General features: G+C 35.8%; 1 protein-coding gene across 5 annotated transcripts; it reads right to left on the bottom strand.

The window, feature by feature from the left end:
- Positions 1-26,589: 26,589 nt before the first annotated feature.
- On the bottom strand, positions 26,590-30,936 carry LOC149536683 (Galactose oxidase/kelch repeat superfamily protein). 5 transcript variants are annotated; one of them, XM_089807879.1, is made up of 4 exons: positions 30,585-30,936; positions 30,225-30,417; positions 29,221-29,310; positions 26,590-28,859 (listed from the first exon to the last, which is right to left on the bottom strand). In XM_089807879.1, exon 4 carries the CDS (start codon positions 28,346-28,348, stop codon positions 26,939-26,941), a length of 1,410 nt encoding a protein of 469 aa, XP_089664005.1. In that variant the 5' UTR covers positions 28,349-28,859; positions 29,221-29,310; positions 30,225-30,417; positions 30,585-30,936; the 3' UTR covers positions 26,590-26,938. The 5 variants fall into 5 exon arrangements, with proteins under 5 accessions (XP_089664005.1, XP_089664006.1, XP_089664008.1 ...); XM_089807880.1 differs by lacking the exon at positions 29,221-29,310; XM_089807882.1 differs by lacking the exon at positions 29,221-29,310 and having other exon boundaries at positions 30,225-30,332.
- Positions 30,937-72,089: the final 41,153 nt, after the last annotated feature.

Below are 72,089 nucleotides of genomic sequence, written 5' to 3'. Positions count from 1 at the left end.
TTATTGAAGGAACAATTCAGTATCTATATTGGGTGTGGTCTAAGATGAATCTTTATTGGAAAGTATTGCCTTTGATAGAGTCAAAGTGTCTAATCAAATATTATGATAATATCTACAATGAAAATCAGACAATCATTTTACATTTAAATCATAACCATATTAATGCAAACAACTATATTTCATATGTTTCAACATATTCAACCTGGTAAATAAGGGAAATAAATAACAATAGTTTCACCAAAATCTCAATGCACCAAATATTGGAGATAAATAGACACGACTTTGAGTAGCCAAAAATGGAGACTAAGTTGTTATGTTGTCAGATGGAGCAATGAGGTCCCAAGTTGAAGGCGGGCATGAAGGTGCTTCCATGAAAATTAGGCATCCATATGGCTTACCCCTACAAACTGAGCTTGCCACATTGTTTGCATGTACAAATCCACTGATCACATGTATTTCCATTCTTATTATTTTTAAGCTTGGTCATGCTACCCTCCAGTAAACACAAACCTCCATACCTACTTTTGAGCAAATTTCTTTTACTAAGCATCTCTATTTTATTCATAAATAAATGAATGTTGTAATTTGGTATACTAGTTAATAAGAGGAAATAGTTAGTTCAATTCAATCCCCCATTAAATTTGAAACTAAAGGCATAATTATTTAAATCTAGATTGACTTTTACAAAATAAAACTAAAACCAAAATAAACAAGATTTGAATTATAATAATATACTAATTTGTGACATTCTAGAGTTACTCCCACACATGACATGTAAGCTTTGTGATGAATGACTATACTAGAGCTAAAAAAAACATGGGTCATCCACCGCTCTCTTCCAAATCCACTGGTACCACTGCACACTCCTGATTCACTCTCTAGAAGAAATTGATATTAAAAAAACTTTTTGCAAATAATTCCAATCCATAACTTGTAAACGGATAGAATATAAATTCACGTAATCATAATATAGCTTAATGGGTCAAGACTACTATCTCCAACATAAGCAACAATAGCAAAATGCATGATTGCATCAAATGCATTATTTTAAATATGTTATCAACTTGACTTTTCTATTAAAGGCTCTCATGCTGAATTGTAACAAATGGTGAGCTCAATAAACAATAATCTCTTAAATTCAAATGAATTAACATCATTTCTCAATTTAAATACAACCATTTTCTCACCCAAGTCAACATTTATGAAATGCAGCTTGTTAGAGTTCAAAAATCATTGTCGTAACACACGTACAACTCCTACATTTCCCAAGATAAATTGTCCTACAATTTAGTAAATATTAAATTAACTCCTCCACCATCCTTGACTTCATTGAAAGGTAGAAGAGGATTTGTTACATAAATTTCAAATTACGTAGGGGAACATAATTCAGTTTAGGAACTTCAAATTACCAAAAAAAATTGTAGCTTGGCTTGTTTGACGAGGGGCACTAACTATAGTATTTCTCCATATCATCATGCTTAAAGCAGACACGTACATTGTTTGCCATTTGAGGCTATATCTAAATTATGGGAGGCAAAATATTAGTATCTGAATGGGGAGATTAGAAAGCTGATCAAAATTTGTCAATCTATTTGTAATTTATCTTAATTTTTCGACTGTGTTCAAGAATTATTTTGTTTTCTTGCAATTTCAGGTATGGATTTTACGATGAATGTCTGAGATAATATGGAAATGCAAATGTATGGAAGTATTTTACAGATCTCTTTGATTACTTGCCACTAATAGCCCTCATTGAAAGCTAGGTAAAGAAAAACATATTATACACTATTTTGTTGGTACCTTGTGCAACACAACAAACTTGTTCTTACTATAAGAAAATTTTCTTTTCTTTTGTTTCATTGCAGATCTTCTTCCTGCACGGAGGTCTCTCCCTATCATTAGACACACTTGATAACATATGAGCTTTGGATCGCATACAGGAAGTGAGTCAATACACATAAGTATAATGTTCTGTGCTGCATAGATTTGAAAAGAAGATCACAACCATAACATTCAGTTCTATGCATGATAGTGTCTTAGATTTGGTTCTATGTAGTGTTCTCTATTAGAAGAATTTTCTGTCCTGGTTACTAAATAGTTTTAATTTGAAAGTATTTTGGTTGTACTGGCTATGTAGTGCCCCACCAAGGAACCCTTGGAACTAAGTGTAAAACATGTAGGGGATTTTGTTAAAGCAATTGCATCATTACACACTTAAATTATGACAACAATGCTAACAACATGAACAAAAATGAATAAAAAATCACTATCACTTTGTGCTTGTGCACAAACAGTTGTAAACACCAGTGTCTACATGTGAAAATCTGTGATCTCACTTGTTACCTGTTAGAAGAGCCTCCTATACATTCACCATATCCTTGATGGTGTGTTAAATTTTGTGCAATGATGATGAAATCACTAGAAAAAAGAAGCTGAAACAGTGGCCTAGAGATGATATGTAAATCTTTGGGTCATGCAATAATAAATGTGGCATGGATGAGCATCAATTTTTCTTCGATTTCATGCCAACCACATAAAGGAAAATTTTCTTGGAGCCTTCAAATTAAATCTAATAGTTGTAGGGTCAAATCAAACTATCAATGAAGCTCTAAGTTGTTTAAGAGGATAGGTGGGACCTGTGGTGAAAAATGTCATAATTCTAGGTACATTGGTGCATTTGGGAACTTTCTGCATGCTGAAATGAAGACTTGAGGGATTTTGGAGTGCATTCAAACCTTTCTGGGTGAAAATAATACATACATCAACACCAATCAATATAATCAAATGAAACTCAGATGCAATCGATGAATAATGCAGATGTTGAAGTTCTAAACCATCCAAATAGCCCTAATAATTGTTGGACCTAATTTATTGCCAACCACTATAGTGTTCAGCATTTAAGGTTTGATTCTTCACAAATGGCCATTCACATCAATGCATGTAAAAAAATATATCACACCTCCAAGAGTCTACCTTCGATAAAATATGACTGAAATGTTTCTCCAAATAATAGTATCTCCAATGTTGTCAGACGTTGAATATAATTTTAGGCTACTAAAGTTATCAACTTGCATAAATGGCGAACATTGGAAGTATGGGGACAATATAATAGATCACACCTTAATTCCTTGCCCCATGCAAAAAAATCTAATAATGGACCCTTCTACCGTCTCTTGTCTCTTGTATTCTGAGTTCCATGGAAAATCAATTTCATACATATCATTGAAGGAAAAGAGCTTCTAGAAGTCTTTTCACTACCTACTCTAAGGAGCATGCTCAACACGTTGAATAGTCTCAAACTCTAAGAATTCAACATCCTCTTTACCATTGTTAACATTTATGCCACCAACTATGAAAAGAACATTGTTGGAATCTCTTCAAGTATGCTAAAAGCGTCACATTCCTAAATAGTTCTAAAAAATTTTGGAAAAAAGGAAGTTGTCAAGTGAAGAATCTAAATGGTGAATCAGTGGCAGATATTATGGATTCATCTAAACATGGTTAAATCATTCCTATCAAAGGAAAATATTCTTGGACCAGTAAAGATCTGGCAAGCAATTCATTTCCAAAAGACTTGACAGATTTGTGCTTGCTGAAAATCTCACCTTCTTCCCAAACCTGTTCTCTAAAACAAAATACATGGCTCACCATTGTTGAAGATGTGGAACAAGCTTCGGTGATGATGAAAGAACAATATTGAGGAGACCGTAGAGCATGGATTGGAGAAAATATAATACACAGATACAAATAAGAGATTAAGTTAGAAATAAACGATGGACCCCTAAATCGGGTTCATTACAATTGCTAAAGCAATTGCATCATTACACACTTAAATTAGGACAAAAATGCTAACAACATGAACAAAAATGAACAAAAAATCACTATCACTTTGTGCTTGTGCATTACAACCAAGGACCCCTAAACTGTTCCCACATTCCATTGTTTTGCCTGACACAAATGGCCTGTTCTCAGACCAGTAGGGATGAAGGTGCCAATTACCAGTTGCAAGCACTAATTAATGTATGTGTTGAAATATTGGTGGAGACATTAATATTGTTGAAATATTGAATTACTATGCGTACTGTCTTCACAAGTCACCCACAGCCTAGAGAAACTGCCCACAGCATGCTCATAGATTCAATCGTATAGCTACCCTCACAAGTCATCATAGCCTTGTGAAAGTCAGCATACTTTTGAGATGGAAATAGAGACCCACTTCTTTTTCTGTTGCCCCTCCTACCATGAGATCAAAGGGAGATTTCATTATCTTTTTAGACACTGTACATCCCTGCCGACCTTCTTTAGATACATCGATCAACATTGTCTAGCACTTTACCTCCGAGAGACTACTCATCTTCGTGATCACATCTTACAGTTGCTCTAAATTTTGGCACATTTAGAGTCCCTTTTACCATGCCAAGGGGAGAATCTTCATGTGTGACTATGTAAATCCTCATTTTTTCGCCATTCTAAATCCTAAAAACCAATTTGATGCATGCACTCAATGATCAATTTTTAGATCTTACCCACTACTTATGTTCAAACAATATACTGATTAAGAGAATGTTAGAGATTCATGATTAAATATTTCTATTAATGTCAAAAGTGTGAGCCAGATCACAAGTGTCAGCATCAATGTCAAAATGAGGACTAGAAGAGATGCAATTCCTATATTAAAACTAAGCATAATTAACGATGGAGGATTCATGTTAAGTTTTTCAAGGGGTGGTCTATTGAAACATATGTACCAGCATAGTATGGCAACATATTATGCAATTCTTCATATAGATCAAATTCACCAAAGGAACTATTAACACACAGTCAGATATTGGAAAGAGAGAAACTTAAGGAAGAAGATTGTGAACTTCCATTTTGGTATGGAAAAACTGGCAGCATGATATTACATGCTCAGCATCTCTTACACTATAGTCAGCGAATATGGGAGTTCAGTTTGTCATTTGACTTTAATTCAATCAATTCTAAAAATTCAAGTGGACTTTTCCACAAATACACAGAAATATGAATCTCTACCTGCGACAAATATTGACAAGACCAAAACAAGTATAAGATATCCATAACGATTGCTCAAATATGCAGATGGACGTGAAGCAGTGAGCAAAAGGTAGTAGTTCCCACATTATCATTGGAAATAACTGCACTTGGAGAGTATGACAGAAAAGACTTTAAAAACTCTAGTTTTTAGATATTAAAATATATACATGTCGTGTGTAGTTGTACATACCTTTACGCAATGATTGGAGAAGGAATAGTGACTATCAAACATAGTGGGATAAATTTGAAGATTATTATGAGAAACCCTGAATTACTACAGCAGAAATACCCAGGCATCTGACTGAATATGCACAGGGACATAGTTGTTATTGATCAGTGCTAATGATTAGAATATTGCTCTTCAGAAATATCGTATGAATCTATGCATCACTTCATATTGATAATAGAAGGTCATCATGTATAATGAATGTATACATAAACTTTGAGGAAGAATCTGTTGGAAGGCTACAATATAATAACATGACTCCATTGGCCAACATGCCAAGAGGGTGGATCTCAATAAGATCTCACATTACCAAGAAATATCCCAATATATTAATATACCAAATCACAATATCCACAACATCACATAGATCCCCTTTTACAAGCAAAGGCAATGTGCAACAAGCATACCATTATTCACAGAAAATGGTCTTTGACATTAGTGCTTGGACCCCTTAGACAAGACAATAAATTGATGATCATTATATGGTGAATATCCTTCAAATAAAAGTTGTGAATGTATCCAAGGATAGTGAATCGCCTTGCAAACACTTTAAATACCTTTAACAAAAATGTGAAATTATCTCTCTTTTTGCCCCTCATCATATGAGTCATGCTCTCTAATATTTATCATAGTTTTGATCTTCTTCTTCACTAAAATTAATTATGATCATGTTGTTTTAATGTCATTAAATCTACTCATATCATTGTTGATAGCTCTTCTGTAACCTCTGATGATGATGCTCCTCTAGATAATGGTAAATGTACATCTTGTCATGTCCTATCATCTCTGAGTTTCTATAATAGTCCATCTCACTGTCTCGTCGTCACTGTTATGGATTCCATTTGATGACATATCTGTTTTGTTATTTTCAACATTTACCATTGTTCATGATCTGTGCTCACTGAACATACATATAAAAGTGTGTAGAAGTCTTAGATGATACTCATCAATGGCAAGTTAAAGCAATGTAAAGTTCTTCTTTTCATGCAACACATATAACAGCAATGTAAACTTATCTTGAAACTTCTTTTCTTGCAACATATATAACAGCAATTTTAAGTGCTTGCAAGGTTTTATAATATCTACTGGTTTTATAATAAATTTTGCACATGTGAATGATATTCTAGTTTCTATATCTATTGATCAATCACAGGAGGGCAATTTTAAGTACACTCTTTATGGTGTTCTTGTTAATGATGGCTGGAGCACACATTCTGGTCATTATTTATGCTTTTTTGAGTCACTTAAACCTTTCAAAATTATTTTTATGCTGGGAACTCTAAGTTATAGTCTTAGAAAAGTATTTTATTCATTAACAATTGCTTCAACCTGGCTTGTAGGTGAAGTGCACACAATGTTCTTATTGCTCAAATAAATTTGATCCTTTCTTAGATTTGAGCCTAGAGATCATTCGAGCAGATTCCTTGTTGAAAGCATTAACCCATTACACGGCAGTGGAGCAGTTAGATGGGGGTGTGAAAAGAGATCAATGTGAACGATGCAAAGTAAAAGTGAAGGCTCTAGAACAACTCAAAATTGATAAAACACCACATGTTCTTGCAATTCATCTCAAGCGCTTCAGTGTAGTTGGATCTAGAGGATAAATTGACAAAAAGGTAGACTTTGGTTATATGTTGGATCTCAAACCATTTGTTAGTAGTTCACATTTAAGTAGCCCTTACAATATTATTTGCCAGTGGATCACATTTTCAGTGGAATCTAATAATATAGTTTTTGTAATATCTACTAGTTTTATAATAAATTTTGCACATTTGAATGATATTCTAGTTTCTCTATCTATTGATCAATCACAGGAGGGCAATTTTAAGTACACTCTTTATGGTGTTCTTGTTCATGATGGTTGGAGCACACATTCTGGTCATTATTTCTGCTTTTTTGGGTCACTTAAACCTTTCAAAATTAGTTTTATGCTGGGAACTCTAGGTTATAGTCTTAGAAAAGTATTTTATTCATTAACAATTGCTTCAACCTAGCTTGTAGGTAAAGTGCACACAATGTTCTTATTGCTCAAATAAATTTGATCCTTTCTTAGATTTGAGCCTAGAGATCATTCGAGCAGATTCCTTGTCGAAAGCATTATCCCATTACACGGCAGTGGAGCAATTAGATGGGGGTGTGAAAAGAGATCAATGTGAATGATGCAAAGTAAAGGTGAAGGCTCTAGAACAACTCAAAATTGATAAAGAACAACATCTTCTTGCAATTCATCTCAAGCGCTTCAGTGTAGTTGGATCTAGAGGAAAATTTGACAAAAAAGTAGACTTTGGTTGTATGTTGGATCTCAAACCATTTGTTAGCAGTTCACATGTAAGTAGCCCTTACAATATTATTTTTCAGTGGATCACATTTTTAGTGGAATCTAATAATATAGTTTTTTTAATATCTACTGGTTTTATAATAAATTTTGCACATTTGAATGATATTCTAGTTTCTCTGTCTATTGATCAATCACAGGAGGGCAATTTTAAGAACACTCTTTATGGTGTTCTTGTTCATGATGGTTGGAGCACACATTCTGGTCATTATTTCTGCTTTATTCGTTCATCCACAGGCATCTGGCATGCTTTAGATGATAATCGGGTATACATTTGTTACAGCTGTGAAGACATGTTTAATTTTGTGGAGCAAGCTCATTATAATTTGTGTATAACAGAATACACAAAAGAACTACAATTTTATGTAGAACCTTTTCTTTATATGGTAACACTAATTATACTGAAGTTGCTTAGACTGATTGAAGTTATTCTTATGACATTTTGCACTCTAGGTCTATTCAGTCAGTGAGAAAAGTGTGCTTTCCCAGAAAGCTTACATGCTATTCTATATACGAGATAAGAAAACTAGCATTCAAACAGCATGTGGGTCTAAATCTCAGTATAATGGCTATAAACTAAAGAAGAGGGTGTCATTGAACATTGGACATCCAAAGGAAAACCACTTACAAGATTCATATGCCCCCCAGGTGACAGAAAACATGCATTCTTTCCAAACGACAGCAATCTCTTTTAGTGTTGCAGGTGTAAACAAGATATCCCAACAAGTAAAAAATTTGTCAAATGTCGATTTCATTTTAGAAAGTCTAGAAAAGAACACAAGTTCTGGCCAATCATGCAGTAAATCCAGATCATTAGCAGATCATGATGCTACATTACAAATGGTGCCTCCAAGAACCAATGGTATTCAAACAAATAATGTCTTCTGGTCAAGTCATACCATAAGTAATGGATGCACATCGAATCGGTCTAGTAATAATGTTAAGAAGCAGGAATTTGAAATAAAGGGAACTAATTCTGTGGGTAATTTTAATGGTTGTTAGACATTCTCGGAACTATGATGTGAACAATGATAATGAGAACTATATTGGTAGAAATTTTGAAGCTTATTCAAAAATTAATGGTAACAGATCATGATAATGTCAAACATTCTACAAATGGTTTCACAGGTATTATTACTCGACATCATGCTACTAAACTTCCAAAAAATGATTCAAATGGTAAACTTGTAGCTGGTGAGCATCTAGAGAATGGTAGTGTGGTCCACAATTCTATAGATAATGAGAGTGGGGCTGCTAAGCTCCTATCGCTGGAAGATGGTTCCTTATTTCAGGTGCTTATTTTTTGTATTAATGCTGCAGTGTATATGTTTGTTTTTGAGAAAATTGCATTTAGTCCTAATGAATCTTTATATGTTCCTTTTGGCAGGGAGGCAAAAATGGTACTTTTCTCTGTAAGGGAAGGGAAATGAATGGGTCATGTGTAAAAGCTATGCATCCACATAGGTTGCAGAAATATAGTCAAGAAACTAAATGTATTTCCAGCCAAAAGTACCAAAAACACCATGGTTGAAGGCGCAGTAGGCTGAATATGCTTGCGGCGGAGTCACTGTGGCAGTGATGGCAGTTGGCGTCACTACCACAGCAACCCCGCCTCAGTGCTAGCCGCGGACGTCGCAATTGCAATGTTCGCCTGACCATTGCGACAGAACATGCATCGCAGACATAGCGTCCTCGTCACAATTCTTACACGAAAATCGCAATTGCGACGCCAATGCAAGAATTGTGACGGCCCACGACGTCGATGCCACAGTTGCCCCGCCGCATGGTGCTGTCGCGTCCCCGTCGCAATTTTTCGAGGATGTTGCAATTGTGACGTCCAGGGAAGTAATGGGACGGCTACCACCACAGTGACCTCATGACCAGATGCTGACGTGACCCCATCACAATGCATGGGGTGGACGTCGAAATTGTGACATACGTCGCATTCATTGCGATGGGATTTGTGCCAGAATAAAGTGGTTAAATTGTGACGTACAAGCGTTGAAATTGCAACGTCAGAGGATAGATGTCGTAATTTGTGACTAAAAAACAACGACGTCTATTACTGTCGCAGTGGCAACACATTACCATCGTAATTGCGACACTTGGCCGTTGCAAATCGATGCCAAATGTATTAGTACTCCCTTAGACTTTTAGTCTTTATTGGTACTAGGAAGGCAAGAGTGGGATCTAAATTTTTATTATTATTGCTACTACTATTTGTGGCTCGAGGCTCTCTTGAAGTATTTGGAGTTGTCACTTGGCATGTAAGGGATTGCTAGCCTTTTTGTCTTTGTCTACAATTATCTATGTTTTTGGATCCATCATCCTGCTCATCACCAATGTCTTCCTCTTCCTCATCAATACTCGACACTTTTCTTGAAGTCCTTGAAGATACATCAACCGATCCATCCCATGATTGATTTTCAAGAAACTCTACATCTCTTGAAATGATTATCTTCTTGGTGATAGGATCATACTGTATATGAGCAATGTTAGTATGCTAATAGAAACCAAATTTAAATAAAGCTTCTACAAACTAAACAAAATTCATAAAATTCAAGATAGACTAAGATGAGCTCTCAATTGAAAATATGAGCCATTAATGGGCTCTCTCAATGAGAAGCTCTCTTGTTGAGTAGCTTTGACTAAATAGATAGGATGTATGCTCAAGCTTATACTTCAAAAAGGGCTTCAATGGATGATTGTAGATTTTTGGTGTGGATAGATGGCTTTAGTATGAATTTGGCTCTCAAAATAGCATTATAACTTTACTTCATGGATTGTGTTATTTTGCAAAGGGGAAGGATCCAATTTATAGGCAAGAGGCTTGAGGGTTTGAGGGCTAAGATGCAAGGATGGGAAAAAGCTTATGGAGGGCTCAGATTGCATGAGAGGAGAGCACATGGATTGTGCTTCCTTATAGCCAATCAAGGAGTGACACATGTCACATGGTGAGAGGATGGAGGAAAGGGGAAGGATGAGTCAACAAAGGAGGCTCAAGGAATAAAATCTTCATAAAGACCCTCATAATGACTTGTAAGAGCAATAAAAGGGCTTGTAAGAGTCATTTATGACCTAGTGGACTTCATAAAGTTTTATGGTTGAGATATTTTGAGGGTGATGAGAGCAAATTCGACTTGGACTTGATTAGGAAGGTTTTAAGCTTGCTTAGGCTTGTGAAAATGATTAGAGGATGGATTAGGATGGTTTAGGATTAGCTTAGGGATAGGCAAGTGGATGGCATTTAATGAGGGTGGGTGAAGGAGGAGATATTTGTTAACTTTGGCTTGGGTTAGTAAGTTTTAACCCATGTTTAGGGAATGTGACAAGGTTAGGAGGGGATTAGGATTAGGTTTAAAGACATCTTCTAGAAGAGTCTAGACTTTGGATGAGGATAAAGACTTTCTAGAATAGTCTAGAATTTCTTAGGATGAGGATGAAGACTTTCTAGAAGAGTCTAGAACTTCTTAGGATGAGGATAAATTAGATTTTTAGGAAATAAATAAAGTTTTATTTATTTCAAGGGTTTGGGTTGAGGAGATATTTATTAAAACTTTTTTAATAAACATGAGGATTAATATTTAATCTTAATTAAATATTTTGAGTTGGGATTAGGGGTAGGAAATGATGAGATTAGCCTTTAATCAAAATTAAAGAAAGATTAGAGGATTTTGGAAGAGGTTATTTTTCATAAGGAAATTGGCCAAGTTTTTGGGCAAAAAATAAATTTTTTAATTATTTTAGGATTTTTGTCAATTTATTAATTAAATAATTAATAAATAAGGAAATAATGTTTAAATAAGATTTAAACATTTTTGGGAGGGATTCCTTAATTAAATATTTTTAATTAAGATAAAGGGATTTAATGGCATGAAAATTAATTAATTAATTAATTAATTAATTAATTAATTAATGATGATGTCATCAGGACTTTTTCAAAAAATAAAAAAACTTTATTTTCTAAAGGTTTTTAGGTGTCTACATTTTGCCCCTCTTTGATGTGATGCCGCAAGTGGCATGGCATCAAAGATAAGAAAATAAGATGCCCAAGGCTAGAGCAAAAGAGGAGAGAATGTGCTGTGAGATGCCCCCTCAAGAAGGCAGCGGGGAGAGAAAGCGAGGCTCGATGGCTTCTTGAAAAATACAAGAATTTGGGATGAGCAAGGAGACTCGTATTGGATTAAGAGAAGAGGTTTAGTTAGCTCAAACTCTCACTATGGGAGAATGATAAAGGGAGAATCAGAGGCACAAGAGGAAGCAAGCTTAAGATCTCAGGGATTGTAGAGGATGAAGGAGCGGAGTGCTATAAAAGGAATCCAGGATGGGGAGATGGATGAGGGGATTAAAAAAAGCTGATGCAACAGGATTTCAAAGAGTCAGATTGGCGGAAGATGGGTTTCGGAGATCCCTAGGACTAGGATTGTGGATCTCGAAAGATGAGGCTTGGTGGATTGATTTGGATTGGTGGATCCCTAAGACTAGGATTGTGGATCCCTAAAGCTAAAGGTGAGGAGTGATTCAAAGAGATACTGATGCATAAGCTGGGGTAGGAGAGATGGATGTTGGATATGGATGGGGGATAATGGAGATGAAGGAAAACCAGTGAAGCTTTTTTGAGCGGGGGGATACTTCAAAGAGAAGTACCACCATGTAGTTGAGCACTAGATTTGCTATAGGACTGTTGGTTAATTGCCAAGGTTACCAAGAACATCAAGGCCTTTTCACCAACTATCCAGAGGACTGACGGACTGACTTAAAACAAACACACAAGGATTGCCCCAACATCACACATGAATCTCGAAAGAATCAGAGTGGAACCAACGCTGGGTAACCCACAAGCAAAAAGGAAAACAAGCAAAAGACATGATCAAGACCTTACGCTCTAATTGCGCCATTCGCAGCATACCATGATATGGAAGATCGTGGCAACCTTGAGGAGGGAACAAGGAGATTTCTTGGAAAAGATACTTCAAGACCCAAAAGGGAAGATCCCAAATCAAAAGAAAGTGAAAATCCAAAAGAGAGTCGTTTGCCAACGAGATGGGTAGGACAAGGTAGTAACGGACCAAGATCAGACATGAGGAAAGCTATATCCTGCAAGGACCTATCGGAGAGCATCGAAGCTGGTGGATTTGGATGAGTGATGCGTCTAGCAAGCTGAACTAAGAAAGATAACACTTTGGTGACAGGAAATCTAGCTAAAGGATGCGTTGGAATAGCTAACCAAGATGTGTGATGGGTGCAAGATGCTGATCAAGGACGAACTGACACGAACGCTCGATAGATACAATGGTACTAAGCTAAAGAGGATGTACAAGCTGACAGACCAAGATATTTACAAGCGGGCTAATCAAGATATGGTACAAGCTAACAGACCAATGATAGGTATGATACAGATGGATAAAAAGCTCAAGATGAGAGGATAGCGGGATGGTGCGATGTTGTGCAAGATGTGAAAGCTAAGGGTGGGGTGATAGCGAAAGATCTGGATTTGGCAGGATGCATCCAATGATGAGGAGAGATTTTGTGACCAAGGATAGCTAGAGGAGCAGGATGAGATGGATGGATAGGATGGTAGATAGCTACGATTATGATGGATATAAAGAGATGACATTGGGTTTGCATGAGGATAGCCTAGAGCTAGATACCAATGACAAGGGAGGATGGACAAGACAAGATCTCCAAGGACTATAGTGCCCCCAATCAGAAGATAACATGCAGAAGGAGGTCTTATGATGGATGTGATAGGATTGAAGCTAGGATGGAAAAAGCTGAAGGGGCTAGGGAGATGGATGATAGCTGGGATGATTGGCTGAAGTTGCAAGAGATTAGTGGACGGTGTGAGATGGAAGATGGAGGGTGGAGGATAGGTGGATAGATTGGAAGATGGAGGTGGATGTCAAGAGATGACCAAAAGCATGAGGGTGATAGGCTAAGCTGGGGATGGCGGGATTACGCATGATGCTTGTTTGCCAAGTTTTCATCATGGTACTTGTCCAAGGCGCTTGAATTGCCAAGTTTTCACCAGTGGACGCTTTATTTTTCTTTACTTTTTTTTGAATTTTTGACTTTGGACTTAGCTGGAATGATTTTGGCTTTCTTCAGCGATTTTGGCTTTTTTGGGATTTTTCACTAGCTATTGGAATGTTCAATTTTGTTGCTAGTTGTTGGTACACCGGATGTGTGATTTATGCAATAGATTGGATTAGATGGGATTGATGGTAGGAGATGGAGGGATGAAAATGCTGGAAAGGAGCATGAGATGGGGATGCTTGCAAAAGCAACATTGGCACATGTTGGAATGGGTGTGAAAAGAGCATATGGGGGATAGATGGTAGATGCGGGCATGATGGAGGATTTGTGGAAGCGTGCTTGGGGATATAGGCACCCAAGATGGAGTTAGGAGATGGGGGACATGAGTCAGTAGATGGGGGATTAGCAATGGTGGATGCCATTATGCATTGGGTTTCAACTTTTTTTTTGGGGATCCACATGGTTTTGAATTTTCTTTTCATAGGCTTTTGCATTGTTTTGCATTCTTTGATTGGATTTTGCCTTTTTGGAGTATGTCTTTTAGAGTAGACATATGATTGCCTAGGATGTGGATTTTTAGCTTTATGCATTTTGAAGTTGGCATTTACATTGTTGTGGTAAGCTTTGGGAAGATGGTTAGGAGAAGCTTTGTGAGATGGAGAGGATATGAAAGAGCATGTAGGGGGATGATGATGGATGATGTGCCCTGATATGTGCCTTTGTTGATCTTGCATATGAATAGATGGAATAGGATTTTTATGATGGCTAATAGGAGGATGGAGGATGGTAGATTTTGGGACATAGTGACCCAAAATGGATTTAGCGGATGAAGGGGGGATATGGTAGGTTGTTTTGGGTTGCAAAGATGGTGGAGGGGGGATGACATAAGATTTCTTGAAGGAGTGATGGGAGGCTGGCATGGTGGGCTTGTAGATAGGCTTGGTTTGGGGGTGTGGTGTACCAACACCTTTAGATGGTGAGCCTTTGGATACATATCCAAGACCATGTAATCCTAGATTTTTTTGTGCAATAATAGGCTCTCTGATTCCTTGCTCTTGTGGTCCTAAATCTTGACCTTGATAATGCCATCGATTGAGCATTTGAACAAGCTGAGGAAATTTTTTGCTTGCAGAAAATGGTAGAAGTGATTTATTAGATGTATTGCAATGGGGAGATACTGTTCTTAATTCTTCTACTGAGAGAGGGCCACCGTGGATGAATGTAAGTGAACCAAGAGGGTAGATTATAGATGGTGAAATAGCTTGGATAGGTGGTAAGATGGAAGCATGGAGCGAGGGAGATGGAAGGATAGGATCTTGATGTAGCTGGTGGGATGACAAGATATCTTGTAGTGGAGGAGATATGGCTCGAGGTTTTGGAGATGGAGGAGATGGTGACTGCACTATGGATGGAAGACATGGTACGATGATATCTTCATTTATGCTTTGGGGGATGTCAACATGCTTTTGGGCAGGATCTTGATAGGATTGGTTTGGAGTGGATGGTGTGATAGGAGGTGAAGGGATGGATTCTTCAAAGGCAGCGGATGGATAGATGGGAGATTCAGTAGTGGAGATGGGTGAGTAGAAGATGGATGCATAAGGGTCATTACAAGAGATTTGGGAAATTCTTGGAGGCGATGTGGATAGGATTTGGAGGGATTTGACAGGTGGTGGGATTTTGATGCTTGCAGGAAGTGGAAGAATTTTAAGCAATTTGATGGATGGTATGGGGATGATAGCTATGGGAGATGGAGGTGATATTATAGATGGGGAAGCTTCATCACTGACTACTTCACATGGTTGGATTAGATGACATGGCTTATCGACTGTTGGAGGAAACTTTTCTTGTATTTCCTCTAGGAGATTCCTTGGAGACTCGTGTGTCGAAGGTGGAGGTGGATTGACAGGAATAGCTAGTGTGATGGGGGTGGAAGATTGGAAGCTTGGTTGATGGGGTGATGGAGGGAAAGCTGGAATATCAGATGGCATGACTAGATAGTTTGGAATAACTCTTGGATTTTGGGGGATGCTTGGGGGAATGTTTCTAAGGCTTTCAATATACCCATCATAGTCAACAAGATTTTCATCATCATTGGAATAGGAGGTGGTGGGAGCAAGGACAATGTGACCAAACACATCATGATAGGATTGGTACTTCATGCTTTGATGATGAGTTTGATGGGGATGGGGTCTTGCATATGGATGAACACGGAAGCTCATGGTTGGATTTGGATTAAGCACAGATTTTGGATTGGCTGATGAAAGATTTCCTAGGGAGAGTCAGAGCTGCATGACAGACCTAAGGAGGATTGGCTGGAGATTTTTGGCTTTCCTATGGATGGAAGACTTCAAGGGCATGTTGTCAAAAAGTGAGAGTTTTGCTTTCCTATGCGCTAGATTTGGTGGTGGCTGTGTCAACTTGAGGATAGACTAATGATCCTATGGGCATGACACGAGATTGACCACTTGTGGATCCCAACCTTTAGCTCAAGGTGATGAGGGATGCAAGTGACAAAGCTAGATTACCCTAGACAATGCTCTGTTAGAGGGATAACCTTGGTGAGATTGGTTGATTGGTAGGATAGATTGATTGGATAGCAAATTTTGGCAAAGTGACAACAACTCTTTAAAGGCTTGGGTGATTTTGGATTGGGTTGCTAGCTGGCTAGGGGGATGAGTTGGATGGACTTTGGATTTGGGATTGTTCTAAGGCAAAGAACTAGATAGATTCGGTTGTAGCAGGGGAGCTTGGATAATTTTCTGATAAGGCAGTGACTACGCTAAGTATGCCTTGAGCTGGGAGATTTCTGCTTTTTTGGGATTTTGACCAAAGTTGGCAAACATTCATTCAAAAGCTATGAACAAACAAGCAGACAAAAGTTTTGAGCAAGCACGTCAAACACACCAACATCCTAGGAAGCTTTCTACAAGGATCAAATTTGTTATAGCTAGGGAGTCCTCGATATATGCAAGGTACGTGAGGCCCAAATCTGTAGATGAAACCAAAAAGATGTCACACAGCCGAGAGGAGCGGTAACCCACTTCTCCTCTTTCACTTCTCAAGGGTATAAAGTTCCTTGAGGCTTAGCCCGAGTGACAAAATTTTGATCCCAAGAGAGGTTTCTTTCAATTCACCTCCCGATTCTTATACTCCGCCAGAACACTGGAGTTGAGGTCGTCCAAGGGGTGATGAAATCCCCAAGCAGGCCTCTTAAAAAGAAACAAGGTTTTGAATCCTAATCTTATGCACCCAAGATGGCCTCAAAAGACGACAAGGGGAGAGAAGACTTGGATGACCTTGGGCTAAAAAATACGCTTGTTCTTTTACCAACTGACTCTTATGTGTGCTAATCTAGACTTTGCAAGCACTCATGTTTAAGAGATAATGTTCAATTCCAACTTGAAGCGCCAACAAAAGTAAATCGATCGAAGAATGCAAACAATAAGAAGAGTTAGGGTTAACAAAAGAAAACTCACACGCCCAGAGGCCCTCCACGTCAAGTATCGATTAATTTTCTTTAAGGCATTCAAGATTGAGTGTGAGTTTATTTTAAGCCCAAAACAAAAGTGTGTGAGATTCGATTTCAAGCGCGCGCCCGGAGGCTCTCCACATCAGTTGTTGTTCAATTTTAGTGCCCAAACTTGAAGTGTGGTCGATTTAATCTAGAGTTTTGATCATTTAAGAATTTTGATAAAGTTAAAGCAAATATTCAAAGACCAAGTGAGTGAGTTAGATTGTGGAACATTTAACACCTTTTTCAAGTAGACCCATCCCCATAAATGGCGCTGAGATTGCAACCAATGGTTAATATTTGATGGGTGATTAGAAAAGAGGTGAGTCCAAGGAACTACTCAAATTGATTTTTGTAAATTTGTATTTTAACTTAACAAGGTTTCTTAAATGTCCAAAAATCAAACTTTACCTAGATTGCATGTGGAAAAGAGATTTGTTTTGTTCAATTTTTAGAAGCTCCAAATGAAGTGTTTGATATTGCAATGGTTAATTGATCCTTAGAATTCAAGATTGGATTTTTTGTTTTAATCATGCATTCAAGGAAAATTTGAATTTAATCCATGGCATTCAAGAGTGATTTTAGCAACATGCATTCAAAGAAAAGTGGTTAAACATTCAAGTGTTTTCTTTTGAGCATTCAAGATTGAGATTTTGTGTGTTGTTTTAAGAACTTTGAAGTGCTTTGTTTTAACCTTAGATCATTCAAGATTGTTTTGGACTCAAAAGTGAAAATGACTCTTTGGACTTTGGTTTTCATTCAAGATTTTGTGTTCTAGTTTGCATATTTTAAGCCCAAAAATGATATTCCTAGATTGTTTTGATGCATGAAAATCCTAAGAAACATTCAAGATTTTGCAATAAGAAATTTGTTTCGAACAAATAACAAAGCTTTTAAGACAATTTTTGGCAACCATTTAGGACTCTTAATTTTTATGAGATTTTTTAAAAGAACTTTAGTGTGCACTTAGTGTTGATTTTGAACCTTTTGAAATGGAAACTTGAAGTTCTTTTTAAATTCCCAAAAATGAAGTGTTCCTAATTTTGCATGAATGCATCTAAAACCTTGATGTTGCAAGGATGCAAATGATTAGATTGGTTTAGTTTCACTTGTTAAAAGATTTTTTCTTTCTTGCAAATTTTTAATTTTTCAATGGATTGAAGTATGATTTGGGGGTTCATTTTAAGCACTAAAAAGAAGTGTGTATGATTTTGCTTCCTTAAAAAAAAATGGCCAAGATCTCCCACAAGAAGAAGAAGAAGAAGTAGATGGAATAAGAAGAATATAGACAAGAAGAGGAAGAAGAATTTCAAGTTCTTTGTCCACCTATAAGCTTGAAAAATCTGCAAACACTATGAGATAGATTATGAGTTCCTTTGTCTTCTTCATGCTCATGTGGACCTACAAAACCAATTTATACAATCCTACCAATCACAAAAACAAGAAAAATTAGCCAAAATCAGAAAATAACATACAAAACTTGACTAAAAAAGCTAATGAAGATGACCCATGCGGGGTCCCACCGGGCGTGCCAAAATGTATATGAGCAATGTTAGTATGCTAATAGAAACCAAATTTAAATAAAGCTTCTACAAACTAAACAAAATTCATAAAATTCAAGATAGACTAAGATGAGCTCTCAATTGAAAATATGAGCCATTAATGGGCTCTCTCAATGAGAAGCTCTCTTGTTGAGTAGCTTTGACTAAATAGATAGGATGTATGCTCAAGCTTATACTTCAAAAAGGGCTTCAATGGATGATTGTAGATTTTTGGTGTGGATAGATGGCTTTAGTATGAATTTGGCTCTCAAAATAGCATTATAACTTTACGTCATGGATTGTGTTATTTTGCAAAGGGGAAGGATCCAATTTATAGGCAAGAGGCTTGAGGGTTTGAGGGCTAAGATGCAAGGATGGGAAAAAGCTTATGGAGGGCTCAGATTGCATGAGAGGAGAGCACATGGATTGTGCTTCCTTATAGCCAATCAAGGAGTGACACATGTCACATGGTGAGAGGATGGAGGAAAGGGGAAGGATGAGTCAACAAAGGAGGCTCAAGGGATAAAATCTTCATAAAGACCCTCATAATGACTTGTAAGAGCAATAAAAGGGCTTGTAAGAGTCATTTATGACCTAGTGGACTTCATAAAGTTTTATGGTTGAGATATTTTGAAGGTGATGAGAGCAAATTCGACTTGGACTTGATTAGGAAGGTTTTAAGCTTGCTTAGGCTTGTGAAAATGATTAGAGGATGGATTAGGATGGTTTAGGATTAGCTTAGGGATAGGCAAGTGGATGGCATTTAATGAGGGTGGGTGAAGGAGGAGATATTTGTTAACTTTGGCTTGGGTTAGTAAGTTTTAACCCATGTTTAGGGAATGTGACAAGGTTAGGAGGGGATTAGGATTAGGTTTAAAGACATCTTCTAGAAGAGTCTAGACTTTGGATGAGGATAAAGACTTTCTAGAATAGTCTAGAATTTCTTAGGATGAGGATGAAGACTTTCTAGAAGAGTCTAGAACTTCTTAGGATGAGGATAAATTAGATTTTTAGGAAATAAATAAAGTTTTATTTATTTCAAGGGTTTGGGTTGAGGAGATATTTATTAAAACTTTTTTAATAAACATGAGGATTAATATTTAATCTTAATTAAATATTTTGAGTTGGGATTAGGGGTAGGAAATGATGGGATTAGCCTTTAATCAAAATTAAAGAAGGATTAGAGGATTTTGGAAGAGGTTATTTTTCATAAGGAAATTGGCCAAGTTTTTGGGCAAAAAATAAATTTTTTATTTATTTTAGAATTTTTGTCAATTTATTAATTAAATAATTAATAAATAAGGAAATAATGTTTAAATAAGATTTAAACATTTTTGGGAGGGATTCCTTAATTAAATATTTTTAATTAAGATAAAGAGATTTAATGGCATGAAAATTAATTAATTAATTAAATAATTAATTAATTAATAAATGATGATGTCATCAGGACTTTTTCAAAAAATAAAAAAACTTTATTTTCTAAAGGTTTTTAGGTGTCTACACATACAATCTGCAAGCCTTTGATTCCAAGCTATAACCAATCCACCTTGCTGCAAAGTATAACTGGTTGTAAGCTCATTCTTGATGTCATTTTTATTGCAAAAATTTACAGAAAAATTGGAGGTATACTCCCCTCCTCTATCTAATCTAAGGACTTTTACATATTGTCCACATTCCTTTTCAGCCAAGGCTTTACATTCAACAAATTTATCAAATGCTTTAGATTTTCTCTTTAAGAAATACACCCATGTCCTACGACTAAAATCATCTATGAATTTCATAAAATAAGTACTCCCCCTAATAGAAGTAGTTTACATGGGGCCTACTAAATCCAAATGCACCGACTCTAATGGTGCTCTAGCCCTTCTAGAATTTTCATAATTAAAGGGGGGCCTATGTTTCTTACCCAAAATGTTAGCATCACACTTGTCATATGAGTTTACTATGCTTGGAAAACCATCTACCATTCTTTTCTTGGACAACAAATTTAAAACAATAAGGCCAAGATGTCCATACCTGAGATGCTAAAGCTTGGAGGGGCCTTCAATCATGCTCCTAAGAGCTTATTGTTGATGTACTATTGTGCATGCATGCTTGGGAGGTACAACATTGATTTGAGAAGAGAAACATGTCTCTATCCTCAAAGGGGACATATGATTCTTTTTCATTTGAACTACTACAAATAATCTATTACCCTCATCCTTCTCATGAATGACACACTTGTCATTTTCCATCAGCACCTTGTAACCATTTTGAATGAGTTGTCCAACAATCATCAAGTTGTGCTTCATGCTAAGGGAAAAATATATATTTTGTATCTCCTTCTTCTCACCTTACTTGGTGTAGACCATGATAGATCCTTTTCCCACTATGGGAATGATTCCATTGTTTCCCATCTTAATTTCAGACTTGAAAGTCTTGTCAATGAACTTTCATTACCACTCATGTGGTTGCTACAACCACTGTCTAGCTACCACACCTCAAGGTTGCCTTCTTCACTAATGTTGCACATGATGAAGGTTGTGGGATTGTTTGCATTTCCCATGTTCACATCAGCCACATTTGCATTCTACTTTGATTGATCACCTTGCTTCTTCCAGCATTCACTAGCATAATGCCCATACTTATGATAGTAGTAGCATTCAACATTGCTCTTATTAGAGTTGTAATTCTTCTTACCTCCTCTAGAGCTATTTTGAAAGGTGCTTGCTCCCTCTTGGTTGCTTGCTCGTCCTAAGCTTTCTACACCAGCATTCCTTTGACCATTCCTTCCACGACCTCTGCTTCTTGAGCCTCTACTGGAGCCATATCTTCCTCTCCCCCTACTTCTTGAATTCTCTTGTGCCTTGAAAGACTGCTCTTAGGAAGTTGTTGCTGATCTATTTATCCGGTGCTCATGGGTTTGAAGAGTTCCCATCAACTCATCCATGGTCAATGTGGTGAGGTCCTTTGCTTCCTCAATGGTCATCACAAGGTTGCATATTTCTGAGGTAAACTCTTCAATATCTTTTCCAAAATCCTCTGCTCTTCATAATCTTCTCCATTTGATTTAAGCTAGTTTATCAAAGTAGAGATTTGTGAGTTGAACACTGCAATAGGTTCATTGTCTTTCATCTGAAGGTTCTCAAATTCGCTTCTAATCATCTGTAACTTCACTACTCTGACCTTATCAGTCCCCTTGAAGTTTATATCAAGGATATCCCATGCTTCCTTTGAGTAATTTGTTGCTACAATCTTGGGAAAGACTGTCTCTATCATTACTACCTCTGTCAGACTTAATGCTCTTGCATCCTTTTTCCTTGACTCTTTCAACTGAGTCTTATGTGGGTTTGTGAGAGAGCATATAGTGATGGGACTATAACATCATTGAATCCATTTATTACAAACACCCACAAATCATTAGCTATCATTATGGTTTTCATCATCTTTGCCCATGTATCATAATTTTGTCCATTAAAGGATGGTGGTTGCTGCCATATCTTTCTAGCATCTTTTGTCATCTCAAGTATACCTAGAAAAAAATGACTTAACTCACTATGGATGTGGGGCCTCAAAGCTCAAATACCATGTGAAAAATAAATCACAACCTTAAAATTTTGCTTGGCAACCAAGGTGTTGAGTGACAATTTTTCTCAAGAGAGTGTTTAGTGACATGAAGATGGTGCTGAGTTACTCAACACACGAAGGAGTCGAGTGAGCTCAACAGCAAAGGGGCAACTCAACAGTATAGATGTCGAGTGAGCTTGGTCAACAAAGGGAGGTGGAGCTCAACATGCTCAACACACAACCAACACAATGACCAAGTGGGCTTGGTTATAGAGTGAACTGAGCATTCTAACAATAGACTTTTTGACTGAACTTTTCCATCATTAAAATGTATAGAAGGTAACAATGAAGCTTTAAGTATTAACTTCTCAAATACTGAGCATGCAATAGCAAATAGAAAGATGACAATAAAGAATCAACTAGATCAATAAGTATGTCTGCTTGCTTGCTTGCTTTCTATCCAACTAGGTTAAAACTATTACAAAATCTAAAGCATTTGGCTTCAATCGGAAAACACTAAAACTTCAAACTGATAAAACTTTAAACTTAAACTTACAGCTCTAATGGTTGCATACAATCAAGCCTACAACAATCACTACTTCTTAGGACAAAAAAATACTAACTCACGGAGAATAAGGAGATCAAGACCCGTGTTGCTGCAACCTCTGTCTTCTTTTTGAAACTTCCTTCTATTCTCTGACCTCTAATCTGATCTGATGATCGTCTTTCTATCTCTACTTTGTGCTTTGCACTTTTCCTTTGCTCTAACTCTCTGGTCTCTCTAACTGATCGAATGAATCAAATTAATTCCTTTTGTCTTACTGCAAAATGTTTTCCCTCTCATTTGGATTTCAAACTCACCTACCAAGTTAATGAGGGTTAGGTGGTAGGTGGGCATTTGGCTCCAGGAGTAATCGACCAACCACATTAAATTTCTGATAATTTCTAGAGAAAATGTTATCATGTTGCACTTTCTTTCATTTCATTCCTCCATTTCTAAAAACAACATGCACTCTTTCTCCATTCTCATTGTCATTTGTTAACAATTAATAGTACAATAGATTTACTTATTTTCATGATTTCTAGTTAAAATTATAGGAGATCGCAAATCACATGTCCTTTCTTAGGCACTTCTTCTCAATATTTTATAAGTTATCAATTCTTTCGAAACATCTTCCTATAGTAGTTGTTTTACAGTACAATAGGTTTACTTACTTTCATGATTTCTAGTCAAAATTATAGGGGATCGCAGATCACATGTCCTTTATCAGGCACTTCTCAATTATTTATAAGTTACCAAATCTTTTGAAACATCTTCCTATAGTAGTTGCTTTATAGTGCAATAGGTTTCCTTATTTTCATGATTTCTAGTTAAAATTATAGGGGATCGTAGATCACATGTCCTTTCTTAGGCACTTCTTCTTAATATTTTTCACATGGTATTAGAGCTTTGAGGCCCCACATCAATAGTGAGTTAGGTCATTTATTTTTTGGGTATACTTGACATGACAGGGGATGCTGGAAAGATATGGCAGTAGCCACTGTCCTTTAATGGACAAAATTATGATACATGGGCAAAGAGGATGAAAACCATAATAGTAGTTAAAGATTTGTGGGAGTTTGTAATAAATGGATTCAATGATGTTATAGTCCCATCACTGTATGCTCCCCTCACAAACCCACGTAAGACTCAACTGAAAGAGTCAAGGAGAAAGGATGCGAGAGCATTAAGTCTGATAGACACAGTAATGACAGAGACGGTCTTTCCCAACATGGTAGCAGCAAATTACTCAAAGGAAGCATCAGATGTAACCTTAAAATTTTGCTCGGCAACCAAGGGTGCCGAGTGACAATTTTGCTCAACACAAGAGGGTGTTGAGTGACAAGAAGATGTTGCTGAGTTACTCGACACACGAAGGAGTCGAGTGAGCTTGGCAACAAAGGGGCAACTCGGCAGTGTAGATGCCGAGTGAGCTCAGTCAACAAAGGGAGGTGGAGCTCAACATGCAACCAGCACAATGACCAAGTGGGCTTAGTTAGAGAGTGAATTGAGCATTCCAACAGACTTTTTATCTGAACTTTTCCATCATTAAAATGCAAAGAAGGTAAATGAAGCTTTAAATATGAACTTCTCAAATACTGAGCATGCAATAGCGAATAGAAAGAGGACAATAAAGAATCAACTGGATCAATAAGTATGTTTGCTTGCTTGCTTGCTTGCTTGCTTGCTTGCTTTGTATTCAACTAGGTTAAAACTATTACAAAATCTAGAGCATTTGGCTTCAACCAAAAAACACTAAAACTTCAAACTGATAAAACTTTAAACTTAAACTTACCGTTATAATGGCTGCATACAATCAAACCCGGAGCAATCACTGCTTCTTAGGACAACAATACAAACTCACAGAGAACAAGGAGATCAAGACCCATGCTACTGTAACCTCTGTCTTCTTTTTGAAACTTCCTTCTATTCTCTAGCCTCTACTCCGATCTAATGATCATCTTTCTACCTCTGCTTTGTGCTTTGCACTTTTCCTTTGCTCTAACTCTCCAGTCTCTCTAATCGATTGAATGAATCAGATCCATTCCTTTTGTCTTACTGCGGAATGTTTTCCCCCTCATTTGGATTTCAAACTCACCTGCCAAGTTAATGAGGGTCAAGCAGGTAGGTTGGTGTTTGGCTCCAAGAGCAACCGATTAACCGCATTAAATTTCTAACAATTTTCAGAGAAAATGTTGTCATCATGTTACACTTTCTTTCATTTCATTCCTCCATTTCTAAAAACAACATGCACTTTGATTTCTATCCATTCTCATTGTCATTTGTTAACAATTAGTAGTACAATAGATTTACTTATTTTCATGATTTCTAGTTAAAATTATAGGGGATCGCAGATCACATGTCCTTTCTTAGGCACTTCTCAATATTTTATAAGTTACCAAATCTTTTGAAACATCTTCCTATAGTAGTTGTTTTATAGCACAATAGGTTTACTTATTTTCATGATTTCTAGTCAAAATTATAGGGGATCGCAGATCACATTTCCTTTCTTAGGCGCTTCTCTATTATTTATAAGTTACCAAATCTTTCAAAAACATCTTCCTACAATAGTTGCTTTATAGTTCAGTAGGTTTTCTAGTTAAAATTATAGAGGATTGCAGATCACATGTCCTTTCTTAGGCACTTCTTCTCAATATTTTATAAGTTCCAAAATCTTTCGAAACATCTTCCTACAATAGTTGCTTTTAAATTTCCCAGTTCTTTTGTTTTGAGAAGGTTTTAAGAGCACCCGCCATTTTGAGCATTTAAAAAGACAAACATTAACTTTTGAAGCATTTGATACACGAAAACAAAATGACAAGGCAAATTTTGGCGCTCACGTTTTTGGTAGTCTTATATTATTTCTAGCTTTCAGGTTTAGTTTATGTGCAATTCCGAAAACTTCAATTATTTTCTTTTGATAGGACATGAGTATGGTGAAGCCTTGAGAGTATCTCATTTACTTAAAAAAAGCTTGTGCACCTGAAGAAACTAAGGACTGCAAAGCTCGCCTTTAAGGAGTAAAGCACCTGCGTAATAGCGCCTCTTAACGTTTACCGTTCAGTTTTAGACTTCAGTATAATAAGAATTAGGGACCTACCCAAAAACATAGAGGAATTATTTCTGGCTTTCTTGCAGACCTAGATAGAACAGTGTTGATATCATACGGCCGTCGTAGAACAAGACCTGCAGCAGTAGAAAACATGTTGGCCCAAAAAAATGGACTGAAGGGGCATAATGAAACCCAACAACTTACGAGGGAACAGAGCAACAAAATTTATGGAGATAAAGATCAAATTAAAATGGTATTGACCGTCATAATTAGAAATAAATTAAATTTATTTTCCTGTAGCCATATTTAGCCTCTATGTTCTGCAAGGGCCGTAGGTTCTTAATTACATCTGCCCCAGAGTTCCTAGTCTTCAAAAACCTGTAACTCGATGGACATCCATTCGAAGGCTGACGCTTTACAAAGTGCAAAATGATGCAACAGAGCCAACTCTACTCTCATGTTCAATGTATTAATGTATATGCTTGTATAGAGCATATCTCAGACATTATAAGAACACTATTTATCCATTCCTGAAGCCTTTATAAATTCCATGATACATAAAACCCAATTAAGAGCCAAAAAATTAATGACATGGTAGAGGAACAAGTAATATACTATCACTATTGCATGGATCAGTTCATACTGTTATATGCGATTTTTAGTTTTACTTTATAGCAGAAGTGTTTCTGAAATGTCATTTTTAGACTGAAGAAACAAAAGACTTGGATTTTTGACATATTGTACGGTTGTACCCAGAGAAAGCTTTACAAGTATTCACTATTAATTACTGTGTCCTAATCTCACGGAGACATGCATCCCTAACCATGAATTGGCATGTGACTGCCAATAATGGATGGTATTCAATATCCTTGCCTGCAACAAAAGCGTTTGCCTATTAATACATTATGCTACCGATATTAGCTGGCAGCAAGAATTACACAATATTGATTGTTTCAGAATATGAGTTCCAAGATCTTAGAGGAACTGAAGAAATGACCGTCTCTAGTGAGCTCCTAAATGATGTAAATCATCTTGCATAGCAACAGTGCCATGTTTATCATCATTGTAAGAGAAAGGCGTCGGCATCGTATGACCTTAGATATCCAGAACCTGACAGTTAACTAACTCAACAAAGCCAAAACTCCTACTCGCAATTGTCTTCCATCCATCACCCTCAGACTCAGAAGTAGCCAGTGAACTAGACGAGGGTGACAATGAAGAAGATATATATGCAGGATCATTAGTGTCAGCCTGCAAAATGGCAATGTCATCCTGGGGATTTTTGGTGATGACATGAAGCTTTCCCATGAAGCCAGCAAGTAGGTAAGGAGACTCTGAATCTGTGAAATCTAGGATAGGTACTTTTCTCAAAACAACTTTCCAGGCATCTCCCTGAGGATCGTACATTTTTATCTTACCACTGTCCAATGAACTAGAAGGATCCAATGCATACAAATCACCATTGACTACAACACTTAATTTGGTACCTGCCTGCCTGGCTGGCCAGCCCTCTCCCATGCCGACTGGCATCTCCACCCAAGTATCAACAGCAGGATCATACATTTCACCACCAACATCTACAAAGAAAGGCCAAGAATACAAGCTCTGTGGTACACACAGTTTTCCTCTGAAAGTTGTCATCCCAGTTGCAATTGGTTTTAGCATATCTGCCAAAAAGGCTGTTGGCAGAACTTGAGCTCGTGCAAATGGCATGCTAGAAACTTGCCTCCAAGTGTTTGTCTCTGGATCATAAACTTCTGCTGACTGAAGTGGTGTCAAACCACCTCTGCCCCTATTCACTCCACCAACTGCATAGAGCTTGTTATTCAAACTGGCTATTTTGCAGTAAGCTCTTGCAGTGGTCATCGATGCAACTTCTGTCCATGCATTTATTCGAGGGTCAAATCGCCACACACACCTCAAAGCACAAGCTCTTGAGAATCCTCCCAAAACATATAGGCATCCGTCAAGTGATCCTACAGCACAGCCACAAAAAGGTGTTCTATCCAAAGAATCCTTTCGTCCAAGCCAATTCTTCACAACGCCTGTTAGTCTGCTACTTGAATTACCTAATGCATTCCACAAAGTCCATCCCAAACCTGATTGGTTAGATTCTTCCTCATGCACAATATCTGGCATTGGAGGCAAGCCCTGCCATTTGCCTGACATGGGATCCAACGTATGCCATAAAAGTTTTTCTTCCTCATCTTTCAACAAAATGTATAGCCATTCCTCTGTCAAACCCATATCTTTTCTTAATTTAAAAATTTCCGAGTCCCTTAGCACAAAATTCCATGTTTTACAAACTGATTTCAAGCTGGAATAGCATCCACGGGGCACCCTGGCCAGAATTTGGATAGATATTTCATCAGGAAGGCCAGAAATTATCCTTGGACTTCCATCCAGATCAAAAGATGCTAACCTTTGTCTTTTATGACAATCAACTTGGGGTTTTGTTTGGTGCTCCAAGCTCTGATTTCTAGCTGAACTCCAAATGGCACCCATAGCAACTTACAAACCTTCACTCAGAAACAGAGAATGCCCTACACCTAGTCAAACCAATCTCCAAAATAGAATTGTACTTGCCTTTGAGTGAGCATAGAAAACACTGTAGCCTGAACGCGACCCCCTGGATTGATTAGAAGAAATCCAATGATACTCTCTAAGAATATAGCTAAACAATCTGTCTACATGAGAATGAGAAGTCCACTGCTACTAGTCACATATTTTCTGTCCCTTCTTGAGCATTTCACCACAATAAAAGAAGTGTAAATAGAGCTGAACAATCTGACTACACAAGAATGAAAAGTCCACTGTTACTATTCACATAATTTCTATCCCTTCTTGAGCATTGCAACACATTTAGATAAGTCTGAAAACAGAGATTAGTAGAATGCATGCTATGCAAGATCTCAATAGAAAAGCTTCCTCAATTGTTTAGAACAAATATTCCTCGCTTAAGGGAATCGCCCAGATGCAAGATAGGAAGCAATAATCCCGTTTACCACTATGTCAACTGCCAAAACAAATTATCCACTGAATGAGCCAGATATCAAGAATGCACCAAAGCTTAGCAAGGAGAAACAATATTTACTTTGCACTGTGCTATTAATTACCATAAATGTAGTAAACCTGTGAAATCAGAAGCCTGTTCACTTAAGGAAAGTAAAATTAGCAATAACAAATTAAACTCAGATGCAGTAGAGAGGATCATTGATATATATACTGATATATGGCGAGGAAAATAAACAATTTTCTATGGTTTCCAACAAAAACAGGTAAATCTTGATTGCTTCCAGAGGAAAAAAGCAGATACAATGAGAACCATTTCAAGCTATCTAACATGACCATGAGACAATAACGGAGGCAAATGGTACCAGATTAATTCCACTTAATCCCTGAACAATTCATCCCATAAACTCCGCATCTATAATATCTGGCCCAGAATGCCGAAGCCACAAAAACAGCTGCCCAAAGTACATCACAGAGTCAAGAAATTTCTAACGAATCCAAAGAAGATAACCAAAAGAACACTAGCCACCATAAAGAAAGGAGAAGAGTTTATCTGAAGACTTGGAACAGGCCATAAAAAGCGTAAACCAGATTCTATCCTTAAAAAATTACTTCCACTTTTGACTGCTCACTTACTGAAGTAACCAGGCATTTTTCCAACCAAATATAAACAGGTCAAACTTTGTATTTAGCTAGTTTGCAGAAATCAGCTTGCAAAGTTTCTCCAGATTTCCAAAACTTTAATCTAATGCCCTATTCAAACAAAATAAATCAACCTAATACCACAATTTCCTGGAATTTAAATGACCAATGACCTCAAAACCTATGGACTCCGAGAATTCTCCTAATGTTTTCGCTACTGGCGACCTCATAAATCAACAGATCTGAAAAAAATCTGCGGACATTCAATTTCAGTATTTACATTATGAACAAACTATCGAGAAACTCTCATCCTTTAAATGAAATTAATTTTGCAATGGATTTTAATCGTTTCCTTGACCCCAAAATTGGGAACCTAAACAAACTCTCCAGTTGAACCCATAATGTTATTTGACAATTGATACGCTAAAAACTTTCGCCTACATCTAAAATTTAAAAAACAAAAAGCTTCCCTTGAAACCTTCGAATTACTTCCAAAAGGTGCAAAACAAATTTTGCCCGAGAAACCTTTGAATTCTTCCCCATTATTTTAAGATAAATAACAGGAAAACAATTTTTTCCTTTAAAATCTTCAAATTATTCCAATAATCAAACTAATAACAAGAATACAAATTCTATCACACGAGCCTATAGGAAAACAAACTCAACCGACAAGAAACATGGATAGCTTTTAATTCCATAGGAGGAAAACAAATTGTACCCTGCAGACCTTTATAAGCTTCTCGTCTTGACAGCTACCACAGTACCAGACTTTGAAAAACCCAATTGCAACTCGAAACTTCCAATTCCGTCAATGTGCAAAATCCCTCTTAAGTTTCTACAAATTTCAGTCAATTTGCCAAAATACCTGATAAGAAAACGTCTTTTCTCGCAATACCCTCAAAACCCATCTACGCCCGTCACTAAAAAGACCCTCAAAACCCTTAATTCTTCATAGAAATGCACTCCAAAACAATTCTTACTCGCAAAGAAAATAAAAACGGGCAAAGCAATGGCGAAAACCATGCATTCAAAGCAGTTTCCAATTAATACAGAAAATTTAACCGGAAACCCTTAGAATTTATCGTACCTGATGAGATTATCCTCCTCTTATGACCGGAAAAGGATCAAAACCCCTAAAATCCGACGGCACTGCACTCCACCTCCACCCTCCGCAACCCTTAGCTCGATCCCCCAACTAGATATTATTTGCCGGTGGATGCATTCTTCTGGTTTTGCATGTTCCGATGACGTCGAATATCCGAGGCTTTGTATTTATGTACTTTGTATTCACGAATTTGTTGTATTGCTTGCAGTTGGACTTCAGACGCCGAGGCAACAATTGGGGTTGATTGCTTGCGTGGCAGTTTCGTAGTGATTTGCGCCGCTCTAGTTCTAATTCATCCACACGAGGGCGGCAACAAGACTAGAATCGCATTCTTCCAATCGGAGGATAAGGCATCTTCTTGTTGTCTTCTTAATGGGTGAAAAGGAAGGAAGGTCTTTTTAACTACTCGGAGTAAAAGGGATTACTCTTCTTTGTTGTTTTTTTTTTTTTTAGAATGATATTTTTATAATTAAATATAATTTTTAATAATGGCCAAGTCAATAATAATCACATACATCATTCTATATTATTTCAATGAACATTGAGGTTTCACATGTCATTTTAATGAACATAATGTATAAATTGTGTTTTCAAAGAAGAGTTATTTATGAATTAGATTGTGTATTAGATTTTATATTTACATTTTTCATTGTATTTGATGTCTCAATCATGTTATCATAATCTATTAAATTTGGAAGAGTTATTTGTAGATTAAAGTGTGCATTAGTTTTTGGTAGATACTAAGAGATACATAATGAAAAGTTGTTGCAAAAACTAACCCATAATATAATCGAAAAATAGCTCTTCTAAATTGTGTGTATTCTTTTCATTTCATTTCACAATTTAATTTAAAGCTTGCACTTTAATTAAGTTGTCATCAACTATTTTTTTAGTCAAACTCATTGACTCTTGTTTCATGAGTAGTTATGATGCATAAACCAAGTTTTCCCAACCTACAAAATTTTGAAGAACTATTTCTAGATTAGATTTGTGTGTTGGTTTTTGCATGGTCATTTCAAATCACCTTGGATGATCTGTAATCAACCTATGCATAACAGAAATGTTAACATTGTGCTCGAAAAGTTGATAGAAAACCTCACACACAATGTAATCCATAAATGTATCTTCTAAATTATGCATTTATTTATTGCACAATTTGATTTGAAACTTACATTTTAAATGTCTTTCAATAGATTGTGAGAAACTCATGCTACTTGATATTTTTATTTAATAATGATAGTCTTCTATAACTAAAGATAGATGAATAAATTTTATAATTATTTTCATTAATGTAGATATACATAATTCTCAACTAATGTTAATCTTCCATAACTTTAAATGAATAAATTTTATATTTATTTTTGTTAATGTAGATATACATAAATTTCAACTTGAAGTGTCATAAAAATTATTTTTATGTAATTTTCTGATTGAAATAATTGATTGCAAAATTAGGAAGAAAAGATAAATATTGTAGTCATCATAATCATAGGTAGAGAAAAGTTCTTATAAAAAAAATGTCATAAGAAAAATATTTGCAAGTTTAAATGATAATTATTAAGTCGACACCAATAGTGAAGTTGGCTTCTCATTGGTTTTGTGTTTGATTATTTTGGGTGGTTATATGCATTCACAATGATTATGGTAAAAAAATCTAATGTCATTACTTCTCAATTAAATTAGTTTTAAAATTTTATTTACAATTTATATCTTGTGTATTAATATGGGTAATATGTTAACAAATGTATTAAATATTAATCTTCTATATTTTTATTTATTGGTGTAATTAAGGTATTTTATCTTGGTAATTCACATATAGGTACTAATTACACTTTATTTAAGCTTGCTTAGGGAGCATATAGGAGATTTTAGGAGCATTTTCACTTTAGGTTGTGTTACCATTTTATCACATTCTACTTTATGGGTTCTCTACCTTTGATACACTTATCAGTTTATCACTATCCGCGTTTGTTACACATGTTGCATATACTTTAGTGGAAGTTGATCCACCTTTGGTAGACATGTGTGTTAGGAATAACAATCCACATATAACACAACTAAGAGGGGATGGATCATTTGTGTGCTATATTTATAAACTTTACACTTCTCAACTAGATCACTAATGAAAGATATAGTAATGTAAAACAAGATGAACAAGATATAAATCAATACCATAATACACATGTTGTTTATTCTCGAGAAAACCCATATTAATAGAAAAACAATTGATGGGGATAATACCACAAGATCATGTACTAGTATAATAATCTCTCTATTAAGGGATTGGCCCTAGTAGGAGTGGATACAATACATCAAGTATATCAATCCCTATTAAAGGGAAAGTCCATGTTAAAGGAAAGAACCCCAGTTAAAAGGACCTTCAACCCTATTAGGAGGTGATGAGAACAAAAGAATCACTACCTGAGCACATTGTGCAAAGGGTGAAGATTAAGGCCACCTTCAAAGACTCATTGTCTAAAAGAACAAGGTTAAATCTACCTTACATGAATTGATTGATGATGACTCAATTGCCTTTACAATTCCATTGAAATGTACAAGGAATAATCATAGATTTTGTGCATGCCTCTATAAAAGCATCTGACCAATCTTTAGCTCTATCATGATATCTAGTATCAAAGATCACACCTATATTATCCACATACCATATATCGCATATATTCTATACATTAAAACAAAGGGTTTACTTTCCTAAGTTATACAAGCTACAACAAGAAATTAGGTTGAACTATTAAGACTTCCCTAATGCACAAATAACTATATTAAATGATGCTAAGGTGCACAAGGTACCTAATACTGTTGAAGTTGATGAAAGAACAACCCATAGCTCCCAAGAATCACCTACATGCAAACACCTCTCACAAAAAGAGAGTAGCAAAAGCTATGGAGGTTGGAATTCCCAAATCCATAGATGAGACATTCTTGATGAGCAAAAAGAGAGATTGGTATTATTAAAAGTGAATGAATGAATTACAAAGAGATCAATCCTTATAAAAGGAGATCAAAACCCTAGTAGGTAAAACCTAGGTTACATGATAATAATTAATAAAAGGATTAATTATTATATGTCCAAAGTTTAGCTTAAGTAAACTAGAGATAATAAGTGACTTTATAATTAAATCAATATGATTTAATTCATTACAAAATACTTTATTACTCTAAAAAATACAAGTGTATAATGATTACAATCATTAAAAGATGCACCACGATCCTTAATCAATGCTTGCCAGTTCATATCACATGCTACACTTCTTAGTCAACTCCCAAGAGTAAAAATGTAATTGTCACATGCTAGCATTAGCCACAATATGACATAATCGGGTCATAAATATCATAGTACACTTTAATCCAAGTCTTCTACCACACATGATGCTTGCATAAAAAGACCCTATCTCACAACCAACTTATATTTAAAACATAATAACCATCTCTAGTATATTTCTTTGTCACTAACCTAGAACTAGTCTTCATCAAAACAACTATAACTCTCACAAATCAACATATGATACCATTCAACCTTAAACATATGGTCTACAATCCCTCAATGTGATATAACCAAGATCACATACTCAAACACTTTGTACTCTATCTATGCTACTCTAACCAACTACATGCAACATCCAAAATCATAGTCTGTTTGAACCAACCAATGCATATCTGAAAAATATGTTGACATTGATGAAAAAACATGAATGTCAACATCCCAAACAAAAAGAATTCAAATCAATATCAAACATTCTCCCCATTTGTCATTAATTGCAACATATGTGTGAAAAACCATCAATCTAAATGTAATTTCTCAATAATTTTAGCATGAACATTGGTGGTATTCCTATGGGAGAGCGTATTAGCATTGTTGGAGACATGATTTAGTGGTTATGTGTTGTATTCATGACATAGTTTTTCACTGATGTCAACATATGCATTATTAAGTGTAAATTACCAAATTTAAAGAGGAAGAATTGTTTGGTGTGGTCAACGGTCAATGACTTATGTTGAAGGCAACTTCAAGAGCCTATCTTGATGTTGTGGCTATGTTTGCAAAAATAGATTTGCAAATATGGTCGAGTTATGTAGATTTTTCTAAAGGTAGCTTTCAAAGACAGTTTCTAGAAAGAAATTGTTGGTAAATTAGCTATGTCTTTTGACTGAGATGGAATTTGGTTTAGTGTAACTAAAGGTTGGTTAGAGACATGTTGAAGATGTTATGGTTGAGATAGCAAAATCAAATATGCAATTTGAGATGACTTATTGAAGACTGTTTAGAGTATTATTTCTTGTGAGCCGACTATTGTTAATATCACTAAGGAAAGGGTTTAATTGTGATGTAACATGTATTATAATATCTTATTGATGTCCTATATTATTAATGTAAATTGGGAAAGCCTTTGGACTGACTCAATACTTATTTTAAGGACTTGGTATAAAGGAAAGATTGTTTCCTTGGTTGTAATCATCAATGAGGTCATATGCATTGTAATGTTTGGTTGAGCGAACTTCAATGTGAATATCTTTTGATTAGAACATAGATTGATGAGGATTGTTGTATTATGAGCTTCAAAGGAACTATATTGGAAAAGGAGTTGTTTAGTCAGTTCAAAGATCTTGGATATGCTTATCTGAAAGATTGTCTAGTGAATATTGTTTTGAGGCTATTTGGACAGTGAGTTTAGTTACCCTCCTTTCAACTCCTGACAATGTTGGCACAACTCCTAACATGGTTGGAATCTCTGAATAGGGATTCAAAGTCTCCTGACAGGGACTCTATGTACTTATTGTGGTCCATCAACTCTTAATAGGGTATATTCTTTCACAAGAACCTTTTATATTAGTACATTATCTTGTGGGCATTATTGTCACAAAAGTTTGCACCCTTGCCTAAAGGAAACCTTTTGAAATGTGGAAACAATCTCCAAGTTATGGGACTTGAACAATGACATTGAGTCTTTGAAGAACATCGGCTTCATTACTATTAGGGTGCACCTAACTACTTCTTGAGAGGAAAAGGGAGAAGGAATGCATGAAATCAAACTACCTAATCTAATCTAGAGGGGTGATACACAAAAATAGAATGTTTAGTCTTATCTCTGCCTAACAATGCATTATTCACCAATACATTCTCAAAATACATTGATTCGACCTTTACTTTAATTCAACAATCACATGCAGATTAGAAATCAAATGAGATGCTACAAGGAAGGAACTTCAGTCTATATCATTCAAAGCCAAATAGATAGTGTTATGTAGATTGAAGAATAGAAGCAATACACTAATAAAGGCAAGAAGGTTTTGCACTTATATTAATGGGAGAATGAGGTACAATAGAAAAATATATCCATTCATAGACAAAAGGAAATTATAGTAGCATAGCATAGAATAAAATGCTATAGAATCAGAGAAAAAATTAACCCTTGGAAGGGTTACAAAACCTTCTTTTATAGTTCAAGCATAACTGAGATAGCTTCTTCCTTGAGGCAAAGCTCAACTACTACCATTAAAGTTACAAAGAAAAATCACTACAAATCTAGGGAAGATTTGATTAGGGTACACATCTAGATGCAGGAAATCATATCCTTTATATCAATCTGAGTCTTGAGAAGATAAAATGGTGGCCATTATCACTATGGCAGCGTAGATGGATAACTAGGTAGTAGAAAGGATGAAATTGCATTGAATAAGCATGGAGAACACTCAAAAGTGGTTGTGGATGCTTCAGGAATCGATTCACCATTAAAGGAACTACCTACTTCATTCTTAACATGCTAAATCAAATATGTCACCAAGTCAAAAAAAGTCAACCATTACCCTGTACCCTTCTTGAAATTTTATTGGTCAAGGATGTCTCTTATTTTTCCAGCTTAGACAAGCAAAACACTTTTTTGGGTCGACTTGGGGTCTTATGATTGTTAATTGAAGTCAAACCCCATATAACATCTTAAGCCTAGAGACTGGTCTTTGTGATCTTACAATCACCAGTTTATTGCATGGTTAAGGGTTTCCTCCATAACTTCTATGATCCCATGATCATGGCTATCTCACTTTATCATAGCTTCGGCAGCATCAAACTTCACCTTCACGATCCTACGATTGTGATCGGTTAACCCCTATGTGACTTTGATGGCTTATCTACTTACCCTTGTGATCATTCAAAAGCAGTTGTCTAACCTTATTTCCTTTTTTTTGACATCGAAAATCTTCACGTCTGCCCCTGCAATCTTGCAAACAATTGCATATTGTAACATTGAAGCTCTTCATTGTTTGTACTTGCGATCTTACAATCAACTACTTATCATAAGATCGCGAGACCATTTACCTCATGGAATAATCCCTTATGTTCCTACTTTTGGCCCCACCTTGCCACGTAATAGATAGTCATTTCCTTCCTTTCACTATACCTTGTGCATCTTTAGAAAGTGTGGAAACACCAACCCTAGATCCTCGTATGATCGACAGTTGCTATAAAACTAGAGACCCTTGGTGGAGTCAACACCTTTGGCCAATTAGAACAAAATTCCAATTTGGCACCTTTTTCTGGCACATCCTTCATTGTGTAACCCCACATACTAAATCAGGCCCCACAAGTCCATGTGGCAAGTGCTTGCTTCCCTACTATGGCTAAAGCTTGAGCAACTTCAGAAAGTGCACATATGCCTACTTTGATCTAGGAAGATCTGATGGTTGTAGGAATTGTAGGCGTGAGATTAACCTTATTTATCATAGCATCAGAAGACTTAACAATTTTATTTATGATCTTACAACCTCACAACACTATGATGAACTCTTGATCTTCGTATGTTTGTGAGACCTCTATCAAACCTTTATGATCTCACAAAAAACTATTTATCGTAAGATCACAACATCATCCTATCATTTTCCATGAGACTCCTATGATGTCATGACAATAGAGATGTCATGAGATCACAAACCTTGAAACCTCCACCTATTATGCTAAAATGAACTGGGTTTGACTGGGCTATTGACTTTTGTAGGATTACAATGTAAACCTTTGAAGCTTATCAATGGAGTGCCTCAATTGAATGATTAACCCTCATTCGATAAAGATATTTTTTCCCTTGCGATGATGCAAAAAAGACTCCCTTATGATCCTAGCCCACCATGGCACATGACAGACACTTGTATTCTCACAATAGCTAAAGTTTGTGCATCTTGAAAATATGAGGATACACCAGAATTTGATCTTGGAAGATTTGACGGTCGCAAAATGACTCATGAACCCTTAGCATAGTTAGCATTCTAACCAATCAAACACTACCATGCTGGAAAACTTTTTGACACCTTCTCTAGCTTACAATCTTACAATTGCTTCCCTTGTTGTAGCATCTCAAATTTGTTCAGCCAATTTGATGATCCTTCAATCCTCCTTTTGTCGTAAGATCGTAACCCTATCATATTCTAGAACCTTTTCTATCTTTAAAATCCTACAATGATACGATGTCGCAAAAACATCTATCTCATAGCCTTGGAAGTCTAGGGGATCACCATTGATATCTTATGATCTACCCCTCATTGTAGCATTAGAACCCCTCAAAATCTTAGTACTTTTATTCATACGATCCTACAATTGCTTGATGTTATGACCACATAACACTATGACCACCACCATTACATAGCATCGGAGACCCTCATTTTTTTCTTTATGATCTCATGATACAACTACATATCATAACATTGGGAAACCACCTTTGAACCTTTACGCTCACTCGACCTTATGATATTATGACAACCCTTCATCTCCTTGTAGGATCTCAACTCCTAAGCTTGTCATAAGATCACCACCTTTGAAAACCATGCCCATGATGTTAAGACAAGAGAAGATCTTAAGATTGTAACCTTTGAAAATTACATTGGTGACACCATGACAAGAGAAGATCATGAGATCGAGAGGCTTATTATTTGACCTTACGATGATCGCTAGCACCATACTTTGTAACATAGAAGGAAAGCTATTGAAGACATACATTTGGATGATGAAACCCTTGACCATAAGATCATAACTCCTTTCAAAATATGAAAAATGGCATATGACCAAAATATGGCATGAAAAGCTAGGGTTTAGCAGATTTTGATCATCTGAGCAATCTTGATGCCATGAAAGGTATCTTTGATTGGATTTTGATGAGGGTGTCAACAAAATAAGAGGGGGAAAAATTGGTTAGTGGGCATCATTCCCACTAGGGTTTTCCCTCTGATCAATGGTCTCCCTAGTTAACATATTGTTATTGTGCATGTTTATCTTTATATGATTGTTGCATCTATTGTTTACATGTTTTAGAATTTATAAAGATATTGAGAATTGTTTTAATTGCATAATTGATTAACCCCCCAGTTATTTTGGTTGACTTTACTTTCTAACAATCATTATCAAAGCATCGTGTCCTTGAAGGAAAAATTTAACATCTTGAGGAGATCTATGGCTTTTTATTTCAAAAAAGAAAGTCAAAAGTTTTATGGAAACAATTATGACATCTGGAAGGAAAATATGAAGATCACCTATTATGCATCAATATTGAATATTGGCTATTGACATTGAATACAAAAGAGATGATATAAGAAGGCAAGCTTGATGGATGTGAAGAAAGTGAAAAATATCTATATATGTAAAATATGCTTGCCAAAGAAGCACTATTGTCAACTCTTCCTAAAACTAAATATGGAGAGGTAAAATCCTTAAGACTTGCAAATGAAATTTGGTTTTCTTTACATAAAATATTTGAAGGAGATGAACATTGTAAGAAGGCTAGATTGCAATGTTGGATATGTATGTTTCAAGATGCTAAAATGTACAAAGATGAATCTATAAGAGATTATTTTGCTAGAATATCATAGATTGGCATTGGAATCAAAAGTTATGGTTGATCTAAGACTAAAGATGAAATTATGTGGAAAATCTTGAAGATTTTAATAACAACTTGTGATGAAATACCACAAATGATTGTCAAAGTTATTCCCTGTAGGACAAACTTTACAAAGGAGATTCTACTTGCAAGATTACATTTGAATTATGGATGAAACAAAATGAAGAACTTCCTAGAGTGGAGATAGCTTTTAGTGTACAAAAGGACATACCTATGTTCACAAGAAGTGCAAGTGCAAGTGGAAATTGTGCCAGTAGTAGTTGAGAAAAAGAAGTTGAAGAAAGGAATATTGAAGAAGGAATTTCCCTACTTATGAAGAGAGGATCTAGAGCTAACAAAATTCTTGTTTGTTGGACATGTAAAGGGCTTGGTCATTATTCTTCTAAATATCCTAAATGAGAAAACAAGTTTAAGTGTAAGAAACCTTACAAGTCAAGAATACCTAAGGATTTCTTTTATGTCAGTGAGGATGGTGAACCTGATTTCAAGATGGTAAACTTTCTAGATGATAGTGATGACAAGGATAAAGAATTGGGATTTGTTACTATTAAAGAAGAAATTCTTGAAAAAGAAACAATAGAGGAAGCTAAAAAAGAAAAAGCATTAGTTTCACTAATCAAGAAAAGAAAGTCTAATTGGATTATTTATAGTCGTTGTTTCCATCATATGTCTAGTGATATGAACAAATGTGTGGAATTTAATAGTTATGATGGTGGAGTAGTTAGAGTTTGAAATAATACAACATGTCACATAAAAGGAAAAGTATCTATTACACTTAATGAAAAGACTATTACAGATGATGTTTACTTTATGGATAGTCTAAAACATAATCTTTTGAGTGTTGGACTAGTTGACAAGGGATATCAGTTGTAGTTTATAGAAAAGACTTGCATTGTCAAGGATAAAGATGGTAAATTGATTAGTACTGATACAATGACAAGAGGTCATATATTTGAATTGAACCCTATTGAAATGACATGCTTAGTTGCTAAAGTGGATGATAGTTGGTTATGGCATTAGAGATTATGTCATATCAACTTTGATAATATTGTGAAGGTCAATATGTGTGGATGGTATAGAATGATGAGAGATGAGACAAGAGTAGGAGAAAATTTGAATTTGAAGGAGAGTGAGAACTCTGTAGACATTGGAGTAGGGATTTTGGAGAAGGTTGGAGATTATAGCGATGGTATTGTAGGGAAAGAGGGTGATTACCAAGAGGATGGAGACCCATGAGCTTTTCAAAGGGACACCTGGGAAAGAGTTTTCTCAGAGTAAAGTTGTCACTCAGGAAATTCTGTAGAAGGCGGTAGAGATTATTAGAAAGGGAGGTGCTCTCTAGGATCCTCTTTGGGCATGTGATAATAGAGTTTACTTGAAACCTTAGGAAGCTCTATTTGGAGTTAAACTGATAGGCAAGTCAAGTTTCCCAGACATTAAGGATATCTCAGAGAAGGAAAAAAGGAAAATTTGTGATTGTAGTACCAGACAAGATATCATAATATTGGCCTAATGTCTTCAACTCTGGTGGGTAAGTTCATTGGAACCCATCCTAATATTGATGTGGTTGAAATATTTGCCAAGAAGAAGTGGGATCTTAAAGGCAGTGTGGAAATTCTTTCCATGGTGAAAGGGTTTGTCTCTTTTACTTTTGCTTATCAAGAGGGTTTCACTAAGATCTTTTGTGGAGGTCCTTGGATTATTGGGAAGGTTATGATGGCTCTCCAATATAAAGGTCTCCTAATTTGGATCTAAATGGCTCTTTTTTTACCCAAGCCCCAACTTGGGTTAGACTTCTTGAACTTCCTCTAGAATATTGGTACGAGGATGTGTTCAAAGGTATAGTAGGGTCCTTTGGTGAGCTTCTATCCATTGACCTAGTAATGGAGTCTTGTAGGAGGTTGACTTATGTTAGGATACGTATGGGGGTGGAATAAGATAAAGATATGCTAGAAGTTATTGAGGTCGATTCCAAGTTAGGAAAATGTATTAAAAATTTAGATTTTGAAAGTGCTCCATTTGCCTACTTTGATTATAAGAAGGTGGGTCACGTAGTGAAGTTTTGTTCATCCTTCATTACTTAGGAAAAGATCAGAAATGCCCATAGAAAAGAATGTAAGAAAAAGGGGAAGGTCTCAGAGCCCAAGGAAATTCAACAAGCCATTCCTTTCGATGATGGGGAGTGGGTGCAAAAGGAACAAGGACAAGATCATACTTTTCACAATGAGGATATTGAGAAGGCTAGCCCTTTGGAGGGGATTCAAAAGCGCGAGGAAGAGAATTTGATAGAAGGATCTTCTAATTCAGTCCAAGAAGATTTTTAGAATGTGTCAGTAATACTTGAAATTGTCCTAAAGCTCTCCAAGAATGACTCTGAGGGGGATGAATAGACAAATAAGAAGTCATTAGAAAGTGCCACTATAGACACCTAAATCCTTTAGAAAATAAAGTATTTTTATTTTCTGAAAAGTCCCTGATGACATCATCATTAATTAATTAATTAATTATTTTATTTATTTATTTATTTTTATGCCATTAAATCCCTTTATCTTAATTAAAAATATTTAATTAAGGAATCCCTCCCAAAAATGTTTAAATCTTATTTAAACATTATTTCCTTATTTATTAATTATTTAATTAATAAATTGACCAAAACTCCCAAAATAAATTATTTATTTATTTTTTGCCCAAAACTTGGCCAATTTCCTTAAGACCACTAACCTCTTCCAAAATCTTCTAATCCTTCTTTAATTTCGATTAAAGGCTAATCCCATCATTTCCTACCCCTAATCCCAACTCAAAATATTTAATTAAGATTAAATATTAATCCTCATGTTTATTAAAAAAACTTTAATAAATATCTCCTCAACCCAAACCCTTGAAATAAATAAAACTTTGTTTATTTCCTAAAAACCTTATTTATCCTCATCCTAGGAAGTTCTAGACTCTTCTAGAAAGTCTTCATCCTCATCCAAAGCTTAGACTCTTCTAGAAGATGTCAATCCTTATCTTTGACCCTAATCCTAATCCCCCCCCTAACCTTGTCACATTCCCTAAACATGGGTTAAGACTTGCTAACCCAAACCAAAGCCAACAAATATCTCCTCCTTCACCCACCCTCATTAAATGTCATCCATTTGCCCATCTCTAACAAGCCTAATCTAATCTTAACCCAAGCCTAATCCAAGCCTTAATCATTTGCACATTCCTAAGTCAAGCTTAAGACTTTCTTAATCAAACCCAAGTCAAAATATCTCAACTCTCTCACAAATATCCCAACCATAAAACTTTATGAAGCCCACAAAGCCATAAATGACTCTTACAAGCTCATTCATTGCTCTTACAAGCCATTATGAGGGTCTTTATGAGCTTTGAGCCTCCTTTGTTGACCCCTCAACCCCTCTTGCTCTAACCAATGACCCTGTGACATGTGTCACTCCCTGATTGGTTGTAAGGAAGCACAATCCATGTTCTCTCCTCTCATTCAATCTAAACCTTCCATAAGCTTTCTCCCATCCTTGCATCCTAGCCCTTGATCCCTCAAGCCCTTTGCCTATTTAAGGAATCCTCTCCCAAGCCATTTTAACACAATCACCCATAGTAACAAAGTAATGCCATTTTGATCATGAAGTAAAGCCATAATGCCATTTTTGAGAAGCCATTTTACATCAAATCCATTCACCCAAGCCAAAATCCATCAAGAACACCATTGAAGCCTTTGGAGAATTGAGCATACATCCTATCTAATTAGACAAAGCTACTCAACAAGAGAGCTTCTCATTGAGAGAGCCCATTAATGGCTCATATTCTCAATTGAGAGCTCATCTTAGTCTATCTTGAAGTTACGTTTATTTAGTTTTGTGAATACTTTTGATTTGATATTTAGTGTTCTTTGCATTACTAATCCTCGTATACAGCCACTGCTTAGTTGTTGATGCATGATGCTCAACCATGCATTGTTTGGTGTAGAGTTCTCACAACAGAAGTGTGAATGAGTCAAATCAAAATCCTTCAAGTAAAATCTATACCTTCCAAGGATCTCTAAGACTCCCTTCTCCCACACTTCAACTCTCCACAAACTTCTAAGACAACTTCCACAATCTTCTTCACAAATTCCACAAAGTGACTCTAAAGCCTACTTTGAATCCTAGGGCTCAAAATTGGAAATGATCAAACCACAACCCCCTAATTCCAACCAAGACTTGGATCACTTCAAGGGACACAAAAGGATCAGGTTTCCACCATAGTTTGGACTCCCCAACTTCTATAACCATCAAATGCACTAAGAGGCCTAATTACCCCTAATAGTACTTTTATGGGTTTTAGGGCAACAACTTGGAAATTTCTAGAAAAAATTGGTAAAAAAATTATGGTTTTAGACACCCTTTTCCTTCTATCTATTCCACAACTTTCAACATCCTAACCTACTCTAGCACCCCTAAACTCACACAAGCTTCTCAAGCCTAATTGGCCAAAAGAGGCTTGGAACACCTAGCAAATAGAAAGAATGGGTTCCTAGGTTTAGAAGTTGATGTGGAAGGTCTTCCTCTAACTTATCCCAACATGAAACAAACTTCTACCATGTTCTAGACTTCCATCTCTTCATTTACCCTACAAACCCTTACCAATTTGGTTGAGTACATGTGAATATTCAACCTAGGGCTTGCTCATAGGACCTTCAAATCTCCTGATGAAAATTTTCAATTGAGGAATCTATAACTACATGTCCTAACCTTGTAGAATCTAGGAGGCTATTGAATTCCAACAATGGAGTTAAAAGTTAGGACCAAAAAGCCATGGAAACCCTTAATTTTAGGGTTTGCTGACCCAACCTTGGAAAAATAGAGATATATTCCACCAAACTTAACAAAAATGAATGAAACAAAATAAAATGGAATCAAGATTCACAAATATATCAATTCATGCCATCTGATCGAGTCAACCCATCCATACAAGTTCACACATATAATAAATGCTTAGGAAATTTGTTTATTTCTCCTTAAATTTGATTTGTCTATACAGTATTTCACACCTCTAATTGTTTCTAGAGTGTGGATGCATAAATACATCATCCTCAATGGTTACAACTAATATTTGAAAGTTTGGGACTATTGGGTGAAAAGCTGCACTTTTTGACAAAAAGTTGTCAACAAAAAAAACTGCAAATCAACAACTTTTACAACTTTTAGCTTAAGACTTGATTTCCTTTCTACAAACCTTATTAAGGTATAATGATGACTAAAAAATATTAGAGACTCCTATTTACTCAAAATATGCAATTTTGGGATCTTTTTGGACTAAGTGAACTTAGGTTTATAAGCACAGCTAAAGTTCCTTGACCAAACATAAGATCATTTCTTATTACATGCAAAATGAAATCAAAACATCTTGTTGTGGATCATTACATGTCTTTCACAAATTCACCCTATGCCTTGATCCACATTGTGGCTTGGTGCCCTACACCATAATCCTCTGGCCAAAAGACACTCAAGTCCCTTGAGTGGAAATATCTACAAATTTCACACCAATCTTCTCAATACCCATCATAGTCATCCAAGTTGCTTCCTATAGTGGTTTATCTTGCCATTTGATCAAATAATCAAAGTAGATATGCTTTCTAGTCTTCATGTTGATCCTATTTTCTAAAATGCATTCAATGCTTGGAGGGCTTTGTCTTGGTAAGTCCTAAAGAATATCCTTAGAACCTGCATCATAAATGTCAGTAGAAGACTTATATGCAAAATATCAGATACGTGAAAGATTGGTGAGAGGCCTATATTAGGAGGTAAGTCAATCTTGTATGCATTAGGATCACATTTTTTGAGGATTTGAAATGGCCCTATCTTTTCCATGTGCATTTTTGTTTACTTCCCTTTAGGAAGTCTTTCCTTCTTAAGGTGGACCATGACCATGTCCCCAACCTTAAAGTGTATTTCTCTCCTCTTCATGCTTGTTTCCTGCTTGTATTTCTGAGAGCTCTAGTGCAGTCTCTCTTTGACTTGTTGGTGAATGTCTTTCATCACTTCAGCAAAATCATCTACTAATGCACTCCTCTAACCAATGCTCTCCAGAGATCTAAGTTCACAAACACCCCTTGGATGAGAACCATAGATAACCTGGAATAGACTGAGGCATGTACTTCTATTTACAGAGTCACTATAGGAAAACTTAGCTTGAGGCAAGATAGTATCCTAGAGAACACCATACTCCTTTGTCAAGAACCTAAGAAGGTTGCCTAGGAATCTTTTTATGACCTTAGTTTTCCCATCATACTATGGGTGATAAGCAGATGACATAGAAATGTTGGTTCCCAATCTTTTCCATAGGGTACGCCAAAAATGTCCTACAAATTTAGGATCCCTATATGAGAAAATGGTTAGAGGTAGGCCATGAAGTCTCACTATTTCCTTGAAGAATAAGCCAGCAATGTTGGAAGCATCATGTGTTTTCTTGCAAGGCAAAAAGTGTACCATTTTGGAGAATCTATCTACAACAACATATATACTGTCATATCCTGATTTGGTCATAGGAAAACCCAAAACAAAGTCCATGCTAACTGAATCCCAAGGCTTTATAGGTATTAGAAATGTTGTATATAACCCCTAATTTTAACTTGTTCCTTTAGCCCTCTGATATATCAAGCAAGTCTCCACAAATTTTCTAATGCCAATCTACATTCTAGGCCAAAAGTAGAATCTCCTTACTAATTCCAAGGTCTTATCAAGGCCAAAATGACGAGATAGACTCCCACAATGTTTCTCTTTGATTATGTTTTCCCTTATTGAGCATTAGTGTGATACCTATTTTTGGCTTCCCAATTAGATTAATAACTTGATTCTAAAAACACAACTCATGGATTGGACATCTAAAATGAGTAGTTATCTTTCTAATAGAGAAAGTTCATTTGAATTGTCAACTCGAGGACATATACTTTAAACAAGTCTGCAACGTATATGCACCATGAACTCTCTAAGCTATTTTATTGTTGCAAAACATAAACTATAACAATTTTGGAAATAAATCTAAGTACATAGTAATGGCTGTAGGGAACTATAAGAAACTATATAGTAATGGTTGCAGGAACTGTATATTACAAACTACAACTTTATATATCTATATATCTGTGTGTCTCCATATGTATACAATGCTTGATAATAATTTTGAATATATAATATTATTGACTCCCTAACAATAATATAAGTTTCCCATCATTCCTTAAACAAGGAAAAGATTTATTACAAAACTAATGACTAAGTGTGCTGATTTTTTGTTCCACATTTTTAGCAGTCCACTCAAATGCATGATGCTCCTTTATTATTATGAATTAGATCAAACCCTTTTACCAAGTTATGATCCTTGTTATTAAATTTCCAGATCATTTTGAAAATCTATATTTCATTAATAAATGTGGAAATTATGATCATTTTATTGAAAGTGGTTTTTTACTACCTAAAAATGTGCCACCTTTTACTCAGTCAACTTCTAATCCGTAGTGCTCATTAACTTGTCTGAACTAACTAAAATTCTCAAAAGGGTTTGTGTGCCTTGTTTTTAGGTTTCCAAATCCATAAGTCATTCTTGATTTCATTAATACTTCAATGAGATACGCCCATTTTACTGAAACTAACTTTTGACTTTTTCTGCATTTCCTGCAACTCTTGAATGTTGACAAGTGTCAACTTGCTTCTCCTTCTTACTAGTTGCATGAAAAACCTTCTTTCTAGTTGCATGAATGACTTAAATATCTCACAAGAAACATGTCAATAATCTAAAGATAATTATTAATCAATAATAACCATTTATCATAATAAATCATCATAATTGAGCATTAATTAGCTACACATACAAATGTTAATCAATAAATCATTTGTCATAGTTAATGCTTCATAAATCAAGTTCATGTATGGAAATGGCTTGGAAATATAATTAATAATGGGATAAATTATTATGATAAATGAATATAAATATGACAATTTATAGGCTCATCACCTATCCCCTAACTCCAAACAAACCTAATAGACTTCCTTAAAATCTTCATCATTGATGTACATATCTTTGAGAGCAGGTATACCAACACTTTCCAATTTCACTTCTTGAATGGCCTAGTTTCTCCTACCTAGAGCATCAACAACTTTTTTAACCACCCCTTTCTCATGTTTGATTGAAAAAGTATAAGATTGTAGGTGCTCCATCCATTTGATGTGCCTATGGTTCAATTTCTCTTCTGTATTCAAAAAACTCAATGCTTGATTGTCAGCGTAAACAATAAACTTCTTAGGTAGAAAATATTGCCTCCATTTCCTAAGGGATTGAACCATTGCATACATCTCTAGATCATAGGTGGAGTATTTTTTTTTGCTTCATTTAGTTTTTCACTAAAAAAGGCCACAGGCCTGGCCTCTTGGCTTAACACACCACCAATTGGTCTCTTGCTAGCATCACATTCTATGGTGAAGATCTTGTTAAAATCAGACAAAACTAGTATTAGTTTTTGTGCTACCCTTGTTTTCAAATATTCAAATGAGTGATCTGCATCCCTAGTCCATTCAAATTGACATTTTCTTGCCCCCTTAACAATATCAATCATAGGTGCACTTATCCCACTGAATTTGTTAACAAATTTTCTATAGAAACTAGCAAGGCCATGGAAGATTTCTACCTCCCTAGCTGATCTTGGAGTAGACCAATTCAATATGGTTTCTACTTTTGAGGGATCCATCTTTAGGTTTCCCTTGGAGATGATAAACACAAGAAACACAAGTTCCTCCTGCAAGAAAACACACTTGTCCAAATTGATCTTTAATTACTCCTCATGTAACCTCTTCAATACCATGTTAATATGCATTAGATGTTCTTCTTTATCTTTACCAAAAATTAAGATATCATCCAAGTAAACAACAATAAAAAGATTTATGAAAGGTTTTAGGACTTCATTCATTAACCTCATAATGGTGTTTGGAGCATTAGATAGGCCAAAGGGCATTACAACCCATTCAAACAATCCTTCATTGGTTTTGAAGGTAGTTTTGCATTCAAACACCCACTCTTCTTCCTCTCTCTGATCCTTACATGGTGATAGCCACTTTTCAAGTCAATTATGGAAAAATACTTTGCACTCCCTATGCAATCCATAAGATCTTTCATTCTAGGCATTGGGAACCTATATCTGATAGTGATCCTATTGATTTCTCTGGAGTCAATGCACGATCTCCATGTGCCTTCCTTCTTGGGAGCAAGTACTATTGGAACAACACAAGGAATGATACTTTTTCTTATAAAACATTTCTCTAGAAGACCTTGAATCTACCTGGCCACTTCTACATTTTTCTCTAGTGTTAGTTTATAGGCTATTTTATTAGGCAATGTGGAACTAGGGATTAGGTCAATACAGTGACTAATCTCCCTCGTAGGTGGTAAGGTATCAATCTTTTCATCAGCAATTATCCCTTTATATTGGTCTAATAGATCTACAACTTCCTTTGGACCTATTCTCCTTACTAGATTTTCTACTATTTTTGGCTTCACTATTATGGCAAAGCATGGGACATTCTCCGCCTTTAGTGCTTTCAAGAATTCCTTTTCCCCAACTAGGGTCACATAATTTTTGGACTAACCACCAATATTCCCCTTCAAGATTCGTGACATGGAATAATCGCCTCTTTCGTTATGTAAGTCTAGTGGTTGTATCAGGCATTGGAAGGTTGATCTTTTGGTGCAATGACAACTCTAGCTTGTAACAAGTGGTATCAGAGCTTGGTCATAGGTTCGAATCTCCTCAGGTAATGCTGAGGGGATTGATGGACTAACTGCCAATGTTCCCCTTTGGGATTCATGACATGGCTTAACCACCTCCTATGTTCAATAAGTCTAGTGGTTGTATCAAGCATTGATAGGAAAATCTTTTGGTGCAATGAAAACTCTATCTTGTAACAACTATTACTTAAGGCTTTCCACTCTTCATCCTTTGGCAATGGTGCCATAGTATAATTCACCCTATCTTTGACCAAAGTGTATACATTCTTCTTCCCCTCATGTTGGGCATCAACATCATACTTCCATGGTCTCCCTAAAAGGAGATGGCATGTATCCATGTTAGTAATTTCACACAAGACCTTGTCTTTGTACTCCCCTATCTAAAATTCTACCCAACATTGCTCATTTACTATGGTTTGTTGGTCTTTGTTTAACCAAGACACCTTATAAGTGTTTGCATGTGGAAATTTCTTCAACTCAAGTTTATTAATCATTTCTACAAATTATAAGTTCTTTGTTGAACCAGAATCAACAATCACTTTACAAACCTTGCCATTTACCTTGCAATGTGTCCTAAACAAGGTTTTCCTTTGTGGAGGCTCCTTCTGCATTGGCATCTTCAAGAGTGTTCTATTGAACATGATACATTCTCCTTGCTCTAGTTCAACAGGTCTAAAGACATTTAAATGTTAAGAGGTCACACTTTGATATTACTCCTCTTGGATAAGTTGTACTCTTTTGGCATTACCTTGATGGCTTGGGCCTGCTCCATTCTTGCTTGGACATCTGAAGGATTGGTGGCCCACTTGGTTGCAAGAAAATCATCTACCAGTGAACACATTATTGCCTCTTTCATTTGAACTCCCCCTACTATTTCCTCTACCTCCTCTAAAGTTTCCTTTAGGGCTTGTGTCTTTATCATTCTCCTGATTGCTTGATCCTTCTTGAGGTCTTGGTGTTGACCCTCTTCCTTGGAACCTTCCTCTAACTCTGAAATTAGTTCCTTTCCCCTTGTTCTGATAATTCTTTCTATTGATCTTATCCTCAATATTAAGAGCAAGTTGATAGAATTTTTGTACTGATTCTATTGATGCTAGATTCATTTCATCTTGTATGTTGTACTTGAGGCTATTAGTATACCTAGCTAGTTTCTGCTTCTCATTCTCATATACCTTGGCCCTAAGAGTCAATGTATGGAATTCTTGGGTGTAGGTGCTCACATCCATGTCCCTCTATTTAAGGTTCTACAATTTCTTATGGATCATGACTTCATAGTCATCAGGAACAAATTATTTCATTATCTCTACCATCATCCTCTTCCAAGTGGATACGGGTTGCTTCTCCTCTTCCATCCTCTCATTCTAAAGGAAGTTCCACCAACTCAATGTTGGACTAACTGCTAGTCTTCCCCTTTGGGATTCGTGATATGGCTTAACTACTTGCTATATTCTATTATTCTAGTGGTTGTATCAGGTATTAAGAGGTTGATCTTTTGGTGCAACAAAAACTCTAACTTGTAACAAGTGGTATCAAAGCTTGGTCACAGGTTTGAATCTCCTCGGGTAACGTTGAGGGGGGAATTTTTGGACTAATCACTAGCCTTCCCCTTCAGGGTTAATGACATGGCTTAACTACCTCTTGTGTTCTATAAGTCTAGTGGTTGTATTGGGTATTAACAGGTAGATCTTTTGGTGCAATGACAACTCTAGCTTGTAACACTCAATGTTGGTCCTTTCATTTTAGACTTTGTTGTCTTCACATTTTGACTTGCAGGGATTTCCTCATATTCAAAATAGTTCACAAGGGCTTCAAGCCACTCCATGCATGCTTTTGGCTCTATCTTCCCATCAAACATGGGTAAATCTACTTTATCCTTCTTCCCTACCCTTTGTAGGGTTGCCTTAATCATTCTCCAATCCTCGAGCACATGAGGTAAATGATCTTCCTCTTCTTCTTCTCCTTCAGACTCTCCTTGGTCTCCTTTGTGCACTTGCCCCTTCAATTTTTCAATCTCTCTTCTCATATTCTTATTTTCTTCTCTCATGGCTCTACTCTCAGCCATCTTCTCGTTGACAATCTTTGCCAATTCTACATTAGTGATCCTCAAGGGAACATCTTCCTCTACCATTCTCCACTAGACCTTAGTGGCTCTGATACCACTTGGTGTAGAGTGTTCACAAAAGAATTGTGAATGAGTCCAATCACACTCCTTCAAGGAAACTCTATACCTTCCAAGGATCTCTAAGACTCCCTTCTCCCACACTTCAACTCTCCACAAACATCTAAGAAAACTTCCACAATCTTCTTCACAAATTCCACAAAGTGACTCTAAAAGCCTACTTTGAATCCTAGGGATCAAACTTGGAAATGATCACACCACAAACCCCTAACTCCAACCAATATTTGGAACACTTCAAGGGACATAGAAGGATTAGGTTTCCACCATATTTTGGACTCCCCAACTTCTACAATCATAAAATGCACTAAGAGGCCTAATTACCCCTAGTAGCACTTATATGGGTTTTAGGGTAACAACTTGGAAATTTCCAAAAGAACTTGGTAAAAAATATATATCTTCAAACACCCTTTTGGGCCTTCTATCTATCCCCCAACTTTCAAATTCGTAACCTACACCAACACCCCTAAACTCACATAGGCTTCTCGTGCCTAATTGGCCAAAAGAGGCTTGGAATATCTGGAAAATAGCAAGAATGGATTCCTAGGTTTAGAAACTAATGTGGAAGGTCTTCCTCTAACTTATCCCAACATGAAACAACCTTCTACCAAGTTCTAGACTTACATCTCTTCATTTACCCTATAAACCCTCACCAATTTGGTTGAATACATGTGAATATTCAACCTAGGGCTCGCTCATAGAACCTTCAAATCTCTCGATGCAAATCTGCAATTGGGGAATCTATAAGTAATGTTCTAACTTTGTAGAATCTAGGAGGCTATTGAATTCCAGCCATGGAGTTACAAGTCAGGACCAAAAAGCCATGGTAACCCTCAATTTCAGGGTTTTCTAACCCAACCTTAGTAAAACAAAATTATTTTCCACAGAACTTAACAAAACTAAATGAAACAAAATGCAATGGAATTAGGATTCAAAATTCTATGAATTCATGTCATCGGATCTAGTTAGCCAATCTGTACAAGTCTATTCATACAATAAATGCTCAAGAAATTTGTTTATTTCTCCTTAAATTTGATTTTTCCATACAATACTTCACATGCCTGATTGTTTCTAGAGTGTGGATTCATAAATACATCATCCTCAATGGTTACAACTAATATCTGAAAGGTTGGACTGTTGGGTGAAAAGTTGCACTTTTTAACAAAAAATGCAAATCAACAACTTTTACAACTTTTTTCTTAAGACTTGATTACTTGTTCACTTACCTTTTTGAAAACCTTATTAAGGTAGAATGATGATAAAAATATATTAGAGACTCCTATTTACTCAAAATATGTAATTTTGGGATCTTTTTGGACTAAGTGAACTTAGGTTTATAAGCACACCTATAGTTCCTTGACCAAACATAAGATCATTCCTCATTACATGCAAAATGAAATCAAAACATCTTGTTGTGGATCATTAAATGTCTTTCACAAGTTCACCCTATGCCTTGATCCACATTGTGCCTTGCTGCCCTACACCATTGTCCTAGGAGGATCAGGGTGTCTTATTTTAGGAAATGGGGATTCATGTGCACATAGAATGAAACCCCTTTCTAATTCATGTATGGGAGATGAATAGTCTAATGCAAAAGGATGGAAACCAATAACTAACAGAAATCACAAAAAGAAAAATAATAGAGATCTATCCCTATGTTCTCCAACTGTAACTAGAAGTGAAAGTAAGCCTAATGTTGGGGCAAGACCAAAGACTCTAGGAAGAGAAAGAAAGCATGATCTAGGAGGAAGAAGTGTCTAAGAATATTGTGGATGGCATAAAACTTACCATCCAAGAGGCCTAATGTTGGGGCAAAACCAAAGACTTGGGGAAGAAAAAAAGAAATCATGGTCATGGAGGAAGAAGCATATAAGAATATTATGGATGGCATACAACTTACCATCAAGGAGGCTTATTCTAATAAAAATAAATGAAATTCATATCTTGGAATATATGTGGCCTAAATGGGTTACACAAGCAGGATGTGTTAAGAATCTTATTAGAGACTATAAACCATATTATATCTTGATTCAAAACTAAGATGATTAAAGATAGGGTGGAGTCTATTAATTTTTGAAAGCATTTTGAATTTACTGGTTCCAACTCTGATGGAGCATTGGGTGGGATGGTTTTTGTTTGGAATACTTGTAAATTAAAAGGTAAGGTTATTTTTGAAGGAGATAATTTTTTTATGACTCAATTTTCTAATATTCAGGAAGATGATAGTTGGTAAGTTCACAATGTTTATGCCCCCAATTTGAAGAGAGGAAGATCTAGATATTGGGAGAGGATACAATCCATTCTAGGAAATATTTTGAATGGTAGATGGATTATCATGGGAGACTTCAACACTCCTCTTAAAATTGAGGAAAAGAAGGGTGGGATGGAAATTGACATGGAAAACAAATTGGATCTCATGAATTTTGTCAATGATATGGCTCTTCTTTGATGTTGAGCTCCAAGGGATGGATTTCACCTGGTCAAATAGAAGACTTGGCATAGATTGCATTTAGGAAAGGATTGATAAAGCTCTTATTTCTATTGATTGGATATCTCTCTTTTCTTATTTTATATTAGTGTTGACCAGAATTGGTTTTGATCATTCCTCTATTTCTCTTATCTGTGATCTACTAAATAATAAGATACATTTCCCTTTTAGATTTGAGAAAATGTGGATCAGTCAACCAACTTATGGGATAAGATTAAGGAGTGCTAGTATATAAAAGTAGATGACTTGGCCATGTTCATAGTAGCTAAAAAATTAAGGAATATTAAGGACAAGGTCAAGAACTAGAAAAAATCAAAATTTGGCAATATTTTTTAGTCTAAAGTTGGTAATTTGATGGACATATCTCAAATTCAAGAAACAATTTATAATCTGGGATATGGTCAAGACATAATAACTACAAAGAAGATGTTGTTGGTTTCCTATCGTGACATAATTTCCAAAGAAGAGATCTTTTGGAGATAGAGTTCTAGGTCTATCTGGCTTTGAGAAGATGAAATACCAAGTTTTTCCATCTAACTACTCTCAAGCATAGAGTGGCTAACAAGATCTCTAGGATGGTCAAAGAGGATAGAATTATTTATAAAGAAACTAGTATTATTTTGGAAGTGAAGTGCTTCTTCATGGGTCTCCTTTCAGTTAATCCCTCCATATCCAAGGACCTTCAGGACCTAATTTTGAGCAATATTTAGGCTATTATAGGGGATGATGTGAACAAGTGGTTATGCACTATTCCCTTTGAGAAAGAGGTAGAATTTTCTACTTCTTCTTTTAAAGGTGATAAAGCACCAAGTTTGGATGGCTTTCCCATGTTCTTCTTCCATCACTTTTGGGATATTGCTAAATTTGATGTTGTGAAGGCTATTCAAGATTTTTTGGGATCCAAGAACCTCTTGAAGGAACTCAAAAGGAACTTAATGCCACTTTCTTGGTCCTTATTCCCAAGGTTTCTAGAGTGGAGACTATGCATAAATTTTCCCCAATCATCCTTTACAACTCCTATAAGATTATTTTAAAAGTTCTCACCTTGAGAATATTAGAGATTCTACCAAGGATTGTCTCTCTACAACAAGTTGGTTTTATGCCGGGTAGACAAATTCTTGATTCTATCTTTCTAGTTCATGAAGTCATTCATTCCCTTTCCACAACTAGCAATCAAGGTTGTTTGCTCAAACTTGACCTTTCCAAAGCTTTTGATAGGGTGGACTAGCAACTTCTTCTTAAAATCTTGGAGGCATTTGGTTTTGATAATAAGGTTTGCAAAATCATTTATCAACTAATTTCTAAAGCTTCTCTAGTAGTAATGGTGAATGGAGTTCCCTCTTCCTTCTTTAAACCCTCAAGAGGCCTAGGACAAGGAGACCCCCCTTCTCATGTCCTTTTTATTATTGCTGGTGAATGCTTAGGGAGGTTGATGTTTACTGGCATTAGTTAGAATCTACTAGAGGGCATCAAATTGACATCAAAATATGAAATTTTATGTCATCAACAATTTGTTGATGATATCATTCTTGACAAAGTGGTCACCATCAAGGAAGAAAGTGATGCAGGGGACTCCCCTTAATACCATAAACTCATAACAAAAACAAAGAAGCAATAGCAAATGCAAGAAATAAAATGTGGACTTCTTATTATCGCTGCAAATGTGGAATTATAGAATTCTCAATTACAATATGCTAACCCAAATGGGTGCCTTCATTACAAAAATCTACAAGATAATGTTGCGAACTATCACCCATAGCTCCTTCAAAAATCTTCGAGCCTTTCTTAAATAGGTAGTTTTATGCCGCTCGGGAAGGTTCTAGATGCTTAAAATTAATACCTAGGGCTGACAGACTCTAACAATACACATAAAGTTAGCCAAATACATCTTTGACAAATTATTTTAGAAATTTTGGTAGCTAGCTTTCAAAGGCCATAACTCACGAACTGTTGCTTTGATTGGCTATTATAACCACTTTTCAAAAATGCCAGCTCTTGATCTACATGCTCAAAACTATGCTATCGTCCTTTTGTCAAGTTTTCAGACCTCATCCAAGCACTCTAAGGCCTCCAATGGTGAGCCTAAAGATTTTTTCTACAATTTTTTCCACCGAAAATCTGCAATAACTTCTCTGGTACTAATGCTTGACCAATGATATTTTTATGGTGGGCTTACAACTCTAAAATGCACCTTCTTGTAGAAAATGAGAACATTCTAAGCTCATATGACAAACTTACTAAAAATAGTAAGTTCCCATAAATAGTAACCACCCTGTCTACTAGTCCTTATTAAAATAGAAAAGGCTGAAAAATAAAATATTTTTGGGTGATGCAAGATTGCCCTTGCACCTAGGATGCTCCTACATCAAACATCTAGGGTAATTTGAGAAGTGACCCCATCACATCTAAGGTGTTTAGAGGAAAACCAAGACAGTTGACCTCCTCCTTGTCTAGTCATGATGAATCCTCAATTGGTCTCCCTTTCCATTTGTCTAGATATTCCTCATAAGTTCTATTTCGAATACTTTTTCCAATATGACTATCTAGTATCTCCTCAATCTCCTTGGTAGCCAAACTAGCTACTAGAATGCTCCACTGCACTTCTGCAACTTCATCTCCATCACCTCCTTCATAATACATTGTCAAATCTAAATTATTAAATACTAGTGAAATATTCAATTCAGCAAGCAACTCCACTTCATACACATTTCCAGAATCATGCCTCTTCACTATCTTGTACAGTCAAAACCTCTTCATCTTTAGCTTATTATATGTACCTACTAGAAAATGCTCCTTTCTCAAATGAACCATGACTTTGTCTCCAATCTAAAATTCCTTATATCTCCTTTTCACATCTACCTTTTCCTTATACTATGTATTCATCTTTATGATGTGCTTCCTCACCTCCTAATGGATGTTCTTTAAATGTTCAGCAAAATCTTCTACTTCAGCACTAGTTATCTCTCCCTTATCCAACTTCCTCAATTTAGAAACATTTTTGGGACTACTCCCATATACAATCTGGAAGGGTGATTTACTAGTACTCCTATTGACAAAATTATTATATGCAAATTTTGCCTATGGCAATTTCATATCCCATCTTTTTGTTTTATCTCCAACCAAGCATCTCGACAAGTTTCCCAAACTAAGATTCACAGCTTCTATCCGTCCATCAATCTATGGATGATGTGATGAACTGAAATTCAAATCTATCTTCAATTTTTTCCACAATGTATGCTAGAAATACCCAACAAATTTGGTATCTCTATCTAAAACTATACTCTTTGGCAGACCATGCAATCTCACCACTTCTCTAAAAAATAACTTTGCAACATGAACAACATCACTAGTCTTCTTGCAAGGAACAAAATGTGCCATCTTTGAAAACATTTCAACCATTGCAAAAATAGAATCATGCCCATGCTATGTCCTCGGTAATCCAAGAATAAAATCCATGCTGACATCCTCCCATGGCTTCTCTAGTACAGGTAATGGCTGATACAATCCTGTATTCTGCTTCACTCCTTTCACCATTGGACATACTCAAAAACATTGTACAAACTTCATCACATCTTTCCATAACTGTGGCCAGTAATAATTTTTAGCAACCAAAGTTATAGTTTTATCTTTGCCAAAATGTCCAGCCAATCCTCCACTATGCTTCTCCTTGATGAGATTCTCCCTCATTGAACTTCTGGGAATGCACAACTAGCTTCCTTTGAACAACATATTATCTTGGATCATGAAATCCAACCACTTTGTCTGGTCAAATGTAACAAGTTTTGTACAAGCCTTCCATGCTTCACCAAAATTAGGATCATCTAGATACAAAGTATTGAGTTCCTTGAACCCAACCACCTCTATCTTCATTTATGTCAACAAAATTTGTCTTCTACTAAGAGCATCTACAACTTTGTTAGATTTCACAATCCTATTTTTCAAAACAAATGTATAACTCTACAAAAAATCAACCCATTTTAAGTGCCTTTGGTTCAATTTTCCTTGACTATTTAAATATTGCAAAGCTTGATAATCAATATACAAAACAAATTCCTTAGGAAGAAGATAGTGTCTCCACTTCTTCAATGCTTGAACTATAGCATAAAATTAACTATAGCATAAAATTCTTGATCATAAACAAAATATTTTCTTTTTACACCATTTAACTTTTCACTAAAATAAGCAACAGGTTTACCTTGTTGGCTCAAAACAGCTCTTATTACAATACCACTAGCATCACTGTCTACTTGAAACACCTTATTAAAATCAAGAAGTTCTAAAATAAGTTGCTCAGTAACTTTTTGTTTCAACAAATCAAAACTCTTATCTACTCTAGTAGTCCACTTAAACTCATTCCTATCCCATCTCATTGTTTTAGTCAAGAGTCCACAAATACTGCTAAAACTTCTTATGGACTTTCTGTAAAATGTAGCTAGTCCATGAAAAGATCTTACCTTTGTCACACTCCTTGGAGTAGGCAATTCGAGGATAGCCTTCACTTTCTTTGGGTCCATTTTTGGACCTTCTCCTGAGACAACAAATCCTAGGTACACCAACTCCTTCTTTACAAAATTGCACTTCTTTAGGTTTATCAACAACTTTTCTTCCCTCAACTTACCAAACACATTGTGAATATGAATCAAATGGTCCTCCAATGTCTTACTAAAGATCAAAATATCATCCAAGTAAAAAATGACAAACTTACCTAGAAACTCCTTCAATATCTCATTCATGAGCCTCATGAAAGTGCTTGGTGCATTGGTTAGCCTAAAAGGCATGACTAACCACTCATGCAGTCCTTCCCTTGTGTTAAAAGTAGTCTTCCACTCATCACCTTCCCCAATATGAATCTAATGGTATCCACTCTTCAAATCTATCTTTGTGAAGTACTTAGCTCCACTCAAACAATCCATAATATCATCAGTCCTTGGAAATGGAAATCTATACTTTATCATTATCTTGTTGATAGCATGGGAATCTGTGCACATCCTCCATTCTCCATTCTTCTTTGGTGCTAATATTGCTAGTACAACACATGGACTCAAGCTCTCTCAAATCAAACCCTTCTGTAATTACTCATGAACTTGCCTGTTCAACTCTTTACTTTCTATTGGTGTCATTCTATGCACTGCTCTATTTAGCAAACTGGCTCCTAGAACCAAATCCATATAGTGACTAATCTTCCTTAGTGGAGGCAATCCATCAGGTACATTATCGGATACAATATCAAAAAACTCTTCCAACATATCTGTAACTTCTGCAGGTACCTCCTCTACTTCTTCCTTACTATCTATAGGAATTATAGCAAAACACATATGCTCATGCTTCATACCTTTAAGAAACTCCTTTCCATCAAAAAAACATATTTTGGTAGCACTACATACCTTTTCTTTTATCCTTCAACGGCTTTAGCTTATATTTCACTCCATCCTTAGTTAGAGTGTAGGTATTTGCTCACCCATCATGTACAACATGCCTATCAAACTGCCATGGCCTACCCAACAACATATGACATATCTCCATAGGTATGATATCACATAGTACCTCATCTTGATAGCTCCCAATCTTGAACTTCACTAAGCACTACTCATTGACCATAACCTTGTGGTCATCTTACACCCAAGCAATATGGTATGGATGTGGGTGTTTCTATCTCTTCAACTTCAACTTGGTGACCATCATTTTTGACACTAGATTGTCAGTACTTCCACCATTAATGATCACATCACAACACTTATCTTCACATCTACACCTTGTTTGAAAAAAATTTGATCTTTGATCAAGATCATTCTCACCACTTAGCAGGTCTCTTCTATTAAATAGGACTTCTCCTCTTTCAGCATCTTTAGAATGTGAGGATCTGGCATCTTCATCAACATGTGCAACTCTCGCCTGACCTTTTGTTCTTTGACTTGTCCTTCCTTGGCACTAGGTACATTCAAATGCTCTATGCCCTTCATCTCCATAGTGAAAACATTTTCCACAGAAGCCTCCTCTTCCAGATCCTTGTCCTCTACCTCTTCCTCTCTGATCTCTATTTTTTTTATCATGGAAATGATTGGAATTGTTTCCCTTTTAGTTCTGGTTGCTACTTTGAGCCTCATCCTTGTTCTTGTAATCAGCATTACAGCCTCCATAAGATCATCCACTAGATCTTCCATCATGACCTCTTCCATTATTCTTATTTTCAAACTTCTTGCTCAGTTTCTCCTCAACTCTTAGGGAAAACTAGTATGCCTCCTCAATACTGTTCATCTGAACCAGATTCAGCTCATCCTAAATATTGGGCCTTAACCCATTAAGATAATGGGCTAATTTCTCCTTATCAGCTTCTGCATGGCCAATTCTAATGAGAACTTGGTAGAACTCCTCGGTATACTCTTGAATAGATATTCCCACTTGCTTCATTCCTTGCATCTTCTTCAACAGATAAGCTCATAATCCATAGGAATGAATTGTCACTTCATTTTAGTTATCATCTGATCCCATCTAGTGATTTTTTCCTTTCCTTTTCTATTTTTTTCTAACTGAACCTCTTGCCACTAGATCTTTGCATGTCCCTTTAGTTTTGCCTTAGAAAACTCGACCCTATCTAGATCCTCAATATCTTCATACTCAAAGTACTCCTCTAGTTCATTGATCTAATCGATCAGCTCTTCTGGGTTAAGATTTCCTAAAAATGTGGGAACCTCAAACTTAGGTATTTTTCCAATCTTGGAGATGGTCGTAACAAGCCTCTCTTCCTCTGGGTTTAGAACTGCCTCCACTTCAACATTTTCTTCTACTTCATCCTCATCCTTTCTTTTATTTCTTATGGGAAGATTCATTCCTCAATTCATTTGTTCTTCCAATGCTTGCATTTGTCTTTGGAGGGCTCAAAAACCCTCAGGTGTAATACCTACAACTCTTCTACCACACTCTCTTTATGGAGGCATTTTTGCACTTCTGTTGGAACCCTATTACAAACTGCCTCACAATCAGTGATCTATCTACACACTCAACCCAAACCACAGCCCTAGTGTGAACTACCTCACAATCAGTGATCTATCAACACACTCAAGAACTCTAGCTCTGATACCACTTGATGCAGGGGACTCCCCTTAATACCATAAACTCATAACAAAAACAAAGAAACAATAGCAAATGTGAGAAACAAAATATGAACTTCTTATTATCACCACAAATGCAAAATTATAGAATTTTCAATTACAATATGCTAACCCAAATGGGTGCCTTCATTACAGAAATTTGCAAGACAGTGCTGCGAACTATCACCCAGAGCTCCCTAGACAATCTTCGAGTCTTTCTTAAATAGGCAATTTTATGCCACGCAAGAAGGTTCTAGATGCTTAAACTTAATACCTAGTGCCGACAAACCCTAACAATACACATAGAGTTGGCCAAATACATCTTTGACAAATTATTTTAGAAATTTTGGTAGCCAACTTCTATAGGCCATAACTCACGAACCATTGTTTTGATTGGCTATTATAAGCACTTTTCAAAAATGCCATCTCTTGATGTACAGGCTTGGAATCATGCTACCGCACTTCTATTGAGGTTTTGGACCTCATCCGGGCACTCTAAGGCCTCCAACGGTGAGCCTAAAGATTTTTCTGCAAATTTTTCCACCAAAAATCTGCAATAACTTCTCTGATACTAATGCTTGAGCAATGAGATTTGTATAGTAGGCTTACAACTCTAAAATGAACCTTCTTGTAGAAAATGAGAACATTCCAAGCTCATATGAAAAAATTACTAAAAATAGTAAGTTCTCATAAATAGTAACCACCCTGTCTACTAGTCCTTATTAAAATAGAAAAGGCTGAAAAATAAAATATTTTTGGATGATGCAAGATTGCCCTTACACCCAGGATGCTCCTGCATCAAAAAGTATGAAGGAAATATTGAATTGCTACTACTAGGCTCTGGGGTAACTCATCAACTGGAACAAGAGATCTCTTCTTTTTGTCAATACCCCTAAGGAAAGACAAAATAGGATAGAGGTCATTCTCATTTGCAATATTATAGACCTTCCTTCTATCTATATGGGGTTCCCTCTTGGTCTTAAAATGCCAGATTCCTTCTCGAATAGCTTGGTGGAAAAATTTAATAGTAAGTTTTTTGGGTCAAAGAAGTGTTGCTAAGTTAGACTGGAAAGGTTTAATTACTTAAATCTACCCACTTATGCTCTAAGTATTTTCCATATTCCTGCTAAGTCTATTGAGGCTATAGAGAGGAATCAAAAAGTATTTCTTTGGTCAGGCACTCAAGATCATAAGAAGATCTTGGACATTTCCTAGGATAAGATCTACCTACCTAAGAATTTGGGGGGATGGTTGGGGGGGGTTTGCCAAGCCTCATGAAGATTTGAGCCTTCAATGTTTCTCTTCAAGACAAATAGGCATGGAGGATCATTCAAAGTAATAGATCCTAGAGTAAAACCTTGTTCTTCAAATATATGTTCAATCATTCTACTTTCATGAAATTCTTAATGTCTAAAGATATCCCTTAGGGATCCTATATTTGGAATGGGATTTTGAAGACCAAATAGATTGCTACATTAAAAGTGTTAGGGTTAACAAGGCATAAATAAGATTACATGCAAATATATACAATTTAAGAAAAATAATAATGCACATAGAAGAGAATAGAAGACACAAAGATTTAATGTGGTTCACAAAATCCATAGGCTACATCTACCAAACAATGATTCCACTATTTTTAATATCTAGTGATTACAACCTAATTGCAATTTTTAATCCCTTACATCTCAATACCACTGCAAGAAGCACCTATCACATCACACCTTATGAAAACCCCTAAACCTAAGACATTTTATATAAAAAAAATTTTTGCTTTAGGGTTAAAATTAATTACAACATGTTAGATTAAAAAAAAAGCTAATAAAATAGCCCTAATAAAATAGTCAAGGAATTATGAAGTCTGTACACTACTTCCCTGATCAATCACCACAAATTGGCAATCTCCCAATTGGGGACTGATCAATCTCCACATTAGACAAGAAAAATCCAGATGGAAGCTAGGAAATGCTATTTCTATATAGTTTTTGGAGGATCACTAACTCTCTTCAAGATCCTTAGAGGATATTGATGATTATAAAGACTAGAAGGATCAACTTATAGCTAGTTATGGAACCATGGTGGTTGATTATTGGAGGGATAACAACTAGGTCAATCTAAGTGATCTCTCAACTCTTAGACCTTTAATGTCTCTCTTTTCCTTGATTCACTTGAATGACAACAATGATGCTATCATCTGGGAAACCACTCCCTCTAGATGTTTCCCTATGGTCTCTACTTACCAAGCCATGGCTTGTGATGATATTGTTCCTCCATGTTGGGAAAAGGTCTGGATCCCAACTCTTATTCCAAAACTCTATATAATTTTTTGGATTCTTCTCCAAAAATAGGATCCTAACTATTGACCACCTTTACAAAAGAGGTTTACAAATTCCTAATATGTGTATTCTCTGTAGCTTAGGTGTTGAGTCTGTCCATCACTTATTGTTGCATTGTCCCTATGCAAGGAATATCTGGTCTCTTTTTTTAAATAAACTCAACATTTTATAGGTCCTTCCTACTGCCATTTCTAACTATTTCTCCCCATGGGATCCACCCTACTTTTCCTCCAAGGAGTTCAAATATATGTGGTTCCTTTCTTTACCTTACCTTTGTTGAGGTATTTGGAAGGAGATGAATAATAGAATATTCATAGATAAATCTTCTCCTCCCTTTGTGGTTTATGTTAAGATTGAGAATTCTATAGTAGAAAATACTAATACCAATGGCTCAAGGTATAGTTTGAGGAGTATAGCTGATAATATGCTCACTAAGAATCATAGTTATAAGAAAATATTGGAAAGTAAATGGACCTTCCCTCTAGAGGATTGGTGTAAGGATAATTGTGATGGGGCAACTAAGGGAAATCCTAGGTTGTTTGGGTGTGGGGGAGTGATAAGAAACCATCGTGGTCATTTTCTTGTTGTGGTGGCTCTCCCCTTGGGAATTTAGGCCAACCATGTCTTCGAGGAAATGACTACTTTCCAAATAACCAAATAGGCTAAAGACCAAGGAACTTTCAAGCTTTGGTTGGAAGGAGATTCCATGAACATTGTCATTTTCTTGAATGGTATCTCTAAATCTTCATGGAATGTTGATAATATTATTGACATCTTAAATACTATGGAAGATTATTACATTTCTTATGTCTATCGAGAGTCAAACACGATGGCCAATGCTATTGCCAATGTGTCAATGAAGTGTGAAGGAAAGATGACTTGGAGGGGTGACGACGAGATACTGATGGATGTCTTATCTTTTCTTGATTATGATATCATTAATGGGAAAGAAGGTGTAATTAACATTAAGGATGAATAAATTAAGAAGTGATGTTTATCTAATTCCAAGATGTAAGGAAAAGAGAAAGGATAAAATTTGTAATAATGAACCTATTGATAAGTAGGAGATGATTTCCATAGCTAGTCAAATTGTGATGTGAATATCAGGATTTAACTGTGTGATTTTTGAGTCAAACTCGATGACCCATGTTTCATGAGTAGTGATTCAACATGAATCCATCTCTCATGAGAATAAATGGAACACTTAGCACTCATTGGATCTAGGTGATGCTCACAGGGGTGAAGCACCGGGACTTCCCGGGAAGTCCCGGTGCTTCACCCCTGTGAGCATCACCTAGATCCAATGAGTGCTAAGTGTTCCATTTATTCTCATGAGAGATGGATTCATGTTGAATCACTACTCATGAAACATGGGTCATCGAGTTTGACTCAAAAATCACACAGTTAAATCCTGATATTCACATCACAATGAACCTATTGTTCTACTTTGTAGGTTATTTTGAAGACCATAGTTTCCTATTTGCATTGTATTGTGAACTTCTCTATGATAGCTCTCTAGTTTTTAAAACTAATGGAAAGGAAACGGGTGGTGAGTGTAGGCATCAGGAACCCTCAAACTATGATAATTGGAAAAGGAGGATGAAAGTTTGGGAGATCCTAGAAAGGGCAATCTAGATGTTACCCAATCTTTTTTATGAGAAATTGGAATGAGTGTCTCCTGGTTATTGGTGGAAGAAATGTATTTATTATGAAAGAGTTCATTTACATGATGACAAGTCTTCTAGTGGAGGGCAAAAAGTTTTATAGGGATCAAAAATTCTTGGACCCAACCATTGATGATTTCCCCAAGGAACCAAGTGAGAGCATTGTTCTTGTTAAGCAAGCAAATAAGACCTACTTCTATCCTAGTGTATCAAGAAATTATAGCACTTTGTCCTAAGGGATATTATTTATTATGTAACTCTGGATGGTATATTTTCAAGAATATGTTCACATTATTTTGTTCTATTGAATCAAGTCTACCATGATATTAAGGTGTCCATTCCTTTTTATCTTTTATCGTCCATGTACTCTAGTACTAATAGTTTTAGGAAAAAAAATTTGGCTAACCCCCCTCTTCATGAGGGTTTAATGTTGCTCATCTATGAGCACATTAAAGCCCATTCTATTAGTAAAGTCCCTAAGTTGATAGAGACATAGAAAGATGAAGATAGTGACTCTAGGGGCACTTAGGATTTCTCTAAAATAGAGGATAATGAGGGCTTTCATTTGGATAACAAGGTGATAATGGAAAAAGTCAAAGGGAAGGGAAATAATTTGGCTCATAGAACCCCTATGAAGACTCTAAAGAAGCTTCTCACTAATAAGAAGTAGAAAAAGGAAGTGGAAGAGTCGAAAAAGGATCTATATGGTGAGGACTTGATTGACAATAAAAGTTAAGGGATGGGCTCTAGTAACAAAAATCAAGGAAAGAGAGTTAAGAAGAAGATAAAGGTGGTGCAACCTCTAAAAATGGGTAAGTCCCCTATGACTAAAAAACAAAATAAGCTTCTTATCTCATCTGATGAGCATCAAATACCTTTACCTTTTTGTGATGGAATTCAACTCTATAATCTGATTTGTTCAACAATGAAACACTCAACAAATTATAGTTAAGACCTTTAACCCAATAAACATTGTCACTTTCACATATTTTCACATATTCTCAAGTTCATCATCAAAAGTATCATTGTTGCTTTTCACATATTTTCCTTTCCCTTTCTTACTAAGAACCAATTGTGATTTAAAAGAAGATTCAACAAAAGTAGGAGTGAAATTATCAAAATTTGACATCTTAAAATAGTAAGCTTACTAATCACACCTTCTAGAGTTAGGTCATTACCTAGAGTACATCTCAGTTCTTGTATTGTAGAAACCATAATAACATAAATAGGAAGTAGAGTTCTCAATACCTTACTTATTATAGTGTCATCATCAATCTTTCCATTGGCACCTCTTATAGAATTAACAACTTCTTTAATTCTTGCAGAGTATTGGACTATATTTTCACCTTTTTTCATTCTCATTTCATCAAACTTACCTCTCAAGCTCTCTAATTTTTCTCTCAGGATATTCTTGTCTCTTCCATAGATTGTCTATAGTATATCCCACATTTCTTTTACATTCTTATAGGTATTAATCTCCAACATAGCTTCGTTATTTTATTGCTTCTCTTTCAATTGCCGGGCGATTAGAGGAACTGTTGTTATCTCCACATATAAATTGTCCATAAAATATATTGCACCTTCTCCAATTCCTTCTAGATGTAGCCTCATCAAAATTTGTCATGCAAGGATGTTCTCTTTGTTCAACCTTAGCACCTCCATTTTGTACATCTTGAGCTTTAGCTTTAAGTACTTTCAAAGTTTTCTCTACAAGAACCAAAACTCTAATACCAATTGTTAGAATGTTTAGAATAACTGAGATGGAGGGGGGGGGTGGTGAATCAATTATCCAAGGTCTAAATGTACCAATTGAAAAAATAAAAACTTAAACAACTTCAAATCTTAACATTCAATGACTTGGTCTCTATAGTCAACTTTCAATAATATCAACTAGTTACCCACTATCCTAAACATAATAGACTTGCATAATGTAAATATTAACAGTAAATCATCACATATAACATCCACACAATTTTGACGCTAGGATTTAACTTGGAAACCCAATTTGGTAAAAACCACTAGTAACAAGTCACCAATCTTTTCACTCTTATGAAGTGAGCTATCCTAAGAGCCAACACTATTAAAGGTTACAAAACACACTATTAAATGTGATCTTGTCAAAGGATTTAATCATCCTATTAGGAGTGACTTGTTAGAGGACATTAGAAAATTTCATTAGAATACTACCTTGATTAAATGATTTATATATGACTGCTAGGTCAACCTTGATTAAAAGGATTTCAAACTTATACAATAGTTAGAAAGTAACAATAGGTTTTAATGTGATAAATACAACTCACTTTTCAAATATAGTTCTTAGTTTGGCTCACAGGTTTGATCCATTGATAGGTTTTCATTGTCATCTTAGTCTTTGATTCACTTGGCAACCATTCAAGCAATCACACTTCTCCTCTTCTCAACCTCCCACTTAAGTTTTCCAATTAATAGCATCAACAACTACTCCAACCTTCAACAACTATTTAAGGTTAGCCCCTCTACCTCCTTAAATAGGTAATTTTGATCTTTTGCCACTTAAACACCACCATAGATCTTAGGGTTATGATCATATTCAACACATACAATGAATTTTTCCACCTTCTTGTTCATCCTCTTCTTTTCAAGAAATTTCTTCTCGAATCCTTATATAGAAACATGGAAACATGGTTTATCTTGATTTAAATGTTCCAATTCATCCATCCTTATTTTCAACACACTTTCCATATCTTAAGAAATCAACTCTATCAACTAGAAATTATGATTTCTCATAAACTATCAAAATGTTGTCCCTTGAACAACACTGTGTTCTAACATTCGGTCATCACTAGATTACTCAGTTGCTACTGAATTTATTACTTGGCACATATATTATCATTTAGTCAATACTGATGCTTGGTGAACACTATTTATGCTTAGCTTATATTGTGACTTGGTTGATACTAGCATCACTCGACATGTATTGCAGGTTCCTTAATCTTCTTCTCCATTTCTTGGTCAAGCCTATGCATTTGGTCTATCTTTGATCACTTCTTCAAGGCTTTACTACAATTGTCTTCTCAACTTGTAACATGATTTAAAAAATCACTTTATCTTGTCAAATTCTAACTAATCAAGTGTCCATTTGTAGTTTCCTCTTCATAACTCAACCTTTCTTGTATGTGCTTTTGTTATGACCATCTTCTCAAATCCTCTTCATCAATCATATAGATATGACACTTAGATCAGATAGAAAACTATCTCACAAATGAGGTTTGACATCAATGACAACATAATAATTGTTCCAATTGCAGTTTTGAACATTCACACTCAATCCCTAATGCAATGGAATAAGAATATGGGAGGGTACTTGGAAATAATACATTAAAGTAGATATGGATAAACAAGTAGTGGAGTAATATTTAAGGCAAGAAATCTCAAGTAAATGGAAAGGTCTTGAGAGATATGTCATAGGAGATGTCATTTCAAAGGTTTCCTCTCAAATATTAAAGGACATAATGGTGGATCTTATTGAAGTTGATGAAAGGTCAACCCACAACTCTGAAGAATCACTTGCAAACAAACACTTGTCAGAGAAAGAGAGAAGAAAAGCTAGTTTGGCTTGAATTCAAAGACCCACAAAAGATTTTTTATTTTTGATGTTCACAAGATAATTGCAATTATATCGAAAGTGTAAATTACAAAGAGAGATAGATCCTTATAAAGGATATTGACAACCTAAAAGGTAACTAACCTAGGTTACATGATAAACTAGAGATAATAAGTGACTTAATAATTAAATCAAAATAATTTAATTAATAAGAAAAATACCTTATTACTCTAACAAATCCATATCTAGGTCTTTTGATGTTTTTCCAAGAAGAAGAGAAGGAACAAAGTGTTTGCACTCATGCATAGAGCAAGTCAATTAATGAGGAAATTGCAACTATTTTAAAATTGAACAAAATAACTAAGGATGGGGGATTGAAAAATAGAATATTATAGATTGGTCAAATGGAAGGGAATGGGAAATAAGTGTTTAATTAGAACACATCAGGAAGATCTTTCAAATTGGATCCCACCAAAATATATAGAATTGGACATATCATAGCCTTTGCCATCAACAACTCAGCTAGATCAAGAATTTTTACAAATGATTTCAAATAAGGTTTCCACCCCACTAGTAGATAAATATCTATTGACTGAGGAAGCACATATAGGTGATAAAAATAGAAAGGTGGATAAGTTTCATACTCAAGAAGAATGTAATGCCCCGCTAAGGGATCCAAAGAATTTTCACTAAGTTTACCAAACAATTTTTTTTTTTAAACATGAAATATAAACCATTCATAACATTTGCGGAAGCAATAGTAACATCCAACTGAAAGTAAACATAACAAGTTACATTCTTTAAAGATTCCTTAACGTTGAATTACATCTAAACTAACTATTCATCTAACATCACATTCTTATGAAATAACAATGATACATCCAATGTTCTTAACAATATACAAGTGTACATTTTAGATTGCTCAATCATCCACTGTACAAGTCACAGGGTATGAAAAGCTTAAAAGAATAAACATCCGTGTAAATAAACTACATCATCATCCAATATTAATCCATGATGCAAGTAAAGTAAATGAAACCACATATCATACATGATACATCATCATCATAAAGATATAAACATCCATCACAAAAGATAACCACATAATACAAACATAAATAACTAACTGCATGGTTCCTCCCAACCGTAAATAGCATCATTAGACCATCGTGGATCCTAGCCATCCCTTCGTGCATAACATTCCAGAGCACCAAAGAGATCATCGATATTATCATAGTAGGAATGTGACTCCTAAAAACATCCTACTAACATGCAAAGTAAAGCATAATATATCATCAACTAACATATGCAAAACACCCATATAAGAAACATACCAGTAAATACATCCATCATAAGGTATGCCATCTATCATAATGCTCCAAGAATAGAATGAAGAGAAATACCAACCAAGAATACTCCAGCCAGGGTGTCTTCGACAGATCTCAAATGATAAGAGTGGAAAAACACTACCACTCGACCGCGTGGAACCTAAGTGGTCCACTCCCACCGTGCTGAGGAGATACTCTCAAGTCCCAAACAGGCTATGAAAACCATAAAGCATAAATCTCTATAAGTTCAGGAATCCTAAAAGTATACTAACTCAAAGGTTTCAACACACACAAAATCGACATCTAATTCCCAGAGGCACACAATGACATGTAGGAAACCTACTATGCAAGCGGGAAAGTGTCATCGCATTTATCACGTACAAGTTACCATGGTAGTTAGCTAAACTCCACGGGTCCATACTAATCTCATTCGTCCACTAGTATCCTCTCATATTGACGAGGCATACTACGGAATGCACGGTCGCAACCATGCGTTCTCACTACTCCCATCCTAGCCTGTACAAGCACTCAAGGCATGGGCGAGAACCAAAACAATTATCTTTTTAGGTTCATTTAATCCCCATTTAGTGTGTAAATGTTATCACTTATTAACCAAACTTACAATGAGTTACCCTGGCAGCCACTTAGGGCCCCGACCCCCATTGCAAGCCACTTCCCGACACTACAAGTAGATTATCTACCCTAAGCTCATGGAATCATAAATCACCACAGTCTTGTACAAGCGACTGTAAAGAAAATTCAAAAGATAATCCATAAAAAGAATCATCAAATATCCATGATAAAAGCATCAAATATCCATAATAAGAATCATCAAATCACCAAGATAAGAATCATCAAATCTCCATGAGCATGTGAAAAGCATCCATAGAAAATTATGACCACAACAGTTCTCTATTGGCAACTGAAGGCATCACTGATAATCATAAATATCAGTTGGTTCTCAATAACCAAAATATATAGCAAAATAGATCACCATATCCATTGGTTCTTCAACAAGCAACCAAGAATATCTCAAAATCATACTGATCGAGGACTCCAAAATGGTTGAGTCAAACATGTCACAACATGACATCATCAAGAAATAAATCTATATTTCAATCCCATCATGGCGACTAGAAAATAATCCAAGGATAAGTGATCGATGACTCAAAAATGATTAGCTCAAGTGTCTTATACAAATACATCTCAGCTTCACACATGAAGACTGATGAACAAATACAAACATTTCATAGAGCATACAATCACATTACCATGGTTGGGCTTATAAAGATCAAGACCAAATAAGATCAACATGCCATCATATCTCATAACCCCCGAGCCTCTGGTCACAACCTAGGACTGGTCAACACTAGTCAACCCAAAACAAGAAGCATATAGAATACACGATGCAAACACATGTTTTGGTTTTGCTATATTACATAGTTGAATCAAGTGTAGAGTTTCATTTTCCATTTTCAAGTGTAGGGGTTTCTAGTTTTCTGTTTGCAAGTATACTTTCAAGTGTCTTAAGTTTCGTCATTTGACCTACAAGTCAACCCATTTGTTCCCCAATAGCATTATCCTTCCATTATTAAGAATTGCATTCTAAGAATAACTTAAGGATAAATATTTACTCATTAAACTGATCATCATTGACATTTAATTAAATTGTTCTCTATATTTATCCATGATCCATATTCTAATTGATTATCCTTTCAACTTTTCTAGGATCATTATTCGTTATATTATAAGAGGACCAATTATCATTCTTCGAATAAGAAGATTGTAACTTTATTAAAATGATCAATTTAAGCTACCAATTAACATAGGTGCACAATTCCATGATCCACTAACATTTTAATGGTTAAAACTCAATTAAGTATCTCTAACACTTAAGCCTCTTAATTATAATCATTATTAAATTGTCACTAATAGCCGTTAAAATATCTAAGTCATTATTCAAGTTATTAGAATAAGACTTATCAACTTCGATATAGATAATCTACAATCTCATTAAAAGAATTATATCAATTAAATCTCTATTATATAATTATTAATTAAATCTAATCAACTCTAGTTAATTGATTTAATTAATAATTGCACAACCATACCATCAACCTAAAGAATATTAGTTGACTAATAACCAAAAGTCAGCCATACACAAATATTCATGTTCATAG

Source organism: Cupressus sempervirens, chromosome 10 (assembly GCF_028749045.1).
Source record: "Cupressus sempervirens isolate cs-2001-9-10 chromosome 10, ASM2874904v1, whole genome shotgun sequence".
Classification (NCBI taxonomy): domain Eukaryota; kingdom Viridiplantae; phylum Streptophyta; class Pinopsida; order Cupressales; family Cupressaceae; genus Cupressus; species Cupressus sempervirens.
The sequence above is the reverse complement of the archived record's forward strand: the minus strand, read 5'-3'. Positions and strand labels throughout refer to the sequence as shown.

Bases quoted from the DNA above. Each gene is read 5' to 3' on its own strand.
- LOC149536683 (XM_089807879.1), bottom strand. From the start codon at position 28,348: ATGGGTGCCATTTGGAGTTCAGCTAGAAATCAGAGCTTGGAGCACCAA.